This window comes from Episyrphus balteatus, chromosome X (genome assembly GCF_945859705.1).
Source record: "Episyrphus balteatus chromosome X, idEpiBalt1.1, whole genome shotgun sequence".
NCBI lineage: Eukaryota > Metazoa > Arthropoda > Insecta > Diptera > Syrphidae > Episyrphus > Episyrphus balteatus.
In genome coordinates this window covers 1188074-1253028 of record NC_079138.1, presented here as the reverse complement: position 1 = coordinate 1253028, position 64955 = coordinate 1188074, and the positions used below count along the sequence as shown (strand labels likewise).

The 64955-nt window shown below is 31.2% G+C and overlaps 1 protein-coding gene and 1 long non-coding RNA gene across 7 annotated transcripts; both read right to left on the bottom strand.

Moving 5' to 3' along the window:
• Positions 1–5784: 5784 nt before the first annotated feature.
• LOC129920559 (paired box protein Pax-6) lies at positions 5785–48304 on the bottom strand. Of its 6 annotated transcripts, none has more exons than XM_056001888.1 (10): positions 47629–48304; positions 43059–43310; positions 37912–38079; positions 17859–18024; positions 17615–17795; positions 15391–15928; positions 7653–7823; positions 7292–7591; positions 6952–7228; positions 5786–6854 (listed from the first exon to the last, which is right to left on the bottom strand). In XM_056001888.1, the coding sequence occupies exons 2-10, from the start codon at positions 43165–43167 to the stop codon at positions 6257–6259; spliced, it is 2508 nt and encodes an 835-aa protein (XP_055857863.1). In that variant the 5' UTR covers positions 43168–43310; positions 47629–48304; the 3' UTR covers positions 5786–6256. The 6 variants fall into 6 exon arrangements, with proteins under 6 accessions (XP_055857861.1, XP_055857865.1, XP_055857866.1 ...); XM_056001889.1 differs by having other exon boundaries at positions 6952–7210; XM_056001886.1 differs by having other exon boundaries at positions 5785–6854; positions 6952–7591.
• A 12772-nt stretch (positions 48305–61076) lies between these two features.
• LOC129920651 (uncharacterized) lies at positions 61077–62053 on the bottom strand. Its single transcript, XR_008773284.1, has 3 exons — positions 61443–62053; positions 61267–61298; positions 61077–61168 (listed from the first exon to the last, which is right to left on the bottom strand). It is a non-coding gene; the product is annotated as an uncharacterized LOC129920651 (long non-coding RNA).
• Positions 62054–64955: the final 2902 nt, after the last annotated feature.

The following is a 64955-nucleotide window of genomic DNA, read 5'->3' as shown; positions in this document are numbered from 1 at the left end:
GTTAAAATTCCTTTATGTTGACGAAAATATGTTGGGAATTTGTTTTGAAGTAGATGTATGTATGTACGAGTAACTTCACGAAATCTATATATACGGTTGTGTGTTTGCTGGTAATAAAAATATATAGAAGGTAAAATATAAAAAATATGCAATCGGTTAGATAGTGTATTTTAAATTCTTTTCATAAAAAAAAAACATTTAATACGTACCATCAGCAAATTTTTGTCAGTATATTGAACGGGGGTGTATACAGCTCCGTGAAGCCAGAACTGCGACCTAAAAATTTTTGAACCAAATTTGTCCAATTCGTTTGTCCACCGTTTGTCCATGTTTGTCCACCAAAAATTTTCGTTTGTCCACCCTTCAAAAAAATTTTAGAGCAAATTCTTTTTTTTTTTATAGGAAGTCTGAAAAATGAAAAATCGTCTAAAACTTTGAGATAGACGTCTAAAACCAACTGCAATCGTTTGTCCACCTCGAGTTCTATATACACTCCAAATATTATCGTTTTTCCACCCCCCGTTTAGGAGCAATTAAAAAAATGCACCACTGGGTCGCACGAACTTGCTCTTAGAATTCAATTTGCTTAGATTTTTAAGACTTTTTATATAGAAATTTGGGAAATTTAGGTACTATGTATATTGTATACAGACAGACAGACGGACTTCCGAGATCCACTTTTTTATAATTCTCTACCATCGTAATATCATGGAAAAATGTTATCTCAACTTTTTTTTTTTTACGAATGCATAACTTGATATATAGTATCTATATCTCAAGTTAAAACAAATTTTGCACTGAAATTGAAATTCCCATAAAATCCCCAAGGATCAATTTTTATCAAAAATTCAAACTGCTGTCGTTTGTCCACCTCAGGTTCTATACGTATACAAAAAAAAAAAAACAAATTTTTGGAGATTTTATGGGCCTTTGAATTTTTCAGTACAAATTTTGTTTTTTGATTATCTCCTAAACGTAGGGTGGACAAACGATTATTTTTTGTTTGTATCCATTTCTCGATGTGTACAAACGATTGCCTTTTGAATTTTTGAAAAAAAGTAATTTTTGGTTGGAGGGGACTTTTTAATTTTCAGTAGAGGTACACTGTGGTGTATGCGTTTTTGAGAGTTGCTATAAAAAAATTCTTTTCCGTTTGAATTTTTGAAAAAAAGTAATTTTTGGAGGTTTTATGGGACTTTGAATTTTTCGGTACAAATTTTATTTTTTAAATATCTCCTAAACGTAGGGTGGACAAACGATGATTTTTTGTTTGTATCCATTTCTCGAGGTGGACAAATGATTGCCGTTTGAATTTTTGAAAAAAAGGAATTTTCAGTAGAGGTACACTGTGGTGTATGCGTACTTTTTTGAGAGTTGCTATAAAATTCTTTTTGGAATATCTCCTAAACAGAGGGTGGACAAACGATGATTTTTGGTATACGAATAGAACCCGAGGTGGACAAACGCCAGCAGTTTGAATTTTTGATAAAAGATTTTTGGGGATTTTAGAGGAATTTCAATTTTTCAGTGCAAAATTTGTTTTTTTAATTGCTCCTAAACGGGGGGTGGAAAAACGATAATATTTTTACACCGCGGAAGAGTCACAGTGATAATTGCATTTTTTACATTTTCTGATTTCTCGTGACACCTTTTAGCTAGAACTTTTATTCAAAAATATATTTATTTCCACACAATTAAAGAAACAAATTATAGTTCAAATTAATTATTTTCAATAAGCAACATGCCCTTATGGAATCACCCATATGCGCAGATGGATCGACAGAAAAAGTAGCCGAACTTTCAACTTTTCATTCCAGCAGATCCGTTGGCATTTTTAGTTTCCAAAAATAGATTTTCATTTTTTGAGTTCAATGTCAAAATTCAAATTGTGTTCTTTTCTTCTCCGATTTTATGAATTGTGAAATTTTATTCAACGGCAACATTGCCACCCATTATAAAAAATTGTTGATTTACAATAAATGTAGAGGGAGTAGGTACATAAATACCGACTTTAGTTATTAAGGGGGGAAATCCCTATATATTTTTTATTTTTGCATATTTTTTTTTTTTTTTTTTTGACTAAAAATTTCATTTATTTGCAGTGGTCTTAGCCTTAAATGAAACCTTAAAAGTCCATAGATAGTCCCGTAACCTACCACAGTACGAAAGCGAAAACTTTAAACGCATTTTTCTCGAAACGCGTTTTTTTCCGCGCCGTGCTACATAAATCAAAAAATAATGAAGCTATCGACTTGAAATAAAGTGCAAATTACTCGTTAACTCAATTGCCATTGCATGAACCTAAAAGTTTAATTTAATTTAATTTTTACAAAACAAATTTTTTTAACAATTTGTGTATTGCGTTTTTTCGTTTTTAGGGTCTCTAGTTTTTATTTTACACTTTTTTTTTTACTAAATTTAGGTTCATGCAATGCGTATAAATATTCTTCAATAAAATCGCGGCTGATTGTGGCAGGGTTCAAACCTCGTTCATGAAAATTTGAAAAAAAAGTGAAGCAAATGCAAAATTTCCGTAGTAGATTTGAAACAAAACAAAAAATCGTTGCTTTTCAGGAAATATTTTTTAATAAAAATAATTAAGTCTTAAAATAAAACAAAAATACCTAATTCAATTCATGGAAAAGAATTATTTTGTGTCAATTTTTATTGTTTTATAAACCTCTTTAATGCAAGTGGTGGTAAGATTTAGATTAGGGTGAGAGGTGGGAATAATTCTCCTTATCACTGCGGCCTCTGATGGGCCTTTTGTGATTTCCTCTTATTTAAAGTTCACGCAAGTGGTGTTTGCAATTCTAAAATAAATTTCAATTTCAAACATTCCAATCTGGTTGGTCAGGTTAGTTTAGGAAAACAATTTCTCTGTGTGAAAAAGTGGAAATTCTCGAAAAATCGGAGCGTTAGAGTAGATTTTTTTGCGTCTTATAAATCGCTGAACCATGGCAGCATCCATTTTTTCCACTTTTACCGAAAATGAGATAATGATGCAGTTTTACTAATTTGAGGGTGCTCTTTCCGAATTTGAAAAGGGTTTTTGTCTAAAAAATTTCTTTTGAGCAGATAATATAATTTAATGGGACATAGAACAATAAACACAGTTAAGTAGCCTTCTGAAAATGAGACCACAGTATTCTTGATTGTTTTAAGTCCCATCATTTGTTCAAAGTCCACTTTTTATTTAAGGAAAGTTCGTAGGTACTTGTATAGGAATTGTTCTATGTCCAATTTTGGGTGTTTAGTTTTAAAAAATAATTAAAAATAGTATGCACCTACTAATGAGGTTTATTCAAGAGAAAAGAACAAACTTTATAAAAAAACATAACTTGAATGGCAAAGAAGCAGAAAAATGTCGCTTTAAACCAATTTTAAACTTAAAAATCCTCCCCTGTAAAATTTGTATTTTGTGACTTAGAACAATTTTGCTTTATGCCGACGAAATGTAGATATTGAAACAATTCTAAATATTTCGACACCAAGTTATAAACGGTTTTTTAAGACTAAAACATGTGGTAGACCTTTCACAAAGAAGTGATTATCGGTAGGGGAAATTTTTTTTGACAATTTGAAAAATGTCATTTAAAAGATAATGATACAAAAATTAAGGGTCTCAATTTTTGGATTTTTTTCTAAGTATCTGCGTTTCTGTGAAATATGTATGAATTTTTGAAAAAAACATCTACTTTTTTATTTTTAGCAATTTTTTTGGAGTGCTCAAAAAATTTCAAGCTTATAGGACATATGGCATCCATGTGGAAAAAATTGATATTATAAAATGATTTTTGACCGAATAACGGGAAAAATATTTTTTTCTTCAAAGAAGGAAACAGTGAAAATTTGAATTCAAATATACAGGACATTACTTGCAAGGAAACGTTGAAACACAACTCCCTGCCATGCAACAAAAAATATTAAAAATTGATTTTTGTTGGTTAAAAATTGAAGCGGAAAAAAACTACAAAAAATATATAGAAACCTCCTGGCTTCTCAAACTTACCGCCGCCGCACAATGGGACGAGTGTATGGGAAAAACGGCGAAATTAATATCTCTTGTTTTAATGATTGGAAACTAATTATTTTGCCTGTTATCACTTATTACATTTAATATCTATCTTATAAACTCAAAAGTACATGCAGCAACCCGCTATAAATGCCCTTTCCCCCCACCTCCTATGGAAATAAAAGAGCTGAGCAGCGAACTTTTTTTTTTGAGTTCAACTTTTATTTTTTCTGATCTTTTTAATGTTTCTTAAGCTTTATTTTGATTTTCAGTTGCAAATTGGATTGCTTAATAAACTTCAAACTCATTATTTTTACGGATTTCTTACTTTCAATCCACGTTTTTAAAAGATCACAATTTTTGATTGTTGGAGTTAAGCCTACAAGAACGTCAATAATTAAAAAAGAGCAAATTTGCGCAAAACTTCTTTTCATGATTTAGTTAATATATATATAGAGCATCACAAAACAAGAAAAATATCAATATGAAAATTTAAGCGATTTTTAAAAACCTCACTTAATTCCGAAATTCACATTTAATAAAAAATTCATGCACTTCAGACTTCATATTAAATAAACCACAAGGTAAACACAATTTTTTATATCAAAATATGATTTATTATACCTTGATCAATATTAATATCCGTGGCATAATTATTAGTTATGCGCACAATAAGATAAGCAATAAATTTAAATTATAATAAAAAAAAACACTGTCTATGAAAAATTTTCGCTAGTCACTGTTTGCCGCTCTGTAACTTTTGCACGAGTTTACAATTCCAAATAATTTTAACGCATTTAGACTTAGTACATATTTAAGATGTCGTACCAATCACTCAAAAGTACCGCTAAAATAGATCACTTTTTTATTTATTGCTATGGGTCGTCCCACTGTGCGCCGCGCCGTCCGCGTCCGTGTAGTAGGCTTATTTTGTATAAGAAAGATTTTCATAAAAGAAACACATTTATCTTTAAAATACTTGTCTGTTTATTTTTGTTCTTCTTCATCGATTTATTTTGTTGTTCTTTTTAGTAGAATTTATCTTAGTTTTTTTTAGTTTGAGTGCCTTTACATAGTTAGGTATATTTTTTCAATACACATTTTATTTTATTAAATCAATTTTTTTTATTAAATTCATTTTTATTATACTAAGGTTAAATTAATTTAAAAATTAAATTATTTATGGCATTTTATATTTTCTTAATTTTATAAACTTCATCTCATTTTTAATTTGTTATTTTTTCATTCATAATCAAAAAAAGTTAGTTTCTTTGAATTGGGAATTTTTTTTTTGGTTTCATGCATTTTCAGCTTTTGTGACTTGTTCTGTATTTTTATCTTAATACAACGATTACACTGATAAAATTATTCATGGTTCCATTTTTTTTTAATTTTTATATATAATTTGTATCTAAAATGTAATAATTTTTTTATTTGTTTTACAAAATATTTAATATAATAATTTTTTAATTGTTTCTTTTTCTATACAAAAATTACACTGATTAATGTTTTGTCTTTTTAAATGTAAGTCAAATTAATTTTGTTTCGTTTTAAATTTAAAATGCACGCTTTTAGCTTTTATTCTATTTTTAGTTTTATTTATAATTTAAATAGTTTGGTTATTGTTTTATTATTTTTTTTTTTTTTAATAAATAAATAGAGTCCAAGAAGGAAAAGGAAACCGTTACTTTCATGCATATTAATGACTTTATATATACATATATAAAGTTTTTACTTAAGGTACAAATTAAACATTTATTTTTTTTTTTTTAAAGTGTTTTAAATTTTTACATTCTGAATGGTGTTTATAAAGATAAATGGTTCAGTATGTAACCTTTTTATATATCTTAGTATTTTAATAATCATTTAATGTATGTTTATGCTCAACTAAACCTGTTCGATATGTACATCTTTCTTCAAAGAAAAAATAAATAAATAAAAAAATCCCTTTTTCGATATATTTTTAAATTTAATAAAAAAAATACAACGGAAAAAGATAACAATGAAAAAAATAAAAAATTTGTGCAATTTTCTGTTAGCACCGAAATATAAATTAACTTTTCTGTTAATCGACAAATAATGAATTATTTGTTGATATTGTTATTTTTTAATTATTATTTGTGCCTTGTTTTGCATAAAAACCTGCACAACCATTTTCGTCAAAATAATTTTTTGATATATAGATAAGGGCGAATGCCTGTGCTTGTTAGTAACAATGTTTTGCGGATATTGTGTGGTGTTTTAAACCCAAGGAGAATAAAAACAAGAGGCAAAGAACTGTTTACCTGAACTATTGTTATTGTTACCCCCATTGGCATAGGAACTCGATTGAACAACCGAGCCTGCTGCAGCCATTTGGTAGCTTTGATGTGGACTGCATGGAGAGTGGCGAGCGTCGCTGGAAGCAGTCGGCGGTGGAGGTGGTGGAGGACCGTAACCAGTGAGGCCAAGTGAGTCGTAGGCTGCTGCTGCAACTGCTGCTGCCGCAGTCGCTTGATGTGGATGCGTCGGTGTGGATGGATGAGAAAGTGCAGGTAGCGGTATACTAGAGTTAGGGGTACATGAACCTCCGCTTACACTGCCTGGTACACCACCTCCGCTGCTGCTGCCACCGGTGGAGTTTTGGGACGAATATGGACCGCCTAATGGTGGTGGGATAGGTCCACGAAGTGACATATGACACTGGTACAGTGATGGTGGAGTAAGATCACGCTGATGTTGTTGCAAACAACTTGTGGCTGATGTGGCTGAGATTCCTGATGGCACGATGCCAATATTTGGGGATGATGGCATGGATGTGATTGATGGATGCGTGAACGAGGACATGGACGTCATTGGACTGAAATTTACAAAAAAAAAAAAAAAAAAAAAATAAGAAAAATTGAGTTTTAAAAAACATATTTGCAAAAAATATCCTTTTTAAAAACAAAACTTACCTATATGAATCACTCATTGGCATTGGAGGATGATGAACCGTCGAGTACATGGCGCCCATTGTACTGCTGAAACCACTATTCAAATTTAATCGAGGTGACAGTGATGGCACAGCTGATGACGCAAGATGATGAGTATTTCCCAAACTTAGACTCGTACTGAGCAAACCTCTGCCACTCTGGGATTGATGATGATGCATATGATGATGATCAGATGATGTTGGTGTACCGCCGTTGTTTAATGATGACGGTGGACTGAGATCTGTCATTGAATTGATGGCTGGATTACGACCAAGTGAGTAGAGTTGGAATGCTGGATGACTACTATTAGTTGTAAACTTACCACCTCCGCCACCGCTTACTGTTGAACTATTATTATTGATGGCTAAGCCACCAATACTACCATTGCTTCCACTTTCACCGCCATTGCTGCCCAGTGTATTTCCCGGAGTTGATGAAGTTGATGAAGTTGTTGTTGTAGTATTATTATTTGGTGTTCGACGCTGGTTGCGAAGTTTCTCTTCTCGTCGCCATTTCGCACGACGATTCGAGAACCAAACTTGGATACGTGCTTCGGGTAGCCCAATTTTCGCCGCTAACCTTTCGCGAGCAAAAACATCTGGATAGTGGGTTCGTTCGAATTCTAAATTTCCAATAAAACAGTCAATATAAAGTCAATCTATGGAAAAATTCAAGCTGCAAACCTTTCTCTAAACTGTCAATTTGATCATTAGTAAATGATGTACGATTTCGCTGCAGTTTTCGTTTTAAAATAAGTCGTGCCTGGTCGTCATCGTTTGCACCTAAATTTGAACCAGCATTCGAATTATCACCTTCGCCCGAACCAGTTTCATCTGAATGATGACCGTCAAGTTCTTTAAATAAAAAAACATAAATTTTGCTTTGCGATTATTTTAATCATTGATCAAGTACGACCTATTTGTTTTGTGTTTGTTTCTTAGTCAGACTAAATATTTTTTTTTTTTAATTCTATTTTGGATTGAGATTGAATCAAACTAAAAAATAAAGCTATTCTGAAGAACCATAACTTTGTTTTTTTATAGAAAAAAACTAATCGGAACTAATGCAATTTTTTTTGACCTTGCAATGTTTGAACTGGTCAAAGCTTCAAAGGTCGGCGAACTACATATTTTATTCTGTCATAAATTCCGTGAGGGGGGGGGGGGGCAAAGTTACCCATGCAGTGGCAAAGATAGATACTCCATCTTACAGTACACTTATTATAAGATATTTTTTTCTTTACATGTACTTACCTACACAGTAAATATTACAGCTATTAGGCAGAACCTGAAAAAGCAAAAGCCCAAAATTGAATTCAAATTGGTCTTTATAAGTCTCCAAACAACAATATGCCCACGCTCTTGAAAACATTGCGACTACCTTTCTCAAACTTTCTGCCAAATTAAGTCTAATCTAACTGATAAATCAGATTCAAAACAACGTATAGGAATCTTTTTTTTTTTTATTTAAAAATTCGAAAAAAAAATAACAAAATGGCGCTGCTTTTTATTTCAAACAAGCATTTATCTAGTTGCAGTCAAAGAGTATAAAAAATTTATATAGGTAGGTAGGTAGGTATACTTTGTTTGCTTCATTTTGAAAGGATACACCAAGGAGAGAACGAGAGTCGACTATACAAATGGCGATATCTACGACGAAAAGGACAAACGATGATTACGATGCGAAGGCAAAAACTGATGAGCATAGAAAGCGGGAAAGTCATTCAAGCAGAAACTTCCGATAAGAAACTGTTATAAAAGTTCGTTATTTTCTATCTTTTTTTTCCTCTTCTTGTTCCTTCTAGGGTTCATTTTTGTTATTGTTTAAATTTTTTTAACGGAGAGAAATTTATGCATATAAGTATCTACAAGTATGAACATTATTCTATGCGCTAGATGTTTTCAAAGATAATTCTTTAAGGATTTTGTTTTTGCAAGCAGACGAACGATGTTTATGATTTGATTATGTACCTAGTGAAGAAAAATGTATCTATTAATATTTTTTTTATTTTTTTGGAGATGTGAAATTGAGAATAAGATGAAAGTACTCTTTGTTTATTTATATTACGGGAAAGTTAAATTTTATTATATGGGTATAGCAGTCTCAGAAAAAATTCATAAATGCTTTTCGACTTCAGGACTCGAAAGAGTATCAATTACGAGTCGAAAACCACATTTTTCACAATCGCACGTAGAGTCATTTGGCCGCAATTTCGTTTTCCATAAAAATTTTAGTTTCGTAAATATGTAGTTATTTAAAGTAAATATTTTTTTTTACAACGCGCTCAACGTTTACACCTTAAAGTATTATGAGGTTTAGCAACAATGCATTTTCTTAAATAAGGATGATGCCTAGACAAAATTATTGTCACATGATAGGTATATCTTCCTTAGATTTTAACAAATGTTTAACAAATTATGGATCTATCGAACCAGATTATGCACTTCAGATGCGTTTTCAATTGCATTTTACGGTCAGAAGGCAACATTTAAACCGTTTTGAACTTAACTTTTTCGTATCGTGGAAGAAAATCCAATCATTTGGTATCGTTTTCTCTATGTATAAGAAAATGCATTGTTAGTGCACTTAATTTTGGAATTAGCTCACTAGGCTCTGCAAGAATTTCACATCTTATACAAACATCCAAATCAGAGACATTCTTCTTTTCAGATTATTCATTTGTTACTCAAGATACAGCCTGAATACTAAGTATGATTTTTGAAAAACAACGACAAAAAAACAAAAATCATATCTCGAAAACGTACTCATTCTAATTTTTTCCGAGTCCGTGATGAGGTCTAGGTCAAAATACGTTAGAAAAAAATATTATATTGAGTGTCAGTCCATTTTGCCTGTAAACCAGTGTTATTAGATATTTACGTAGATTCAAGTGAGTTATTGTAACACTCCAATGCAATGCATCCCATAAACGAGAAACATTAGAATTGCCATCCCGATTAAAATTTGATAATAATTTATTTCACCCACCGAGCTTATGTTTTCAATATTATTAGATGTGATGTTTGGGTTGAAAACTGAAATGGTGATCATAATTTTGAAATAAGGACTATCTGACGGTAAAAATAATATTGTACTTTAGAAATCATGCTAAATTTATATGAAGTTATGCTATCTTTAAATAAGGTTAGCATGAAATTTTTATATTTTTCCTCATCCAATTGATTTCTTGTTTCTTTATTTGTTTGTCGCGATTTATAGATGTGAAAAATAAAGAATTTATTCATACCTACTTACTCATGCAAAAACATTTTCATAGTCAACTAAATGTCTTCAACCATAGCACAGAACATATAACCCTTACATTTATTGTTTTAGCAAATTCAATTAATTTATTCGTTGCAGCTTATCACGACCCCACAAACTTTCCTCCTTCATAAAGGTATTTAGACAAAAGATATTTACACTCTCTATGTGATGTGATTTAACCCAAAACCTAATGACTCTACTCAGTTTCCATAACCACTTCCACCACACCGCAAAATTAAAGCAAGTTGACAAAAACAGATTAAATAAACCTTAACCACATTGGAGAACATCAAACTTCAACAACCATGTCATTACTACCCGATGACATAAACCCTTAAGGATATTTACACATGAAACTCCATTTAATCCAATCATTTTATTTTTACAGTGGGACTAGATTGAACCAATATTAAGAATATAATTTAGAACTAAAGAGGCTGCTCGGTATTCCCCACGGATGTATATTCCTTGGACTCACTTGTGATGTTTTTTTTTAGTATAAATATCAGTTTGCCTAGTGTTTGGTCTTTTGGAGCATCCGCTATTTTGAAAAAGACGTAAGTCACAATGTACGATAACGATTTGTAGGACAAAAAATTTGCAATTTTGTTCTGATTGTAATCTGTTATCTCTTGTATTAATGTCAGTTAATTGTGCTACAAAAATTCCATATTCGCTACTTGTACCACTTTCATGTAACATTAAGCAAATAAATCCCATTTTCTGATCAAATTAATATGTATCATAGTAATCGGATCGTGATATCGTTTTTCGTTCACCATAGCTTAAAAGAATAATTTATAAAGTAAAATAAAAAGTTATGAATGACTTTAGTGTTAAATATCTCGACTTTGTGCTTGTTTTGACGATTTTATTTTAATTTACAAAGTAATGTTATCAGTGTAGAATGTAGATACAAACACGAGTGTTTATTTATTCAATTAAATTTTTTCCAGCTATGTGGATATGTTATCCTACTGTCAAACTTTCAACCGGCGAGATGTGACACCAACAGCAGAAAAAGAAACAGCAAAATCTTTAATTTCTATCCATGTCATTCCATTCCGGTTTAGATTCCTATCGCTGGCAGATAACTAATCCGAACGTTTTTTTTTGTGTATGGTTTTGTTTCTTTTGTAATCCAACGGGACACACATTTATCGGGTACACTCGTTCATCTACGTTTACCTTGTTCCACCATCCTCATCAAAATGGGAAAGTTCAGAAGATCAGATTAAAATTCAGATTGACGACACTGCAAGAAAGGATATATAAACTTTATACATAGATGATGGGGGATTCAAAAAAACAACCCTTAGGTCATAAAACACATAAAAAGACTCCCGGTTAATCTAATCTAAAACATTATTATAACCTGTGGAAATCTAATTTATTAGATAAATAGATACAATGAAAGAATAGATACATTTTTGGGAAGTGCGATTACAATCGTTTTTGTGTGGCGAAAAATTTAGGCCAAAGGGGTTTTTCCATGGTCGACTGATCTCGAGTTGAAGTTTCTCTGTTCTTATTTCTGTTCATGAATTAAATTCTGAAAAATTTAAAAGCTGTTGATGATGAGAGGATGACAACCTTGTTTTGTGGGTGTCAAATGAAGTTACTATAAAATACACAATGATAGGGAGCGAGAGAAATCGCGTCAAAATGGGGTGTGTGTGGTTGCAATTGGGTATTTAGGTATAATTAAAGAGGGTGACGTATAATACGTAAATTTTTTTTTAGTTTATTAACTCAATGGTCAACAGTACACCAGTAGCACCTCAACAGTTTAAGGCACTATAGATGTTTTACTTAATTAGGCAGCTTATAAAACCTTTCACAAATGCCTCTCATAAGGCATAATCTATATCATAAGCAATGGCACCTCTTCGTGTCTCTAAGGATTTTACCATTTTCTTCAACATCTTAAATCAGGTTTGGGCTTTGGAGTCTGAGTTTTTGAATTCCCGATTTTAATTAATATACGAATCTTAATGAATGTAAATTTGTTAAAAAAAATTGAAAAAAAAACAACTTTAGATTGGAAACTCAAACTTCTAGAGTGAATTCGTAATCATAAACTTCAATTAGTGAGAAACATTTAAAAAATCTTAAGGAAAAGAAAAACTGGTATTTGCGATACTCAACCTTCTTTTAAATGCAACGTCTTCGGAACGATATCTCATACAATATCTGGATTTGAAGCTTATCTTCAAAATCTGTCTACAAACTGAATTAAAAACATTTTACAAGAACACTGAAATATATTACATGTTTATGATTCAGAAATGATTAAATGAATAGTTAGATAATTATAGGTAAACCTACATTCATTTAAATGAAGAATTTTGGGATCATTTCATAAATCATTCACTAAAGCGATTCTTTTCCGATCAGGTTCTTCACTGCTGTGATTTATTTATGATTCAATTTTGAATTAAAATGTTTGCTGGCTACGATCTGTTATTAGACCCAGCAAACATTTTAATTCAAAATTAAATCATAAATAAATAATCACAAAAGTGAAGAATCTGACCGGAAAAGAATTCACTTATGATTAATTTTGAATTTTCTTACCTGGGCACTTGGACACCGATATGAATCGCTTTTGTGAATAATTTATGAACCCAAAATTATTAATTTACACTCCCCCCCCCACACATACGAAGGCACGGCATTTGGGGATGTTTATCGTATCGGCACTTTTAAGTGTTTTTGAAGGTAATATTGTTTTTTGTACGTGATTAAAGCATGGTTTTTGTTTTTCGAGCTAAATATATTTTTTACTTTTTAGTCTCTTAATAATTTAAACATGAAAACTATTGTTTTCGCCTTCGTACTAAATATATTAATAAATTTATTATTTTTTGTTGTTAACAACACTTCATAACATTTACAAAGTTTCAATTCGATACGATAAAATTGGAAGGTCAATATTAATTTCTACCATTTTAAATGCTGCGTGAGGTCAGAAAACAAATTGTTTCAAAACTGTAAACTTTAATTCGAGAGGTATGTATATTGTTTTAAAGTAGGAATAAGGAACTGTAAAACTCTTCGGTTGCTATCAAGAGATCTGTTTCTTTTTCAATTTTGTTTTAATTGCTTGCCAATTTCAGCCCGGTGTTCTTTAAGCGCTATTAAACTCAAGAGCGCCCATGGAAAAACCTTTCTTCATCTTTCTATGAAAATACTTAAATGTAGATAGGCTAAATGTTGGTCTTTAACCAACAAAAATAAATAAAAAAAAAAAAAATTGGAAGAAAACTCAATCATCTGTAAAGAATAGAAAAAAAACACAATTTCGTGCCATGTGAAAATGTCACGTTTCGGACGAAAATCATTGCCTGCAAATCGAAATCAATTCAGATTTAAAATTCTAAAAATTATTTCACTTTCTTCTTTTACGAATTCAATCTCTCTGAGTTCATTGTGTATGTGTATTTCTGTTTGAATGACAAAACAAAAATTATTTATTCAGCACGGAATTTGGTTTTGCTTTCACAGAGAAAACAACTGTGTGCGAAATCGAAGAAATAAATAAACTTTTATTTAACGGAATACCTACACAACTTTGTCAGGGATTGGACAAATCTGGCTCAAAGGACCAAACAATGAAGAAAAAAATCGGTTGTTTTTTTTTCTTTGTCAAGGGTGGTGTGCTGTAAGTTTTGTGTGATGGGGGTGCTGATTGCCTTGTGAAGTAATGGGAAGCAGCAATGTGAAAAGTAAATGAGCAGGATGCACACTTAGGGTGTCATACCTGGTATGAAGTAAGAAGACCTTTCACTTTCCCTTTTCTTAACACCTAAATTTTTTGGTCTGGCAGACAAAAACTGTCACGGTTGGGGTGGATTTTATACTTCACGGTTAAAAGTGAATTGAAAGAGGTTTTCCATAAATCAAAATTCAAAATTGATTGATTCTTTTTCAGCTGTTCAGTTCTTGCTAACATGCCTTGATAATGTGCCTAATGGAGCTTTAAAAAAATGAATTAGGTAAGTAAGTTGTGAAATGTAAAAATTACCTTGAAAACTGAAAGCATTGTCTCAATGGCTCAAATTTATAGACAATTTAATTCTATAATGAAAAAAATTTAGTATGATACTAGTCTTAAAGTATGCTTTGTTTAAATTACAGACATAGGTATTTTTTCTTAAAACCATCCTCTAGATTTAAAGCCAATCCTCATTTTATCTTTTAAGTGCGTATCATACTAAGGCCGTGTGTGAATTGCGTTAAATAGTTAACCCCGTGTAAAATTTTTGACGCTATTGAGGTGAATAAAAAAATTTCAGCTGTATGACTTATTTTTTGATATTTTTCTCTGCCTTTTTTCTGCCGTGAAACTCCTTTTTAATAAAAAAAAAAAAACAAAACAAAACCATCTGCAAAAAAAATTTATAATAATTTAACCAGGTTTTCTGCTTCAAATTGGTGAGTTAAAATTTGTATAAGGAATTTATTTCCCATATAAATTTTGACAATTCATTTCTACCGATAGAAAATTCTAAGGTTTCTACGATTTCTATATGGGTTGTCCGCTTTTGCATATACTGAAAAAAAAACCGACTTATGCCGTTTTAACTTATTACCACAGACATCTATTAGAAAAACCATAAAACCCAGTTTTGATCCATGGAAGTCAGTTTTGTGTTTTGATAAAAATTATTATTTTATTTTTCTATTAATAGTCTCCGAAGATTCTTACACTTCAAACACCAAATCAAAATAAAAAAGTCCTTTGAAACTGGTTTGTTTGTAGATAATACAATTTCTATTGAATTATTGACCTCTGAAAAAATCAATTATATAACTTATAAAAGGTCTTTTAAACCACCACTTCAATTGTATGGGTACACACGTATTTCAGAATTCAGGGAGAGCAGCAATAACCGAGGATAAAAATCTGAAATTCATTTAGTACACAGAATATTTATACTTCTTTAGTATACCTACAAAAGCCCGTTCGTATAGTGTACAAATAAATTTAGTAGTTTTGGCACAACTAAAGATTCATAAATTAAAGAGATATAGCATATCTATATCTACCTATAGATAAACCATAAATCAATTAATTTATGGATGTGGAGATGTATATATATTATAGAGAATCACAGTTTAGTTGAGAGATAAAGACGAAAACAAACTTACCTTTTTTCAAATGAATATCTTCGGGAGTGATAGGACAACTGCCAACACCCAACACTGATCCCACTGATCCACCGCTGGGACTTAGGGGCTGCAATGAAGGTGGAAATGGTGAACTTCCACTCAACGGTGTCGAATACCAAGACGGTGGTGCTCGCGGCCAACATCCAGCTGCTGCTGCAGCGGCTGCAGCCGCTTGAGCGCTCTGATTGTGCGCATGCGTATGGTGATGATAATGACCATTTAGTAAACGTAATTTATCATAAACCGAATCACTACCCACATCAATAAGGCCGCCGCCACCGACACTGTTACCAGTGGCGCCTAGTGAACCGCTACCGCCATTGCAATTACTACTACCAACACTTCCAGCTGAGTTTAATGGTGTTGCAATAGACTGTTGCTGTTGTTGGCCGCCATTACTACTTGATGTACTTCCATTTGTTCCTCCAGCACCACCGTTCCCTTGATTACTTGAAGGATGTTGTTGTTGTTCTTTTTGGGCCGCCAAGTTTCTTAAAACACGGTTTATTGAGGAAACCTAAAAATAAGTAAAAAAAAAAAATAATTTACATTTTAACAGATTTTTCTCAAAAGACCTCTTTTCCTAATGATTACTTCCGTTCACAGGAAGACCATAAAAAACACATTTATCTCCCTTTCCACCCATCCTTTGTTTGATTTTGAGAGAAAACGATGAGACTTAAACACAAGGGTGGTTAAGGGTGAGTGGTGGTGACAATGGTTAGCCAAGAGTCACCCACAAATGTGTAAATAGCATTTTGTCGCTTTTATGTCCTTTTTTCGTCTGACGACTTGAGTTTTAAGGACAGGAAAGAAAATGGTTTGAGAAAGTAAAACAAAAAAATTCTAGCTTCAACATAGAATTCTGACACGACCAAGACGAAAAAGAAGAAAAAAACATGGGCAACAAATACACAATTTCGTATGGCATAATGAGGGAAGAAAGTGTACCTATATAAATAATGGAAACTTTTTTTTCGGGTCGGTTCACTTCCATACCCACCCGCCATCCACTGACATCCGTCATCATCACCCATTTCTTTCCTGATTCATTTTTTTCGCCTTAATTTTTTTGTAGACAGAAGGGTGAATATATTTATATAAAATGCGACAGAAGACAAGAAAGAATTATCATGCTTCAGAAACTATGAAAAAAGACGAGAATCAAACAAAATGATAATTTTTCTTATAACAAAATCCAAACACCCTTCTTTTCTTCTTTTAGTGGTGCTACCCGAAAATTCTGTTTCAAACACATTGAGAGTGAAGCATTCACATCCGTATCCGCCCATCTTATCGAAGAAAAAAATGGCAGACACATTATTACCTAATGATCGCACGACTGAATTATATTATTATTTTAATTTTATTTCGCATGAAAAGGACCTAAAAATATTTCTTCTTTTTGACCAAAAAAAAAAAAAAAATGATACAGAAAAAGGACACTGAAGAATGGATATTCTCCTTAGATGTTATGTTTATCAATAAAGGGGAAGTGGTTTTAATTGTGTTTTGTCCATTTCAATGATTAAAGTTCAAGGATTGAACTGGATTGGTTTCAAAAATTAAGCTTAATTGATGATGGTGTAAGATATATTTTGATTTAATAACATTTTTATTTAATAACGAAGCAGATATCAGTGAATGAACCTTCAATATGCTAAGAATTTATGTTGTGAATAGAGTCGAATTTGTCAATTATCTCCGTCGTTACAGTTGCACTTATACAAAACCCATTCAACAGCATCAGACAACAACTTAAAACTTTCGAAAAAATCTTTGATGCGCATAAAAACTTCAAAACAAAATCGACAATGTGCTTAGACGTGTCAAATTACTCGTGACTCATTGATATAGATAAAAACTAATAAATATATATTTTTCTATTTTTCAATATATTTTTGTTGTTGAAAGTTTTAGCGAAGTTCGACGAGTTCTTTGATGCCTCCAAAAGACATCCGCATGCTTTTGGAGGCATCAAAGAACTCATGACTCACAAGTCGAACTTCGCTAAAACTTTCAACAACAAAAATATATTGAAAAATAGAAAAATATATATTTATTAGTTTTTATCTATATCAATGAGTCACGAGTAATTTGACACGTCTAAGCACATTGTCGATTTTGTTTTGAAGTTTTTATGCGCATTATAAAACTCTAAAAATATAATTTTTAAATTTTAATACACAATAGCAAAACTTACACTAGGTATATTATCATTTGTACAAACTCCATCTTGAAGTAATCTATCACGAATCTCCCATGCAAATATGCTTGGGCATTCACGTTTGTACTGCGAAATTTTACTAACCACTTCGGCTGTTGCTACACGTGGCTTAGAGCCACCTATCGCTCTTGGTCGAATACTACCGGTTTCATAGTATCTGTAAGTAAAATTAGTAAATAAGTTTTTCATCATCATATATCAATTAAATCCCTTCACTAACCTTCCAAGTATTTTACTAACACATCCATTCGATACTTGAAGGATGCGTGATATATCACAAGGACGAGCACCAGAATGTGCTAATTCAACAATTTTTTGTCGTGTTGAGTCGGGTAACGGACGACCACCAACAAATACCCCACCCAATTGATTTACTCCACTATGACCTGTAATGAAATAAAAAAGAAGAATAAATAAGAATCATAGCAGGTACATAAGCCGGAGATAACATAAAAAGTTAGAATTAATTCAGGAAATCGAGAACACAATAAACATTCTATTCTATACCTACCTACATGTACCTTGTACCTATTCTATTCTATTTGCTTTGTTATTTTTTTTTCGCTTCACTTGTTTCCTTCTTTCCAGACTTTCAAAAACATACGTGACGTGAGTACGTAAGACTTCGATTCTTAGAGCTTTATTGTTTTCTATTTAATAAATGAACAGACAGCGCACTTTTTAAATTCCTGATTTTGTTTCACGGAATTTTTCACAGGTGACTAGATCTGTTATTTGGTTTTGTTTATGTAATGTCGTTTTTTATTTGCGAGATTTAGAGTCAGATTTTTGAATTTATCAGTTAAAATAGGGGGTAAAGAGGAAAAAAAGTTGAAAAATCTCAGATTTCATGATCTTTTTGCTACTTCAGATTAAAAAAAAATCATTTCGAGATTCAAGAATCTGAATCTCGATTATCAAGATTCACACGTACAAGCACGCACCCTTTCACACGCACATCTCTGTTTGTCATTTGTCTGAAAATTTGTTGCTGTTTTATTCTAAAAAAGTTTTTTTTTTTTATGAACACGATTACAAAACTAGATTTCATCTTCTATTTGGTAGGAAAAATCTTAGATTTTTAAACACAAATCTCAAAAGCAGGGAACGACATAAGATAGATATTTAAAAATAAATAAAATAGAATACTTTACATGTTTAACCTTTACCTATTAAAAAGCCCGAACTATTAAAAATTGATACGAAGTCAAGCTTTTGTCCTCACTTTATTTAATTGAACTCTATAGGTGCGACTGCAATAGACATGACCTTATGTAAAAATGTTTCCGAAAACATGAGCACTATAATGAGCAGTAACCATGGTGAGAACATGTACGTATAACTATTTGTCACAATTTGCATTTCTAGAAAGTTTTTCTTAAACCCACATCTCGTTTATCAATCTTTTCATTGTGTAGTGAGATAGGTTATGTTGGTAAGCTCAGACCGACCATACAAAACTTTTAAAATTTATAATATTGCCCGCTTCATCGTTCATCAGGACTTCATGCAAACCTCTAAATAAAAGTGATGAAAAGTTATTGTATTTTCCAAATACATCTTAAGGGAGATTGGCAATTTACTTGAGACCGTGTGTGAATTGGGTTAAAGCAGAAACACAATCACGCTTTGCCAGACGCGTCATCGCGTTACATTGAGAAATCCTCAAAGCGCGCTTCTGTCACTTTGACTTCGAACAGCTGATTAAAACAAAAAATCTGCTGTCAAATAAAAAAAAAAACACAGTCACTTACAAAATTATTGGGCCAAGTCTTTATCTTGATTTAAATGTGGAAAAATTAAGAAATATATTAATGTGTTTTAAAAATGCGTAGAAATTTGTTTATTCTATAGTTATAAAAACAAAACCAATCAAAATAAATTGTTTTTTAAACAGAACAAACAATAAAACTACAACATCATTAAATTATTGTTGTTTTTGATACGTAAATTGTTTTTATTTAAAATAATTCAATTTATAAGTTCAAGTGACCTCAACTCCAAAAATTTATAAAGCGTTTCGCCCAGGTACGACAGTGGGCTAATCAGTTAGATCTGTCGTACCCTTACTAAGACGCCTTATTTTGGTCGATGTTTACCGACACTATATAAAACTCACAGCATGAATATACTGTGAATTTTAATATTCTAATGGAATTTTTTTAAATTCAGACACTTAGAAAATGTATTCCCGTGGTCAGGCTGATATAATAAGGAAGAAAAAAATAACAAAAATAATAAAAAATTATTATGCCTGACCACGGGCATATTCATCCCATACAAAGGATTTTTTTTTCCTGCAAACATCTGGTTAATACCCGAATAGGTACCAATTAAGTACTAAAACAAATTAAACTTAAAAAAGAAAAAGCTGAAATGAAAATTAAAAAGATTACAAAAATGCAAGTATCACTTTTATTTGTTTTTACACATACGTGTGTGCAAAGGATTATGATATAAAACGGTGTATTTTATAATAAAATATTAATAACTTTTTGTATAGGGAAAAACTTTGAATGACAAAGTGAAGAAAAAACTGCTGGGTCACCCAAACACAAATTCATAAAATGCACTGGACTAATTATTATGAACCCTTCATATAAATATTTAGAGGCGGCGATTTTATTTGAATAAAATATAATGTATCATAAAATGTTAAATATAATGTATCGTCCACATCGTTCATATGCTCATTCTATGTTATGTGTATACGCGTTCAGAGAGCAAAAAATTGTTGCTATATAGGAACAGCCGCCAACACAGCCTGTCCAATATGTTGGCTTAAAGAAGACAGACCCAATATATACGTATAAATTTAGTTATAAACTAGTATACCTATATAGATGAGCTGTTACGTGTGTACGTAGGTATATATATCGAAGAAGAAAGTTAATATTTACGTGCTGGGGTACAAAAACCCGAGGTACATTTCAACCACCGACTAATGCGTGTTGACGTTTTTTGAAGAATGCCACACCAAATTATTCGCTTCATTGGAAATTACCTACTCCAGCAAAGCACACCACCAGTTCTACCAACAACGACGCGACAAGATTCCAAAGCGGGTACTTTACCTATGCGACGTTTCGACTTGCTTGCTGTAGCCACGAAGACGACGAACAGACAGACGAATTCAGCAAAGCGGACACTTCAATGGATGAAGTCGGCGAAGTCATCAGAACTGGTGAAGCGTATAAAGTGGATGTATTTGTATAGTTAGCTAGAAGGTGTAGGTATTTTCTTATTTTCTATACTTTGCCATCTTCGCCTTTTTGGTTTCATCCATAAATATAAGCCAAGAAATGTCGTGTGTTTTTACGTTTCTGAATTACTGTCATTTTGTTTAGCCCTTAAAATTCTGCTTATCAGTTAAGCACAATGTAAACACCAATTATACGGTGGTCAAAAAGCAACAAAAATATATACCTTTAATTCAGAGAAACAACTGTCGGAGATAATAACATTAATAATGATATTTAGACATTCAGAGTGTCATATACAAATAAAATGTAAATGGATACAATAACATCAGCAAATCAATAAACTAATCTCTCCCAGGTAGGAGACTAGCAGTCATGATGATGCTGACCAAATCTTAAAACCATCTGCCACCCATTGCTATTATTTATGATCCAGAAACCCAAAATGAGACGTCAATTTTTGTTTTCTTTTGATTCGCATGGTAATGGTAAAATGTGTGCCAATCCAATGACCACTTTTAACTACAAAAAAAAAATGTAGGTACCAAAAAATTTTTGGTGTTAACAAGGATTTTTTTTGCCGACAAAGACTCTTCATTTAATTTTTTTTCTGAATGGGATGTCAACAATAATAATGCAGACAAAGGTGTACACGTACACACAATAGCTCAAGGTTCGGAGATATTGGAAAATAGAAGGAAAATCATATAACACATAAGTACTAGGAAATCATAATAACAACAATAATTAATGACAAGGATAATCCATTTGTCCATGGTTATTGGGTCCTTGTCACTTTCGATTTACTGATTTTGATTTTTTTTTGTTTGTTTTTGTTTCTTTTTTTGTTCCACGGTGGTGCATTTTGTGTTGCGTGTGCTGATCATTGTCAGAATACGAACTTCCCTTCTCTAACGTTAATAAAATTGAAACATGTACTCTTGAGACTATGACAAAACATGGCATTCCCACAATGATGTTTTATTTCAATGAGAAATCAAGCGGATGGGGATGGAGAAACTAATCGATTAGTTACCTACTTTGAATTTTTTTACAGCTCTTTTAGAGTTAAATGATTGAGAATTAAATGCACGACTGGGTCGAAAAAGGAACACTACACTCTTATGAAAAAAAAAAAAAAAAAATAGTGTGTTGCAAACTTTTGCGCTTATACCTACAGGGGCGAACGCAGGGGGGTTTTAGGGGTTAGACCCCAAACCTGACGGTTTCAAACCCCACAATTTTTTCACACTTTAGTCAGTTTTAGCCTTATGATAAAAAAAAAATGAAATTGCGATAGTTTCCGCTGACTATGTTCTTTTTTCGGGCCATTTATTAATAGGTGCAGCTGAAAATCGATTCTTCAACCATCGTGAATTGATTTTTAAAATTTAAAATATTTTGCTAGACAAATTACTATAGGTAGGGTAGAATCTACCTCTCGTATCTACCCGGTAGATACGAGAGGATTCGACATATGGGAGGCTTCGTCACATGCGTGTTTTGTCGCTTCCTTAAGATTTATCTCTTTCGTTTTACAAAAAACCGTTACTCTAATGACTGAAAAAACAGTAAACAAAATGTGCAGTGAAAACTAACTCGTGGAAATAGTCGGTCGCCAAAACAAGTTTTTGGCGAAAAGAACTGTTAAATTTATCCGGTAAGTTGTTGTGTTTCTTTCAAAATTATTTTGTCAATTCATTCAGTGTTTCTTTAAATGTTAAGTTGAATAATATTCAACTTAACATATTATGTGTTCTTTATATGTATCAGTGCTTTTTAAGAGACAATTGAAATATATACTGGAAAAAAGACAAAAAATAACACGCTTGGTGTATTTACTCACGAATGGTATAAAAGAATGTTCAGGTTATTACCACCCAACGACAAATATGTTGGTTATGATACACTGCTAGGTAAATACATATTTGTTTGTTTTTTTTTTTTTAATTTTTGTTCATATACATATGTACATAAGTAACCCAAAAATAAAAAGAAAACAAATTAAGCATCAAGACTGGTCCAGGAGGAAAATAGTTTTAAAAAACACATTGAATACAATTGTTTACAAGACTGCTTCTTATGAAGTTATATTTTTGTTTAATAAAAAAACGTGATTTTGAAGAATTACTTTCCTTCTAGTTCAAATTAATTTAAAAAAATTGGTTCGTTTCTTAATGAACGTAGGTATTGTATGTCTATGTAGGTATGTTGTTTTTAATTAATTTGTGTGTATATCTATCTAATAATAAAAAAATTATGGAAAAGTTATGTGTACATATCTACTTTCAAATTCACGCGAGAGATTTGGCAGGGAAATAATTTCAACGAAACCAAAAAAAGTAGTTTCAGAAACTCAGTTTTATGTTTTCACAAGTAAGCCTTGAAACAAGGTATCAATATCGTTCTTTATGATTAAAGATCAATGTAGGTTTCACTTTCTGTTTCACTTTTTTTTTCGATAAATCCGGTTTTTATGAACATAAAAAAAAAGAATTTCCCCATACACGCGTTTGGAGAAAAAATAAAAAACCGAACCACCGATCCCATATATGGCTTCGTGTGTCACATAATTCAATTTGAAGGAATTCAATAAAAAAAAAAAAAAAATTCTCGGTCCATACACAAATATACATAGGTAAAGTATACAAAAAAGTGTTATTTTATTATGAATTATTTTATTTTCTTTACCACAACCAATAAAACAAGTATCAAATTACTAACTACGTACACATATTATGTATATGTATATTCGGTTCATATGCCTGTCCCATTTGCAGCGGGACATTATGTTTATAATGAAAGTATGTCATCACATTCTGGATGGTGTACAATGCACATAAAAATGTACCTATATAAAGGACAGTTTTTATTTTGTTTATTTATTAACCTTTTGTTCTTAAACGGCGTCAGCCATAGGGAGATTTAGTTTAAACAGCTTCTCCTCGATTAAATATACCTCTTTTTCATGTTTGTTGTTTTTTATTTTTTTCAAAACGAATGGAATAAGAAGCTTTAAACAAAAAAAAAAAACAACCGCATTTACACGCCCGACCAATTTTATCAATAGATTTATCCCGAAACATCCTCGTCATCTATAAACAAAATAAGTCAATTGAGTATTGACACGCTAATTCTGTTCACCGCATAATCTCCCCTTTTCAAGGAAGACAGATCCATAAAGAATAGATTCCAAAATGTCGGGAACAACAAAGAAAGAAGAAGCATTAGAAACACAAGAAAATGTTTCGCTTGACATCCCCTTTGCTGTCTTATAGCTTTTATGACAGCATGACATGTACATTTACAGTGGGAAGTTTACCTGAGAAATATGGAATGACATATGTATATGTATGTATGTGAAGGTATATGAATTCAGGTATAAGAATGTTTCATTGTTTTCTACCATTCGGCGTTATTCCACATTGACGAAGAATGATACCGAACGTCAAGAATTCGGCGTTATTTCGCACAGGCTTATTTAATAGCACCTCATAGAAGTAAAAACAGATAATTGAGTTAGAGCACTGAGGGGAAAAAACAACTTGAAATCAACGAAAACTACTTTGATATAACAATTTTTCGAAATCATTTTGCGTTGAAGATAATTATTTAAAAAAAAAAATAAAAGTTAGTTTAAATTGTTTTTTTTTTATGATAAAACATGAAAGATGTTTCAACTTCGAAAAAAGCACCAATTCAAATAAGTTAAAGAAATATTGGCAGCCACTGTAGATCGATCATACATCTTTGCTTTACTATCAGGCTATTTCACCGTTGAAAATAAGTGTGATAATTTGCAACTAGAGATGAAATCCTAAAAAAAATTTTAAAACTCTTTTTACGTTGCTTTAAGATATTTCATGTAAGTTTTTTTTTTAACATTAAAATAACGTTTATTTTTTTCCCTCAGTGTAGGGTTCTACCATAGCTCTTTTTGCATTATACAAAAAAAGAGTCATGATGTACTTTATGTTCGTATGTAACAAATCGATCAGGGAAGTTCTCGAGTTTGTTACATATTTTTCCCCCAAATCAATTTTCGTAAAGCTATCCGCAGTAGGTTTTCCAAATATCTCGTTTAGTAATCCAAATATCTACTACATATTTTTGTTTTCGGAGGTTACAGCTGAAAAAATTCACATTTTAAGATTAAAAAGACCACTGTACCATACTATGAGCTATGACGTTTGACACTATGTAACAGACTATTGACAAGGAGCTGACAGCTACATTTCAATTCCAAGTACCTACTTGAAAGGTAATTTCACTATTTTTCTAAACTATTTATGGGGATTGTGCTCTGTCCACACAAAAAAATATTATATCGGATGAATGGTATGATAGTTTTTCGAAGAAACACAGGAGTAGATACATATTTACAAATTGTATCTTCATAAAACAATGATTGATGCATATCTAGTTGTCAATGCTCTTTTCAGGTATGCGTTCGTGTAACCTACTTGTGTTTTTGGTATTATATAAAAGGAAAATAACCCTTTTAGTAATTCGTTCTCTATAAACAGGGTATCCTTTAAGTCAACGTCGAAACGAAAACGTTAGATAGGGAAGGTGGTGACAGTTATCAGAAAAATAATAAAAAAAATCATAGTAATAGATTTTGTTAGTTATGGGCATTCGAGGAAAAAATGTCTTCTTAATTTTTTCTTTTCCTACGGAACTTTGAATAATCCTAATAATATTATTATCAGCATGTTAAATAAAGTTAAATCAAATTTTTATCTCTAGATCAAAAGTTATAACGTGTAAAAAAAAACTTTATTTTCAAAATTGTGACAACGAAATTGATTGCACAAATATAGTCCTGTTATCTATCTACAGTATAAACTTCATTTATTTAGCTGTTAGAGAAAAAAAGATAAAAAAAAAAAACGGTTAAAAACGGTAAAAAATCTTGGGCCTTGTTTTTTCTCGTAATTCAATCATTTTAAAATTCCAATTTTTTGCACATACATGCGCGTGGTCATAACCCATATGTCCTTTAAGTTTGGGATTTTTTAATGCTCAAAAAATTGCTAAAAATAAAAAAACATCTTTAAATACCCCTAAAAAAGCAATTGAGTTTTTCAAAAATTCCTATTTAAAACGCAGAGACTAAGAAAAAAATCCATATTATTATTAACTTTTTTTCATAATCTTTCGAATGGCATTTTTTAGATTGCCAATAAAAATGTCCCCTACCTAATCACCACTTTGTCAAAGGTCTCCTACATGCTTTAGATTTAAAAAAAAAATGGTTATAGGTAACTTGGTTTTTAATTATTTCAAACCCTTTTTCAGCTTAATAATAAATTTATCTGTCCATTAAAAAAAATTCAACTTTCTATAACATCTCGTTTAGAAAATAGCCACTTTTTTGCAATTTTGTTTAACCTCTATTTACCCTATTCAATGATTGAATTTTTAAAAATCCTTTATCAGTATTCATCCTTCATCGCTATAAACGATCATAAGGAAAAAATATGCAATTTCATACTGTTTCTTTTTTTCTGATGCATTTTCCTGATCGCTATCGGCCCTATACTGCAAACTTCTAATAAAACCAGTCGTATATTTTTGAATTCTGATCTTAGTGAAAAAATGTGTGGTAATGAATCATCAGTGAGAAGTGGTGAGGAACCACATAGTTCAAACTTCATCTGCGTGTGAAATTCACAATTTCAGAAGGGCTCCATATTTTTCACACAAAATGACATGGTCAACTGTGACAAACATATTTCTCAGCCTATAAGGTTTTTTTTGCAATGCAATAGATTACGAGTTATTCTATGGTATCTGAAAGATAGTTTATTTTTACGAAAAATAAACTTCCCAGACATCAATTATAAATTGATTTATTCAGATAACTAGTTTATTAGTTTGAATCGTATAAGAAATATTGAAAGTATTCCAATACCTACATGTTTATTGGGGCTTATCGCGGATTTTTCTTATTTCCCCAAAAAAACAACACTCTTTCACCTAAAATATTTGTATAGACTGCTTAGATTCTTGGTTTTTGTTATACATGAAACATTTGTACCAATGGTGTAACATTTTTCTCCAGTTTTTGTGGTAGGTACTAATTCCGAATTTCATCATTTCTTAAAATACAACACCCTTTCAATAAAATTATTTTGTAGACTTTTTAGACTCCTAGCTCTTATAAGAAACGAAACTTTTTCACCACGTTTAAAAAATTAATACAATTTATGTCATCTGTTACGATACCTTTCTCACACATAACTCAACCCATTAAAAAAAAACACCCTTTCACCAAAAATATTTTTAGAAATTTTATGACTCCTTTGTCCCTGCCTTATCTAAAAGCTTCATCCCAAATTTCATCAATGTATCTTGTTTTTCACATGGGTTTCGATAATATATACCAGTTGAAGTCAAAAAATAAGTACCCTCGTTTTTAATCGGCAATAACTTGTCGTGGAGAAATCGTATTGACTTTATTTTTATATCACTAGATTCAGCCTTAAACCGATGGTGTCATATGATGATATTCCACAAACAATTTTTTTCACTGTATTTTTGACCTTCACCCTCTCCCTCTTGTCCGCGAAAAATACCCTTCCACCCAATTTTTTTATAGACTTTTTTGATACTTGGTTCTTATCCCGAAAGCAAACTTTTTGCCAAGTTTCATGAGTGTAACAATTTTTTTTTAAATGCCTATTTTACATGTACCTTCTAGTTTTGTTGGATTTGTATTTTAATGTGAGAATTTGTTCATGTATGATGCCTTTACCTACACGTAAAATTTTGCTGTCTTTTTTATTCATCTTTGATCGAAAGTGAAGCGCTGTGCTGCGGTACTGAAACTGGTATAGTAGCATTTTACTGTTCTCGACAGCTTCGTACTACTGTCTCCTCCTTTTAAATTCAAAGTACCTAGTATTTTCTTCAAATTCTTGTGTCCCAAACATTTTACACAAACAGCTACCACAAGGAGTTGAGTCATCCTAAAAAAAAACACTTTATTTCGTTAGAACTTTGTCATGTGCTGAATTCAAAAGTGTTTAGATATTTATTCCTATTACGTCTAGTTTTTGAGCTATACACTTCACTATTTTCGATATAAACACCCATGTTCCGCAATTCGACCAAAAGTGAATTGAAATCACTTTTCAATTTCACGTGTAATGAAATATCATATTCTTCATTTCGATCGATTTCGAAAACTTCGAAATTGCTTCGAACTGTCAAAACTGAAAGGTCATCCATTTTTATTTTATTTCTAAAGTGAAATTACTGCGGCTTTGAACATGGATGCAATTTGATTGGCAATTTTAATGGAACAAAAGCAAAATTTAAAAGAAAAAAATAAGAAGACATACATATTTTGCGAGACAAATCAAATATGTAAGTGAAATGCAGAGCATGGGCGATATAATTGCAAATTTTAAAAGAAAAATGAATTAGGTTAAGTTAGATTCATTAAAAAAGGTACCAAATTCACGAACAGAAACAAAGTGAATTAAATTCCATCAGAAAATCTGAATGAAAAAATGCAGAACACCTAATTTTAATTTCAGTAAGTGAATGCGCAAAAAGTGAAATGCTGAACCTAAAAGTTTCAAAAACTTGTTTTCAATGAAATTCTTTTTGATGTTTAATCCGAAGTATATATTTTTCGTAATCTGCTGCTTTTTTAATACAAATCGGAAGCGCAACCATTAATTATGTTGACCCTTAACATTTTGGAATTACAAAAATGTCTATTTCCAATATCTTTGCGAAAAATATTATTTTTGAAAAAAAGTAAATATACTTAAGACGGTAAAATACGGAGTTTTGAGGTTGCATAAGCAATTTTGCAAAATTTAACGGCGATGTAATTCAACGTCAAAATACTAAAAAAATTATCTGAAGAATTCCGAATTGGACTAAAATCAGAAAAAATTGTACGCCAACCTTCAACTTCAGCTAAGTTTATTATTCAAACAAACACAAGCAACAGCCATTTCAGAATTTGGAGGGGGCTCGAACTTCTGAGCTGAAAAATTTTCAGTTACTCACGTACATTATGATGAAATCAGCTAAATAATAACATGATCTTGAAGGCTTGGGGGGGGGGGGGGGGGGATTTTAATCAAAACCAACATTACGATGATGGAGAATTCGTCCGTGCGTCTGTGCGTCTGTGCGTCTGTACGTCCATCTGTACACATTTCCACAGCCTAAACGAAATTGCTTCGAACTGTTTTTTATATCTCACTTAGAAAGTGTACCTCCCGTACTCGAAAACTGAAAGAAAATTTTGCCCTATGTAAATGTCGGCTCTTTCCCAACATCAACAAAATTTCTTTAAAATTTATATAGAGTCAGCTCTTAAAATCTACAAGTAAACTAACATAAAAGTGCTTAGAACTGCAAGAGCAAGTACGTGCGACCCAGTCATGCATTTTATTTCTGCTCGCTTCGCTCTGAGCGAATGACGATTATTTTTTACTAGTTTAAATTTTATACCTAGTATGTACCACCTAGTAAATAAATTAAAATCTATTCATGCAAATTGATAATGTTTTTTATAGATAAACTCAGCTTAAATTTTACAGCAAAAAAAAAAAAGAAAAAAAAAATAAGCGATAAAAACTACACCTACAAAATTTTATCACATATTATCATATTATTTTATCATATATTATCATATGTGCGAAGTAAACAATTAATAATTATTTCTTGTAGCCGGAAACAGGTAGTTGCATCTAATAAATCTCCTTGAACCCTGAGCTCACTTCTATCATTGTGATAGAAACATCGTATAGTCTATTTTCATACCTGGACATTCTAAAACTGTCCATCGCAGTCTAAGTTGTAATATATTTAGAACTTCACTAGTATTTTTGGAAATAATTTGTTCCTTATCCGAATCAGCTGTCTCCGTATAGCTTTTCTTATGTACTATATAGAACATTATATGGCCATTTGAATCTTTAGCAAAGCGACAAAAAACCATATGTTCGATAATGGCCATATGACATGACACTATCAAATGGCGTCATATTGCCATATTTCGAAATATGGCCATATGACACGGCACCGGATAACAGAAATGGTAGAATAGCCCAAATAACAGGCTTAAGGCCACAGGCAAAAAAGAAAATTTTACCAATTTTTCCAAAACTAATATCTTAGTAATATTTTGTAAGTAGGTATTTGTTTTTGGTTTTAAGTTTATAATATTTATAAATATGGTTTATAATATTTATTCAAAATTAATTGTTTTCTGCTCTGCAACACAAACCAAACACAGTGGTCAAGTTGGTCGGTTTTCGCGACGGGAGGAAGATATAATGTTTCGTAATTAAATGTGATTAATTTCCAAAAGAAATATTTAAATAAAATGATTTTTACCCAAAAAAAAAAAACAATATTTATTAAATCTAGCAAACAAAAAAAAGTTCTGCATCATGAAAGTAAAATCAATTCTCTTTGTTCTTTCGTATCCATGAAATATGTATTTACGAGACCTTATATATGTACCTCACTGTTAGTCATGCTAAATTTTGCTGGTGTAAAATTTATATTTTTTCTCGGTGTAAGATATAAAATACTATTAAATTGCACCACTGTTAGGGATCGCATTCATTGTATCAGTCACGTGAGCGTCTTTTAAGATGTTTGTACATGTACATATATTACCTTCAATTTAACATCTGATACTTTTTTACTTTTCTTGATATTCATTTCAGTTATTATGTGGTTTCACACCTTTTAGAATTGTTAGTGCATAGGGTTTCCCATTTTTAGGATTAAGGGGGTCGAAATGGGAGCTCAAATATTATAATAAGTGCTTTTACCTTCTTTTATATTATTCTTAAGGTTTTGCTTACGTATCTGTTCGAGTTCCAGATACAATTGAGATTTATTTTTGTAATTTATAGTCCAGTCAAAGTGCACATTTTACCTATACATTATTCGCAGAGTTCAAAATTTTCACTCACCTTTGTTTCAGTATTGAGAATGTTGCTAAAATCTTTATCCCCATTTTTACAAAAAAAAAAAGTAATTTAAGGTTAAATGTCAAAAATACTGGGGTTGAATTGCATACCTAAGGTGATTGGTGATAGTCACATTTGTGACAGTCAAATGTGATCAATACAAAAAAATTCCAGTCTGTGTATGAGATCACCAAGGAAAGGATTTTTATGACCTAAAAATTCAAAAAAAGGCAAATAAAAGGCAAAATAAAATGTATACATAGTTTAAAAAACTAAAAATCCCCTTTTATTACGCACTAAAAACTATAAACTAATTTAATTGACTTTTAGGAAATCGTAAGATCAAAAATTGTCGAGCACTTTGTTCAAACTTTTTAAAAGTACACGCAACAAAAAAAAGGCTCTACGCGTTTTGATCTAACCATTTCCTATAAGTCAATTACATTATTTTATTGTTTTAGTGCGTGATAGAAACGTATTTTTAGTTTTTTAAACAATGTATTTTATTTTTCACTTTTTAGTTTGTTTGCTTATTGAATCCATTCCACTATATAAAAGGGAACCATAAGTAATAATCGGAGCTTAAAGATCTTTACCAGCATAAGTCGTGTAGTCTGTGGCATACCTTTATACTGAAAATCTCCACAAGCGTCTGAGGCCACGTAAATGCCACAAATAACATTTTTTACATTACATGATCATGTGAGATGTGAGGACTTGTTAAAAATAAACTCCAAACTCTTAACGGAAAGCTGTATGCAATTGAATATAGCCATTTATGATTAACTTAGGGAAATCTGAATCATTCAAATTGTGTTTAAAAAAATAAAAACTAAGTCGTTGCTAACGGTCCGCTCGTGAATGTTTTTTAAATCATCGTTCATATTATAAACTGCATCTTCAATAAGACACGTTCAACATACGCTCCAAATCGACATACTAAACAGTAACATTTCCAAATTATTTTATCTGATGAATATAAGACATATTTGAGACTACATATCAATTGACCAAGTTTGGAATGTGTTCATTATGTCTATTTGAAACGCATGTTGATCATGTTGATCAAGCATGTGTGGAAGCTCCGTGAAGCCAGAACTGCGACCTCAAAATTTTTGAACCAAATTTGTCTAATTCGTTTGTCCACCGTTTGTCCATGTTTGTCCACCCAAAATTTTTTATGACCGGATTTTGGGGTCGAATACTGCTCTGTGCGATGTTGATTTTTTCTTGAGCAATTTTTGATAAGATTAATACAAAAAAGTTGTATATTATTGGTTATTGGTTACAAAAAAAAAATGTCGCAAAATTCATTTACGATAACTTGGAGGATCGGGCTCGATAAATTTATAAACATCGCATAGTTACCGGGTTCAAATATTGACACTTAAAAGCCCATTAAGATAAACCTATTGCGTTGCAACACCATTATAAAAATTAAAATATTTAAAGCTAAACTACTAAAGAATCAAATATATTGTTATTTATATTTGCGAAATTATTTTACTCTCCTAGATTGATGGTAAACCACGAAAACATCTGCACAAAGGAAATTGGGACAGAGTCTATGAATTCTGCTTACAGAGTTTGTCTGCGCTGGAAGAAATAGCTACGAAAAGACGTCGAAACTACATTCTTGATCAGGTATGACAAAAACTAATTTTGTAATTTCTATTTATGCAAATTAAAATCTAAGCACAACTAGAATTATCACAAGGTATTTTTTAGCAAAGAAAACAATTAGAATGAAATACAGATTTTATGGTAAGTGAAAATTACATTTTCTTTACCATTTAAATATACAGTATCGGGGAAAGCATTTCCAACGCTTAGTTTAATTAAACAAATTATTCAGTTTCACTAAAATATTAATCAATATGACAACAAATATTCATACATTTCGAAAGTCCAGTATTTTAAGAAAATGATATTGCATAGTTTTCAATATTATAACACCGGCACACAAAAAAAAAGTGCCATGTACCAGGAACCAGACCTATTTTTCTATATGTTTTTGGGCACGCTGAATCCGAATTTCAAGTCCGTTTGACCCTGCCAAGCTCCAGTTTTGAGTAAAATGCAAAACAGGAAGTTTTTTTTTCCTTTTTTGTTGTCTTTTCTACATTTTTCCTAAAACTGGAGGGTGACCGGGGAAAAGCGACTTGAAATTCGAATTCAGCGGGTCCAAAAACATATAGAAAGATAGGTCTGGTTCCTGGTACATACAACTTTTTTTTTTGTGTGCCGGTGTTATTATATTGAAAACTATGCAATATCATTTTCTTAATGTCATGACATGTCTCTGTCATCCCCGGCACACACAAAAAAAAAATTTCATGTACCAGGAACCAGACCTACCTTTCTATATGTTTTTGGACCCGCTGAATTCTAATAATCGTTGGTCCACCTCGAGTTCTATATACATACCAAATATTATCGTTTTTCCACCTTCCGTTTAGGAGCAATCCCAAAAACAAATTTTGCCCTGAAAAATTGAAATTCCCCTAAAATCCCCAAAAATCTATTTTTATTAAAAATTCAAACTGCTGTCGTTTGTCCACCTCGAGTTCTATACCAACAATCATCGTTTGTCCATCCTCTGTTTAGGAGATATTTCAAAAAGAATTTTTTTATAGCAACTCTCAAAAAAGTACACATACACCACAGTGTACCTCTACTAAAATTAAAAAGTCCTCAAAAATTATTATTTTTCAAAAATTCAATCGTTTGTCCACCTCGAGAAATGTATACAAACAAAAAATCATAGTTTGTCCACTCCACGTTTAGGAGATATTCAAAAAACAAAATTTGTACTGAAAATTTCAAAGTCCCATAAAATCTCCAAAAATTGACTTTTTTCAATATTTCAAATTTCTGTCGTTTGTCCACCTCAAGTTCTATACGTATACCATTTATTGGCGATTTTGTGGGACTTTGAATCTTTCAGTAGAAATTTTGTTTTTTGAATATCTCCTAAACGTAGGGTGGACAAACGATGATTTTTTGTTTGTTTACATTTCTCGAGGTGGACAAACGATTGCCGCTTGAATTTTTGAAAAATAATAATTTTTGAGGACTTTTTAATTTTCAGTAGAGGTACACTGTGGTGTATGCGTATTTTTGAGAGCTGCTATAAAAAAAAAAGAGTGTGTGTACACATGTACACGCGACTGAAGTTATACTTCTCATTCAGTATATGTAAATGAATTTCATTTGATATTTTTAATTTCTATTATTAAATTAATTAATCCACACATCGTTTTTTTACATTTTTATCAAGTGAACAATAAATTAATTCTTTCATCCTCCTTGCGTCTATGTAGTTTTCAATTTATTCTGTGAAATTTACACATGTTGTGCGGTTCAGAACGTACGGTATACGCTTAACGAAACTAAATGAATTGAGCATAAAATGTGCGATATGGTTATTTTATGAGAATTGTGTGTGCTTCAGCACTAGTAGTAGCAATATGGAACTTGCAGGGTTGCTACAAAGCTCAAAAGTGAGCTGAGCTCAGCTCACAGCTCAGCTCAAATTTTGAGCTAGCTGACTTTTGAGCTATGTACCATAGCTCAGCTCATTTGAGCTGAGCTGAAAGTCAGCTGAGCTGATGGTTCAGCTGAGCTGTTGGGTGAGCTAAAGTAAAGTGAGCTGAGCTGTGATGGGTGAGAGGATACATTGATTTTTATTTGGAAAGTATAATGAAATATGAAGATATTTTAAACTTTTATAAAACACCATAGCTCAAGATGTTTGGTTCTAGTTATTAATGGCATTATTTTAACACATGCATATTTTTATAAATAAAACAGATAATTTTTCTTTCTCTTGGTTTTTTTAACCCTAGAAAGATAATCATAATATACGTCTCAGAGACGTATGATTCTAAAAAAGATTTTTGGTCTTATGTTAACACTTTTTGTCATATTTATTTAACTCATTACTTAGATTATTTTAAAGAAGTGATATAATAAATCAAATCAATTTAACAAAAACCCAGAAATTTGAATTGAATTAGATAAAACAGTTCTTTACACGCCATACGTCTTACAGACGTAGATTATCTTTCTAGGGTTAATAGTAAATATATTTCTATTTTTTTAGTAAAATATTTCTTTTTTAATCATAAAAAAAATCAGGTACAATCCGGTTTTACGACTTTTTTCAAAATTCCGAGAAAATCGCGTTTGAAAGTTGGGGTAAATTTTTTTTTCGAAAAATCCCCGAATCTTTGAACGCTCCTGGAAGCTAAACCGCTTGAGAGCAATTTTTGGGAGTGGTGCCAAATGATAGCTTGTGTCATGGGCCTACGCTTTGCACATTATCAGATTTTTAAAAAATCGCCTTCCATGTTAAACCGCCACATCATGCCTTTTTTTTCAGAATCGGGCTTAACTTTTTTTTTACCTTTAAGTTCTCCTGGTTTGAGAACGCGTGTACCTACAGGGATGGAAGTTGTACCCAAATGTAGGTTAGAGTCCCCGCTACCTTTTGGCATCAAAAATTTTTTTTTTCATTTTTTTCAAAATTCCGAGACATAGGCGTTGGAAGGCTTTGATCTAGAGACAGGGGAGTGGTGCCATATGAAAGCTTATATTCTCAGCTACCCGAAAGTGGTATAATCCGGTTTTTCGATTTTTTTCAAAATTCCGAGAAAATCGCGTTTGAAAGTTGGGGTAAATTTTTTTTTCGAAAAATCCCCGAATCTTTGAACGCTCCTGGAAGCTAAACCGCTTGAGAGCAATTTTTGGGAGTGGTGCCAAATGATAGCTTGTGTCATGGGCCTACGCTTTGCACATTATCAGATTTTTAAAAAATCGCCTTCCATGTTAAACCGCCACATCATGCCTTTTTTTTCAGAATCGGGCTTAACTTTTTTTTTACCTTTAAGTTCTCCTGGTTTGAGAACGCGTGTACCTACAGGGATGGAAGTTGTACCCAAATGTAGGTTAGAGTCCCCGCTACCTTTTGGCATCAAAAAAATTTTTTTCATTTTTTTCAAAATTCCGAGATATAGGCGTTGGAAGTTGGGGCGCTCACTTTCAGCTCAGCTCACTTTCAGCTCAGCTCAAATGAGCTGAGCTATGGTACCTAGCTCAAATTTGAGCTGAGCTGTGAGCTGAGCTGAGCTGTGAGCTGAGCTGAAATGTTAGCTTTTTGCAACCCTGGCAACTTGCCACATGTTACTTGCCACATGCAACTTGCCACACGCAATTTGCCACATGCAACTTGCCACACGCAACTTGCCACACACAACTTGCCACACGCAATTTGCCACATGCAACTTGCCACACGCAACTTGCCACATGCAACTTGCCACATGAAACATGTAACTTGCTACGTGTTGTGTGTTTTATGTTTGCCGTACTGTGGCGTACTGCATTTTTAAATACTAAAGTACTGCGTACTCTAAAGGTGAAACGACAGCCCTGCTACCCAGGGTGATCGCGTCATAATCCCTTTGACATTCTTGTCAAAAAGTAAATTTTCATACCCACCCTCCCATAAGAAGTATAACTTCAAAAATTCTTTTTGGAATATCTCCTAAACAGAGGGTGGACAAACGATGATTTTTGGTATACGTAGAGAACTCGACGTGGACAAACGACAGCAGTTTGAATTTTTGATAAAAATTGATTTTTGGGGATTTAGGGGAATGTTTTTGGAATTGCTCCTAAACGGGGGGTGAAAAATAATAATTTTTGAGGACTTTTTAATTTTCAGTAGAGGTACACTGTGGTGTATGCGTATTTTTGAGAGCTGCTATAAAAAAATTCTTTTTGGAATATCTCCTAAACAGAGGGTGGACAAACGATGATTTTTGGTATACGTAGAGAACTCGACGTGGACAAACGACAGCAGTTTGAATTTTTGATAAAAATTGATTTTTGGGGATTTAGGGGAATGTTTTTGGAATTGCTCCTAAACGGGGGGTGAAAAACCATAATATTTGGTATGTATATAAAACTCGAGGTGGAAAAACGATTGCAGTTGGACTTAATATAAAAAAAAAAGAATTTGCTCTAAATTTTTTTTGAAGGGTGGACAAACGAAAATTTTGGGTGGACAAACATGGACAAACGGTGGACAAACGAATTAGACAAATTTGGTTCAAAAATTTTGAGGTCGCAGTTCTGTATGTGTGGACCCAGCTTAATATCTACTATCGTTTTAGAATTGTTCAATAAAATCAAATTATTTATTTTTTCAACTAAATATTATTTTAAAAAATTTTTCGCGTTAGTTTTTAAGAAAATTTACAAGAGCTTTTTTGTAGAGCATTGAATTTTATACAAGACAATTTAGGGGTAGCCTTTTTGATGAACCATTAAAAAGTTTTAAAATTCTAAAAACAAAACACAATACTCCATATAAATCATGTTGGAAATTGATTTGCCATGCGAAAGTACTTTATAATAATTATTAAGGGCTGTAACTTTTAAAGCATTTTTTTTTTCATAATTTGCAACATTATTTTCGATATACATATGAACAAAAAAAAAGTTTTTGAATAAGTCTAATGAACCTACTTATTATACATTATATGTATTTTGGTTTGGTCAAAGTCAAACCTCAAACCCAATCTACTTATACGAAAATTGAAAGAATGTCTTTAAACCAATTTGAAATTTTGTGATATTTCGAACTCAGTTAAACTTAAATTTGAAGTAAAGGTTATGTTCAACTTCCATATAACTAACTATAACTGCCCAAATGCAGCTATAGTAAAGTTATTTTAAAAATGAGAGGTGGTTAAATTGGGACTGCCTCGTTCGGCCTCAACCCACGCTGTGGCCACTGTACGCCTGTATACGTGTATCTGGAAAGGCGCGAATATGTTTATTTAAACGTTTATTTTTAATTAAATCATTAATTATTATTATTATATACCAAGTAATTCTCTGATTTAATCAACTACAAAGCTTAAATTTTTTAAACCCTTAAACCTATGGCATCTAATCGTCGAAGTTTTCCTACTTCACTACTTAGCAATTATCTAATAAAAATCAAGTCTTGAAAATGTATTTTACCTATTTAGTTTGAATTGTTTGTTTTTATTATTTTTGGTAAAATTTAAAATTGCTAAAAAAAATTAGTTCTTAAAGTGTAACATACATTCATCATCAGTTAAATGGTAATAAGTTGTCGCTGCAAAATATGACGACGATGATGATGACGATGACGAGTGTGTCGGAGTAGAGGATGATTCGGCCGTTGTTGTATCCACAGCAGCAACTTTTCCTGTACCCATATACTGTAGATTTCTCATGGCAATGACATTGTCTATAAGTAAACAAATAAAAAATATTGTTTTGTTTAAAATAAAATATTTTTTTTCTTAAATAAGGTTTTATTCATTTATATGTGATTCTATTTAAATTCTTTTTTATTAAGGATGGAAACAATGTTATAAGTTTTTTGATTAACATATTTTGTTGTTTTCTTTTAGCATAATGCCATTGCCGAAATTTAATTAGTTTTTGTATTTACTTATTTACTTATTACCCGAATAAGGGAAAGCTGGGTCTAATGTTTAGTGAGTTGGTTTTTATATATTAATCTGTTTAATAATAGCTTCAAAACTAGTGATTATAATATGACAAATGAGGTATTATTTTTAGAAGTGTCTAGCTTATTAAATATAGTTAAATGAAATATGACACCTCCTAGAGGTTAAAGTCATGAAATAATTTGTTTGAATTGACTACAGCACAGCACAGTATGTTTGTTCAACTCTTCCATCTAATTTCTTAATTATTTTTCATAATTTAAAAATGAGAAATCGTTGGAAGCGTCTTGTTCGTTCGCTTGTTATGGGCTATATATTAATTTTATTATGGCGCCCTCTAGAAGCACAAAAGTCAAATATTTAAAAAAAAATGTTAATAATGTAGGTACCTACAACAGGTCATAGCCGAAAATATTTAAATACAGCAAAAAAAACTCTATTACATTTTTCAAAAATTAAAATTTCAAAGAACTCTAAAACAGGAAAATTTTCACATAAGAAATTCAGCAATTTATGTGGTATGTATTGTCTAAGTATTAAATAGACTACTACTAAGGCAAAGCCTAATGTAGGGTTATGTGTTTGACTAGTAGGTACCTACAAGGAGAAAAAAGGGCATCTTAAAATAAGATGATATTCACCATAAATCCAGCCCTGTTACGATGTCAGCTTAAAATAAGTAGAAACCGCTTAAATTCTGTTAAATTCAATATGACTTTATTTCATTTCATTTGAATAAGAATTTTCATCTTAAAAAATCGACAAAAATAGAAATTTTAAAAACTATTTATCAGACTTTATCTTTAGTTGCAGTTTATCATAGGTATTTATTTCCAACAGAGAGTGTCTTACCGTCAGGCACTGGCACTCGCCTATTGACCCAACTGTTGTTACTAATATGTAAGGTCTTGTTCTTTACCTTAATAACTTTACAATTATTATCTAATACATTTTTTTACAAGAAAGTTGACATATAAATAATTTTTAGATAATTTTTTTTAAAAAAAGCACACAACCTATATTCTTATGACGTTATCACGTAAAATTATCTTCCGTAAACCGACTTTAAGGAGAACCACTTTTTTTACTTATTAATGTTTTTGAAGGCTTCGACCCTGGTCTATAATCTTTGTAAGTGCGTTTAAAAAATGTTGATATCTCTTTTGGCTGCTCAGATTTTAATTTTTAAGGCTGTTAATTTTTTCCTGCTCAAGAGCCCAATTTTCTTCGAGAAATGTATGATAAACAAAGTGTTTTATTAAATAATTTTTAAAATAACTTTAAGCAAAAAAATAATTTACTCGCATGGCAGTGGAGTTAATTCTTCATTAGTTTTACGAATCAGAAGAAAAAACAATTTCCTTTGGTATTCTTATGGGAAATAAAAAAGTGCGATGCGGAAGTAGGTACTTAACATTAATATTCAGGGCTCAAATTTTCAGGAACCTATTTTTTGAGCCTGGTTTCGATAAAATCGAAACGCCCTAGAAACGCCCTAGAAAACTTCGCCGTCGGAGGAAGAGAAACAAGCCCCCCAAGCCTTCAAAATCATGTTTTTATTTATCTGATTTCATCATAATGTAAGTAGGTACATGACTAACTGAAACTTGTTCGTAAATCTTAGAGATTTAGGGCAGCTCAAATGCTTGAGCCCCCTCCAAATTCTGAAACGGCTGTTTGTGTTTGTTTGAGTAAAAGGCTTAGCTGACGTTGAGGGTTGAGGTAAATTTTTTTTCGAATTTTAGTCCAATTGGAAATTCTTCAGATCTAGTATTTAGTATTTTGACGTCGAATAACATCACCGTTAAATTTTGCAAACTTCTAATGCAAGCTCAAAACTCTGTATTTTATCGTATATTTACTTTTTTTTTCTAAAAATAATATTTTTCTCAAAGATATTGGAAATTGAAATTTTTGAAATCTCAAAATCTTAGTTGTCAACATATTTAATGAATTCTTTAAGCAAATTCCAGTTTCGACTCCTGATTTGGATTAAAAGAGCAACATATTACGAAAAAATATATATTTGGGATTAAACATCAAAAAGAATTTAATTAAAAAAATTTTCAGTTCAGCATTTCAGTTTTTGCGCATTCACTTGCCGAAAGTGAAGTTATTGGTGTTCTGCATTTTTTTTCAGGTTTTTTAATCGAATTCAATTCACTTTGTTTCTGTTCGTGAATTTTGTGCTTTTTTTGATAAATCTACAATTTTTGGACAAAATACTATCAAAACTTATATTTTTAATGTTTTGTAACATATAGGTATGAGGCAAGAAATATCATAATTCATCACTGCCTCTGTGTTTGCAACCTTATTCGCTTTAAACTTTAACTAATTCATTGGTATTAATAATATTTGCATTTACGTTTACATACCTACATACATAAGTATTTGATTTGTCTCACAAAATGTGTCTTCTTATTTTATCTTTTAAATTCTGCTTTTTTGCCATTAAAATTGCCAAAAAAAATTGCATCCAAGTGCAAAGCAGCAGTACTTTCAATTTAGAAACAAAATAAAAATGATGATCCTTTAGTTTTGACAATTCGAAGCAATTTCGAAGTTTTCGAAATCGATCGAAAAGAAGAATATGATATTTCTTTTCACGTGAAATTGAAAAGTGATTTTAATTCACTTTCGGTCGAATTGCGGAATATGGGCGTTTATATCGAAAATAGGAAATAGTAACAGAGTTTTGAACTTTAATAATCAAAATTTTATCAAAAATAAAACAAAACCGACTTCAATGGATGAAAACATGGGTTTTATGGTTTTTCTCATAGTTCCTATAGCCAGAACTAAACGAAATGGGACCACACTGCAGGCACCAGCTTACCAATACAAAAAGAATTATCAAAATTGGTTCACTCAGTCCAAAGTTATGAGGTAACAAACAAAAGAAAAAAAAAATACAGAAAAAAAATACAGACGAATTGAATACCTCCTCTTTTTTAGGAGTCAGTTATAAAAACTGTCAAGTATTAACATTTTTATCCACATATTGTGCATATCAAACCTAGTTTATACTTATTAATTTCATATAGTTAGTATTTACTTTTTTATGCATATGGACCAAAGCTATGAAAAACCGAAGTTATGCAGGACCGAAGTTATGAACACCCTTTTTTTTCATTAAAAGAAAAGAATTGCACCTATGTTTATGAAAAAAAAAAATTGAACGTGCCATTCCTCAAACATTTGAAAATATTTATTTTTTAAGGATTTGTGTTTTTGAACCAAACTATCTAAAATGTTTGAACCAAGTTCAAGTTCCCGGAAGGAGGTCTCCAAAAAAAAAAAACATCAAATTTTATTTTCAGACAAAAGAATAATTATTTATTTAAGTAAAATAAGAGCTTAATTCAAAGGAGAATGCCTAAAAATATATGGAGAAAAACGAAAATTTTGGGTGGGCAAACATGGACAAACGAATTAGACAAATTTGGTTCAAAAATTTTGAGGTCGCAGTTCTGGCTTCACGGAGCTAATGGTTGGAGGATATTTCACTGAAAAGTTACCTGCAATAAGGAAGTAAGCGAATCTGTGACTTTGAATAACTTGATATATACAAATTTAAAATAACACCAGTTTTTAATTAATTTTCGGAAGAATTTATTAGCTTAGTTTTTGATGACTGTTTAAAGACTTATGATAAATTGATTTTTGCCATTAAAAAAATAACTTTGCAGTTCCCATTGATGCTTTCTAAAAACAACAAATGTCAGTAGGCGTGTTTTTTGGGAAAGCTATCCGCTGTAGGATTTCCTAAATATTACCACTGAACAAAAATGTATGTACGCAGGCACCAAGAAAAAGGAAAACGCAAACTAATACACTTCTATTCGCAGCTTGGTTTAGCTTCTATTCTTATCGTCAGCTGCGTTTTGTTTTTTGTAACTCATTTAAACGCCATTTGCAGATACGGATAGCAATGCCAATAAAACACAGCTAAAGTCTTCAAAGTGAACAGTTTGACGTTTAAGAAATGTTTGACTACGTGAAATAAAATTGTTGGTTTATACAACCTTCAATAAAAACGAGATTAAACATCTTCAAGTTGTTTAAAAGTTATAAGTACTCTCTGTATTCTCGATTTCAAATGATTTTTGAATTTGTGAAAACCCATAGATAATTGCGCTTTTCAGATTTTGGCAAGGGTTTGTTTGTTGTGAAACTCTCAAAAAAGAAATGATTCACTTGAATAAAAAATGCTCTTAGCTTAGATAACGAAATTTTTAAAAGTATTTTACCTGGGTGAAATTTTAAATTTACAAAAATAAAAAATTAGATTAAGACACAAATATTTCTAAAATAGGTTTAGAATAATATTTTATCGAAACTATATTTTTAGGTATTGATAAATAATTGGCATAAGCCACTGTTGCTATTTTTTTTTTAACTATTCAAGCCAATTACCTTTTTGTCTATAATAGCTTTTTACTTGCTTTTTGGGTTATTTTTTCTTTTGAAGAAAGAATTTTATGTTTAGGAATGACTGGTGAAAAACACTTAACTGAAATAACCTGAGCTGTGCATCATTAAGAATAATAGAATAATTTGGAAATGTTTACTTGTTGCTGAATTGAATTGTTTAACCTAGTGTGGGTCCAGCTTAAAATTAAAAACGACCCCTTCCCCTCCCATCTTTGCCGACTACCAGTAATAATAATTTCAGAGAATAATAATTTCAAAGAAATATTTTAAAAATTGAAACTCTCAAAAGGGCTTAAAAAACATTTGTATATCCTACCTTTACCTTTATGCGGTATTTCATCCAACGATGGTATCCTATCAATCATTGAACCGGACCATGGAGCAACCACAGCTCCCATAGCCGGTGTTGGTTGCAATGCAAACATTTGCACACTTGTTTAACTGCGATTAATTATCTTCTTATTTGTTATTTAGTTTTCTGAATTTCTATTTAACATTATTCACTTGGTTTCACTTTTTTTGTGGTTTTGTTTTTTTGGCCATTATTTATTATTAAATATGTGCCTAACTAGGAAACAGATAAAAAACATTGAATACAAATTATGAGGAAGAAACAATACATTTAATTACTATACTAACTATGTATCTTAAGGTATTGTAATTAATACAACTACTTGATATATATTATTTGACTTGTTCCCTTTGAATTTGTGTTTTATACAAGTCAATTAATATTTTGTGGGGAATAAACAAAGCAATACAAATAGAAAGATAGCTTACATATAAACAAAATAAATTAGTTTCTACAATTTTGTGGCATTTAATACTTAGTAAATAAAATTGAATTGAATTTCACTACATACTTATAACAAATATCAAAAGAAGAAGCAAGGCAGTTTTTTTTTACAATAAATGCGCAATAATAAATTTACACATTATAGTGAACACAGTACGAGCATTAGGAAAATAGGGAGGGGTTTGAATGGAGATACATATGAACATTAGTTTTGAAGTTCTGGATTTTGAGTTGGGATGGAAGAACAGAGGCGGGTAACTCGTTCCAAGAAACTCAAAGAGGTTATATAGGAGCACCTGCCGTATACATAATACTACTGATTGGTCGCAAAATCTCCTTTTTGTTTCTCGCTACACCTCGCCGGTAAATTTACTTCTGTTGTAGCTAATAATAATTCAATAATAATTAATTTTTTACTCAATTGTCACAGTAGATTGTCTCATCACTAAGTTCTTTGTTTTATTTTTCTAATATGTACCTACTGTAAAGTGGGGTTATTTTATTCGCAGCATAAATACACTTTTCCATAAACTTAGGGAAAAAGTTAAGTACAAATGACAATTTATTTTCAAAATATAAGCAATTTAAAAACTTTCTAGTTATTTCAAAAATTCACACCGTTTTTAACCTGTAACTCTCCTAAGTTTGCCATTAAGTTACCTTGGACTTGAGGCCACTGACGAAATCTGAAGGATATTCAGTCAAAATGAAATTTTGTTTTAATTTACCGAAAAATTAATAATAATAAGTAATAATGGCCGAACTTTTCGAATACATTGATTTTTTTCCTGAAGGCAATAAAATTACAATTTTAAATACGCTTAAAATATAATGCGCAAAATTTTAAAGAATTAAATTACTGAAATAGCTTTAGCATTTTACTAAATCTTATAAAATGTTGCGCTAATGCTCTTTGACTTACTAAAATGACTTAAGCGTTTTACTAAATCGTTTAAAATTCATTGAAAGAAATGCAATATTTTAAATAAAATTAATGGTTAAACGAAATTGAAAGGACAAAAAACCGTACTGGCACTAAGTTAACTGTGGGTCACAAAGTCAACACAATTATTGGTCACCCCATATATCGGTCATTTCATTAAAATGTAATATAATAAATATACATAGGTATATATGTATAAATGGCTAAACCAATTAACTTTTTAAAACATATAAACCTTTTTTTGAAATATTGATTTAACTATTTTAAAAAATGAATATGCGTTTAAGGCGAAAGTTTTAAATCATGTAGGTTTTTTTTCAGTATTGAATCCACGTTTACCGTATTGCATTTTACATTGCGTTTTTTCCCTCAGTATATTGGAAATACCATTGATAATGATTTTCGAAAAAAACCTTTTTCTATGAAAAGATTAACCTTATTCAAAAACTAGAAGTTGAATATTAAATTACAGAGCTTAATTTTTTGTTTATTAAGCATTTTCAGAGATGTAACCTTTGAAAGCAAAAATTAGCTCAAAAAAGAAAATGGTACAAATTAAAAAATATATCATTTTGCGATTAGTTATGATAGAGCTTTCATGGATCAGAATACACCGACCTGCGATGTTAAGGTCACTAGTAGCTACGAATGCATCAGTAAGGGCTTTTTGAAGTAAATAACTCACTAAGATTTAAATTTGTTGATTCAAAAATATTGTCATGGATTTACTATATCAGGTCATTCATCATTCATTTCTTGGAACATAGTCTTTTTTGTCTTATAATTTTCTGTCCGATGTTGTATAAATCTTTTTTCAAAGAGTCTTCGGAAAACGATATCTAATGGTAGAATATCCCAGTGTGAGCTATAATCTTCTGATGGCGCGCATTCTTACGAGAGTCCCACATGTCCCACATAAAACAAAATAAAAACAAAAAACTATCCTTTTGTTTAAATCCAGCTTTTTTTCCGTGTCTCATAATAAATGACTTACGTATCAATTGGTCGAAAAAAAAAACAGTATAGGTTGATATTTGATACACACAAGATTTTGACAGGGAAACAGGTGTAACAAGGTGGAAAATTTTTATGTGACAAGTTCTTACTTTTGTGTTTGTAATCCATATGAAATTTCGGACCAAGAGTCATAGATTTCAAGCGACTTAATTTTTCCAGAAAAAAAACTACCTATGCTATAAGGTAGGAAGAAAAAAGGTTGAAATAAAATTGGAACTCTAGCATCTGTAGAACGCATCAGTAAAACGATCACTGTTAAAATTGAATAATTTCAAGAAAATCTAATAGCACTAACTCCCCGATTCTCCTCTGAGGATTACAATGATACTATTGGATGCCTTGTCAATTCTTCGCAAGAGGCATTACCCCGAAAGCCTGAAGATTGTGAAGGCTGGGATATAACCAAGAGCTCTGTCGTCATTCGCACTAACAATTCTGTCTTAAAGTTAAGCCAAGTAATTACTTGATTGGCGATCGACATCTGATAAATAGAAACTAAGACTATCTGAATTTTTAAAGGAAGTGTCCTTGCATTTCGGCTATTTCTTCCGAATGGAAACGGCCTCCCTTTTTTTTGTTCAAAAAGTAACAAAAAGAAGCTAAAATTTCCAGTATTTCAGTTTGAAAGGTAAAAAATAAACTCGATTTAGGTAATCCCCAAAATTCCATGAGATAACTCAGCATTGACTGAATTGAAGCTTTTGATTATATTCTCTCCAAAAGTTGTAAGCCCTGTGCTTCAAAAAAACAAAAACATAATTCACGCACCTATAAGTACAGTAGTTGCTATAGAAAAGAAATTGCTTAGGTACCTTCACAAAATTGAGACGAGGAGAGATTAAATAAGTGAATTTTAATGGTACCGACTTAACCAGCGCAGCGCCAGCGTTTTATTGAAAACCATTTTATAGCTCGGGAGCTCAGATTTTGATGACCATAATATATCCAATAATCCAAAGACGGCATCGACTAATTCAGGTGGCCGACCTTTCACTTCATATCTATAATATACCTACTTATTAAAAAATACGTGAACACATATTTTGACTAACTTTTCGCCAATGCATTTAATTAATTTTTTTTTTATTTGAAGAATATGTATAGTTCTCCCTAGTCCCTACTACAATTCAGTGTTTGTGATTATATTTTTTGTTGTTTAAGCTATCTATGGTTAACAGCCTAACCCCTTGGCGATACAAGTATAGGTCACTGGTCAAAAATATTAAAATTTTGTGATGAATAAACCCAACTATACCTACTTACTTTTTCAAGGGTTTAGATACCGCTTGGGATATATTACTGTTAGGAAATGGAAACAAATTGTTTTGTATAGCTTCATGTAATAAGCCAAAACACAATATCTGCAATATAAGATATCTCAGACAATACAAGAGCTATCGGAAAGATTTAAACAGATTTTAAAATATCTAAACAATTGAAACAAAACCCCATAAACTGGTTTGTTTGCATGCTCTACCAGTAATATTTCAAAATCGGGATCTGAATGAATATTACTGACTCCGAATTATAGTTCAAATTATCAAAAACTTTGGAAACGTAGGTGTTTGGTTTATTCATCAAAAACTTCGATGACCAATGTAATAATACTTATCCATGAAAAGTCATAATCCAAATTAAAATTCCAGTGATATTTGTTATAGCAGATTGATGGACAGGATGGAAGGAACCAAACTATGTAAGTTTTAGTTTCATTTAACTATTTATTTTGGTAGGTAGGTTAGGTACCTATCTTAAATGAATTATTGTCTACAAACAACCAATTTTACACTAAAAAGACAAATAATATACCTAGTTGAAAAGAAAAAGTTCATAAACTTATTAATATAAACAGGTGTAAGTATGTTAACATATTGGTACGTATAAAAAACCGAGAGTTAGGCAGGTATTTAAAATTAAATTTTCATTTTTAAAAACACTTGTAGCACTCTTGTGACAGTTATGTCGTTTGCATTATTACGAAAACAAAAATGGGCACCCAAAAATGTGAACAATTTAACGTTAGATGATTTAAAACAAAAAAAAATAAAAAAAAAATAATAATAATAAAGAAAGCTGCTGCTGATTTGAATGACACACACTATAGGTACTGATTGAAAAACTAGATTATACTTTGTTGTTGTTGTTGATGCTGTTGTTGTTGTTGTTTGAATTATGAATTAAGCTCCTACAGGTGTTTGTTTTTTTGTTTTCCTTTTGTTAGCTTCTTTTAACTATTTTTTAACTTCATATAAATACATATTTTATTTTTTAAGAAATATTTGCAATTTTTCATGCTGTTTTCACACACAAAACACAGACACAATAATCTTAGACGCACAATGTCTTACTTCAACATCGAAATTTGTCTCGACGGCGACGACGTGTTGTCAATAATTTATAGGTAGGTAATTGATTAGAAAAACAAAAATCAAAAAATGGAAAATTAAGCAAAATATTGCAAACCAACGCCAACGGCAATTTCAATAAAAACGCGTTTAAACTCTGACGACAACGGTGACGGCAGAAAACGACGATAGCACCAAAAGAACATATCTACTAGCACGACGACGCTAAAACGCAAAATATGTTAACATATAATTGCTTTTGTTCCAAATTCTACGAACTATGTAAGTTAGGTTGAGTTTTGTAAAACCAACGTTGTTGGCTTGCGTACGAATTTGCAACGGGGACCCGGTACGGAATAACTGATATGGATACTGATACTGTTTCGTGTAGGTACAAACACTACCTTCATGACACACATCAATAAGTGTAGAGGTTTTTTGGGGTGAGCGTCAACCAGCCAGTTGATTCGTTCCGTAACTGTTTAAATTCTCATTGGATATTTTAGAAGGAATATACAGTTATTGAGTGCGTGAAAGAAAGAGAAAGACTGAGTGCGGATACGTAGAGAGCACGAGACTTTTTAATATCAACAGTACCCAGGGAAGTTTGTTTCACAAAAAGGGGCTTGGTTATAAATAAGATTTGTCTTTCCTTGTTTCACTTGGCATTTCAAACAGTACTGAGAGAGTAGATTGATTGTTTTATTCGTGGGAAGAAACATGGCTCTGTATTGTTTACTTTACACGGTGGCGCAGCAGAGACCAGGTCATATTGCATGCACGAATGAGCCTCTTCACTTTCTACCATTGGTGGAAAACTGGTTGTGTTTTTTATTTGTTTGGGGTTCTATTTTGTTTTTTTTTTTTTTTTTGGAAACCTTGTCCATGGATTCTTATTGTTGTTGTTATGCGGAATTTAGACCCAGTCACTCACAGGAAGACGGCAGTTTGCAGTTGTGAATAAAATGAGTGTGAATAGGTTATGATATTGGTATGGTGAGGAAAGGTAGAACAAGGCGCATGAAGAAAGGGTGTCAAAGTAACGGGAAACATTTTAATTAGTGTTATTTTTTACTTCGTTTTCTTTAAATTCATGAAACAGTAGGTATAAGTTAGGTAGATATAAATATAAAAAAAAAAAATTAATGGAAGCCAGAGCAACTTGCCCAACAAGGGCAGTGAAATAAAGTATAACTTACCAGCCTAAATATTCTCAAAATTAAAGAACCCGGAAGATCATGATCATGTTTTTTTTCTTTAGTTCCACGGTGGATTTACATCAATTACATACTTAGTTTTATAAATAGCGAAAACAAAATTATCTAATTTTTGCAGAATTTTGTTTCAACTGCTTAGTCTCCACTCCAGGTACAATCCGCGAGTCTTATGGAATAAGTAGGGGAAAGGTGCGAACAGTGAGACAATCCATTTTTCTCTTTTATGAAAGCTAGCACAGTAATGCTAGTTTGGGTCAAAACGTTTATTTCCCCATCTGCGTCTTTTAATTTTGTTCCGATTGAATTAAAGTTGTCCATTTTCCTACACCGGAAAATATCACACAAAATCAGGTGGAAGTAGTTTTTGGAGTGTTATGAAAAGAGTGTATAACACAAAAAAATCAGGTTAATGGACAGAACTTTTTTTTTACCAACATATGTATCAATATTTTATGTTCTTTCATTAAAAAAAATCATGTACTTAGAATTCCTTCTCGTTTTTTGTAATTTTATATTTTTTCAAAAAATGACAAAAAATGACATAGATTTTAAAAAAATCTATGATTTCAATATGATTTGGAGGTGTTTTTTCTTTCGTTTTCTTTTCGGCTTTTTTGTAACTTTCTTGAACAAATTTCGTATTGAAACTAACAGTCTTGGAAAAAATAGTATTCAATGTATTTTTTTGAACTTACTTTTTCCAATTGATGACTTTGAAATCGATTATATTTAAACAACGATTGATTGAAATAACTGGATTTAAAATTAAGTGTGCAATTCTAGCTTTCAAAAAAGGTAGCATTGATAAGAGTAAGTGTTGCCATTGCTTTTGAATATTTTTTTTGTGATTTGAAATAATTTTTTTAGAAATTTGTCACTCCCGCCTAAACGGGGGGAGATAGATCCACCCTCCGAAAACAAAATATGATTCTATTCAACACTTCTACAAAAAAAAACCGTTATCAAATCTCGGCGCCTAAGTTATCGTATTATAGTACTCGCGCCTTGCGTTGATATAAATTTTTCAAAAAAAAAAAAAAAAAAAAACACATTTACGGGGATATATCTCGAAAAAAAATCTAATCCGGTTTTGGTAAAAATGGATTATTATTGCTGAGACATTCAAGAACAAAAGCTCGTTTTTAGTTTTTGTCGTCATTTTAGGTCAAACTTAAACTTGTTCAGGATCACGGTGGGGTATTTTCTAAACGCAACATTGTAGAAATTTGATTTCTTTTTAATCAACAGATGAATTTATTGCTAGGTTGACAAATTTACTTCAAAAATTCTAAAAAAAATTCAAATTGAAGTTTTTTTGACGGTTTTTTAAAAACATTTTTAGAATTTTTATTAAGTTTGTTGTTGTTCATTTATTTTGTAATTAAGTACTAATTTAGTTAAAAAAAAACAGAAAACCGGATCTAAAAATATCTTGTCATTTTCGAGAAATTAACAAAAAACCAAAACTACTTTTTTCAAAGAAATCTCTTTTTTTTGACGTGTGTATGGCGCCCGCCGCGCCGCCCATAGACTATTTAGCTTTACAAAAAGGTATACCACGTTATTGTAGGTGTATCTAACCGTTGGTTCTTAATAATTATTTTTCTAAATTAAGTCATTTTTTTTAAATCTGCCCCTGTTGGCTAAACGGTTGGTAATTAGACAAACTTTCAACTTGCTTTCTCACTTCAAAAGACATTTATAATACAAAACATAAAACGCTTTATCTTTAGACTAAATTGCAAAATCAACGCAAGAAAATTTCAAACATAATTTAAAAATTGATGATATTAAAAATAATAACGAAGAAACAATAATAAAAATTATTTTTTTCTTAAGTGGAGCGATTGAATATAATACAATTTTAAAGTTCAAGTGACCTCAACTCCAGAGCGTTTATTATTTTTTCTTCGTTATTATATCAGCATTACCACGGGTATGTATACATTTTCTAAGTGTCTGAATTTAAACGAATTCCCTTAGAATATTAAAATTGAAACTATATGTATTCATGCTGTGAGTTTTATAAGTGTTGGTAAACATCGACCAATATAAGGCGTCTTAGTAAGGGGCCGGTTGTAGCGATCAGGAAAAATATTCAAATAGATATTTTGTGATGTTTTAATTCGATTTGAAACACAAATGCTATACCAATCGATTATAAATGACTCAAAGAATTTTTTTCAAAAAGAAAATTTACAATAGAACAATTTATTTTTTGTTTAAATTGTATTTATTTGTTTTCCTGACGCAAATTCATTTTTCGTGCCAGCTGATTGACATTTGAAACAAAATGAAACAAATCGTTCTCCTGAAGTGTTTCAATTTTTTCCTGTTCCACTGCACACGAAAATTTTTTTTGTGTGTATTTTAATCAGGAAAAGAAGAGAGAAGGTACATTTTGTGTGTATCAATGACGTAAGTTTTCCTGATCGCTATGAACAAGAATCAGGACAGGAAAAAATATCAAAAAAAAAAATGTTATAACATTTTTTATCTACGACATATCGTTTAGAAGATATCGTTGTTTTAAAATGTGTCAAATGTCGAAAATATCGGTTTTTTACCTATACCTAACTCTTAAACGATGAGTCCTATCGAAAAGTTGTCTTTGAAAAACTGGTAAATAATGTGCTCCTTTATGTAACTACCTTTTTTGTTTTTTTTTTTTGTTAAAGTAGTCTTTCAAAAAGAAAAAAAAAAAAATGTTTGATTTGTTTAAAATTCCAAAATTGCAAATTGCATTTGCGACATTAAAACTTGAATAACTTTTCATGCACACATGGGACTTTTGACATTTTACTTAAATCGACATTTAAATGCTCTGTACCAATTTTCAGCTCTATGCGAATTATTTCTATGTTGAATGTCTATTTTGACCGGACTTGAATGTAAAATACCTACAGAATAATTCAGAAATAGAAAAATAGAAATAGAACCAAATTAACTATTAAATAGTCAATTTTAACTATTAAAATAGTTATATGTGACTATTTAAATAGTTAATAATGACTATTTAATAGTCAATAATGACTATTTAAAATAGTTATCTCGGTTTTAGCTATTAAAATTGTTATTTTTTTTCTCTGTGTAGGTATACTTATATAATAACTTTTCAATAAAAATATCGTTAAAGCCTTAAAATGGAGTTTAAAAAATATGTATAGGTACAGTATAGTAATATAGTTACAAGTAACATATCTGCATTCATAACATAACCTACCTAGCTCTCTAAGGAGCGTTTATGTGGAACTAATGCCTCTTATTCCAATCAAGAACTTCTTTCAAGGCCGAAAAAAAGTTCAAAGACCTTGAATTATCGAGGATTGGGGTAGTGTTTGTTACCTTCCTACGTTTTCTTGATTCTTTTCTTACTGTTTTCTCATTGACCTACATACAAAATAAATCTGTCGTAGGTTATATTATGTTATCAATATACCAAAGCAAAATCCGTCACCAGTTTTAGTCACCAATGGGGGAGATGTTTCTATTTTATGTTACAAGATTTGTCTTTCTTCTAAGGGAGGTTAGTATGTAGGTATGTATATCAATTTTTCTGGAGTTTCGTCTGTTCTTTTTTTTCACCAACTTTCGAAGAATAAAAACGTTTTCATCAATTAATACCTATCAAGGTACAAAATTATTTAGGTACCCACTTACCAATAACCTCCGTTCCTTATTATGATAATAATAGTTCTCCCCCAAAATGTTTACCTTAAACATCATACTGTAATATCGTTGAAAGAGACAACTCGAATTCTGAAAACGAGACAAATGGCATAGGAGGAGCAAAAAAAGGTGTGGCTTTGTTAAGTACTTCCTCCTTCTTATTTATGTCAAATTGGGAATTGAAAAACCACAAACAACTTTTATTAAAAGGTTGCGAATTTAGACGAAGGCAATGGAAGTGGAACATGGAAGTATTTCCTTACTTGCACTCGTTCTCAATGCCAATTAGCTCCGCCTATTTCGGTGCTTTTTAACAGATGCTTTAAATGAAATTCCGTTTTGCAGAAAACGAAGAATTCACTTATCTGCTACGTAGTGTACGCTACGCACGCTTAAGCAGAAAAAATAAAAACAAAAAGAACAAAACATCCTTATTTGCTAGCTTATGTGTAGGTATTTCGCTTTTTTTGAGATGAAAACACATTGGAACATAGGCCAGAAAGTCAATACTTGTGATGATATTCTTTCTAATAGTATTTAACATCTCATCGGCAGACGGACGAAAGATTTTATTTTGGAATAACCTATGATATTTTTAGGTAAACTGTAACTGGTAACTGCACTCAATTCTCAGTTACCTACGCTGATTGCAAATAGACATTTTACCTGTTAGACCTGTGCCAAACAAAAATTCTGCCAATATCTTTTTTAAGGCCCTTTTCAAGAGAGCAGTTTGTTTAAGCATAGGAATTATGCAATTAATTTGAAGTTTCCCTTGGTCAGGGGCAAACGCAGAAAAAACATTGGGGGGGTTAGTATCAAAAAATTAACTAACTATTATTTGTAGGTATTATTAATCAGCCCTGTTGTGATTTCACGTGGACAATTTTTTACTCGATATATTTTTGTTCGGCCGGAATTAAAAAGCTATTGCAAGTTTCATCGGAAGGAAACTAGCATTTTCCGCTAAACTGTTTTTTTTTTCACGAAAATTTTAGTGAGCTGCTGAAGCGAAATGAAAAATTTTTAAGTTTCCAAGGTCAACATTCACATATAATAATAAAAAAAAAAATTCAAGAAAAAACATCAGAAAATAAGTTTTAAAGAAAATACAAAATAAAATAAATATCGTTCAAGACTTCTTTGTGCTATTTTTATATATAGAAAATTTTCGTTATGCTTCAGCTAAATACGAGGAGTTTTCGGGACGCTAACAACTTGTCGACCGCAACTCACAAAGATTCCGGGTTGAATCTTGTTCACGTTAAACTCACAATATGAATATGTTTTTTGGGGAACATATCGTTGCTTGAAAAGCAAAGTGACTATCGCCAACTTAGTTGGGAACTAGTGCAAGCGGGGCCTTAAGGTAGTGGGGGACTCACCATTAGAACGAATAAACCTTGTTTTGTCAATTTTTTAACTGTATAAATCGTATAAAAACGGAACATGGACCGACCGACGAAAATACTCTTCCGGACCCCTTCATAATTGTCTCGGTTCCAATTGCAATTCCATCTTATTAGCAATTTCCATAACTGCAGCAAATATGCTTCCAAATCATTCTTCGTAAAGTAGTTCAGTCAATGGGAAACAAAAATCTGAAAAAAGTTGTGACGTCAGCTTAGTTTGGATGCAGCATTGAAGAGGGGTTTGTTCTAAGTATAAATCTCAATATCTCGAGAACTTGTCGCACAGAAAATTTGTGAAATATAACTCCCTCTTATACATCTATGCAATAGCTAAGATCGCATTTTGTTTGTACCTTAAATATCACTTAGATTCAGTGGCGTACGTTGAGTTGCTGGCGACCCGGGGCAAGACTAAATTTTGATACATACATACATACATACATACATACATTTGATACACACATTTGTATTTTTATGAGTCTTCAAGTTTAGGAATTTCAGCAGCAAATCAAGGTTTTTTTTTTTAAACAAAACATTTCAAAGGGGGGGGGGGTATAAACCACCAAAACACCCCCCTGCGCTCGCCCCTGCTATTGGTCTTTGTAACATTGGCATATCTGACCTTCTATTATGTTCTCATAAAAGGGGGGGGGGGGGGGGGTGTTGGGTTATAGGTTCTACCTACCGCTGTATGCTGTATCACCAGTAGATATCCGTGTAACAGAGCCCCGAAGATATAGGTACCTATGGGCCCACAAAGATGCAGACTACAAAAAGTGTGTAATTAAATTCCCTCTAATCTATAAACCTAGAATAAAGTTTGATTATTAAAAATATTTTTCATTGTAGGTTGGTTTTATTAATAGGGCGGGTCAAAATTCTGACTTCGAAATTCTGGTTTTCAAAATTCTGCTTTTTTAATGAAAATTCTCCTTTTTAAAATTTTGCTTTTCAAAATTTCTGCATACGTATATTTGAACAAAAAAACCTGCCAATTCTGTTTTTTTTTTTTGAAGTGAAAACTTCTTTAGTATCTTAGTGATTGCAAACACGATTAAACGAAAAAGCGACTGTAAAAAGTACACACAGCTTAAACTGTAATATAAAAATCGTTGATATCTTATTTAATAGATAAACTTGAAAGTCAGAACTTAGAAATGATTTTTCGAAGTTCAAAAAATAAAAAGGGGCAAAACGCCATAGCAAAAAATAGTAATAGTCCGAGAGCCCACAGCAGATATTGGAAGTGGAGGTATAAAAAAAAATGGGTGTGTGTAGGAACTAGCGTCCATGAAAGAGAATTTAAAAGTCTGGCAGGTTAATTTTACGGCACTCTATGGTTTATGGGGAGTTGAAATGTGCATTTTTTCGGATTTTTGTGTCGAGTATATAACCACTTTAATTCATATAGAGCCGATAGAGGGTGATACCTTGACTTAAAAAAGTGCGGTCCCAGACGTTTTATTCGCAGCATTCCACTTGTCAGACGTTTATAGGTTTTTGATGTCGGAGATATAAGCAGAAGTATGGAATGGTATACCAACAAATTGGGAAAAATACCACGATTATAAAAATTTGGGTCCCAGACGAGGCATTCAACCTACCAGACGTCATTAAAATCCTGAAATGCATTTTCAGAAAAAAGTTTAGCAAATTTGTTTCCCCTTCAATACTTCAATTCAATAATAAAAAAAATCCCTGACGTTTTAACCACGGCCTTAGCCCTATCAGACGTCTTTTAAGAGTCCCGCAATAGCGACTTAACATACAAAGATCAGAATAATATTTTTGTCTTGATGTGTAAGGATCTGGCGGTAACGGTTTAAAAATTATCACTACCTCTTGATAATAATTTAATAAGTTCCAGACGTTTTAACCACGGCCATACCCCCACCAGACGGCCTTACCCTCACCAGACGGTAATATTTTAAAAATAGAGGCCAATCAAATTTTTCTGACTTCGGTTTCGAGTTCAGCACCCCAGAAAAGTATATCTCGGTTCTTGTGACAAAAAAAGTTCGATTTTGTTGACCAGTGTAATTGGTTCAGCATCCATCACATTCGTGTTGAAGCACATTTTGAAAGTCCAACACCACGCTATCAATTTCTGGAACTAAAACGTTTGCATTTTCACAAATTTGATTAAAATACTGAAGAAAATTCCGCAAGACCTCTTTCGTAAAAGTCAAGCCTACTTTTAGTATTTAGAAGAACGTTTTTCTACCTATAGATATACATAAGTGCTAAATCAGCAGAAAGTCTAACTTCTCCTTGACAATGTCTTATATATGCATGTCGACGCCGACGGAAGCAACAGTTATCCTATTAAAAATAAATTGGGGAAATATTTCTCTTATTATGTCATTTTTTGAATGCTTATGAAATGCTAAAAGGTCAAGGTGTCGGGGAGAAGAAGTTGTATACACTGAGGGAAAAACGCAACGTTAAATGTAATATCGTCAACGTTGATTTAATGTCAGCAACAACACCCGATAAGGGAGGCAACCGTTATAGCAAAGCCGAACCTTGTGAAGCGTCCTTCCACAAAACCACAAATGATACGAAAGTTATTAAACAAGGTCTATCATTTAATGAATTTTTCTTTTCGAAAATGATAATCAACGGTACCTGCTTCCCAAAGAACCATTTTTTTTTCAATCTGATTTGCTCCCAAATCATATCGATTTTGATTTGAAAACTTTTAATTTTTCCTTGATTTATCTAAAATTTAAACGGTATTAACCTTAAAATAAAATGTTCAAATAAACTTAAAAGAATTTGATTTTGCTCATAAAAAAGTGATTAAAAGTAAGTCATTTAGGTACAGCTGCAAAAATGTAGTGTTTTATTTCATCTCAAACGTTCAAACCCTCACAACAGAAAAAAAAACTGTTTGATGAATGAGTCTGATACCTTGCAGAATAATTTCAGGTGTATTAAGCCTCAATAATTAGGCCTCATTTGAATCTTATCACCCATAGTTATAAATAAACCGTAAAAAGGCCTATTTTGATAGCTTTTCTAAATTGATCTCAAATGTAAGAATTTCTTTGTAGAGAACTAAATGTGGTTTTTAAATGAATCGTATAATTTGTTTTTAAAATTTATCCGTTGTTGAGGTATTGATAGACAAAGTCAAGAATAGATATGGTTTTTGGTTTGATGACTGATTTTGCAGTCTAAAAAAATTGTAGAAGTTAAAAAAAATAATTTATACAGACTATTCAAAAGAAATAAATGTTTCTAATGACGACAGGACTCCATCTTTTTCGAAGCAATATACGATATAGGTACCTACTTCTAATTTAATTGAGCAGGAACACTGGACAGGAATCAAGTATGATTAACTTCGCTTCTTGTATTATTTTGAAAAAAAAAAAAAAAACAAATGTTATTTATTTTTGTTCTGTAAGCGAGCCTTTTATTCAATACATATTAAAATATTCCCACAATCAAACCCTTTTTCTTATGTTATTTGTGTGAGAGAGATATCTTATCGCAGGACGTTTTGTTCTATTTTTTTTCTCCACAGCGACAATGCACTTATTCATTCGTGTACCTAGTCCTGGTCGATAGGGGGTTGTTCTATGGAAATAGCTGCAAGCAAAATAAAAAGGTAAAGGCGAAAAAAAAACTTTAAATTAAGAACAAGAAAAAAAAAAACATATTACATCGGGAGGTCGAAGACGACAATATGAATTGTCAGCATTCCTGTGGATTTGTATTAAAAAAATCTGATTGAATTTCAATGATTAGAATTTTTTCTTCATCATTTTGTTATTATTGTTGTTGCTTTGTTTTGAAAATTTTAAGAGTCTATACCCATTGTTTTCCCAAGAAGAAAAATGTTGATATGAATTGTGGAACGACAACTCCATGGGAGGTCCTTCTTTATTAAACTTATTTTGGGGACAAAATTGTCCTATAACAAATAATTAGTCTTGAAATTGCGTGCACCAGAAATAATTAGGTCGAAAAGGAGTTGTACCTTCCTCAATAAATACTTATAAAATTTGAAATCGCGAAAAGATACCAACCAACGCTTGACATTTAAAAACATTTTCACCAGTCAACAGTCAAGTAAACCTATCATATCTGCTGAAAACTGAATTCAACTCATTCTGCATTCTCCTTAAGGTACTCTAAAAATTGATGTTATCTGCCTCTGCAGTGCTTTAAAAATATTTTAATTAATTTGGAACACTGCACTGTGGTCAAAAATTATTTAAGGACGAATGAGTTATAGGTAGGTATGTAGTGTTGAAATGATCTAAAATTTAGGTGTTTAAATGGTGAAGGATAATAAAGATATTTTCGGAGAAACTATTATGATAATAACGAGAAGACGAAAAAATGTAAAGTAAATTAGAGGAGTCCCAACACAGGAAAATGCAATGTATAAAATCTGAGGAAATATATTATATGATTAATTAATTTATTTTCGATTATTTCGAAAGGATTTCAATTCGCTTTGCTTATTTTTAGATTAGATTAAATAAATCTTCATTGTCAATTGAAAATAAAGATTATAAAGCATGACTTTTCAATCGTCTGCTGCTTTCTAAAAAAAATTACATATAGAGATTAAAAGGTTCAGTAAATGTAGGCCCATACAAATTTATTTATTTATCACAAATATATGCAATGAGAAATTAAGTGTAGAAAATAAAAATTAAGTAAAAAGTAAAGTTTTAATAATTTAAAAAGGCAATGCTAATGAAAAGCATGCAATTTAGTGACGAAAAATTTTCAAAATTATTGGTACCTACGGTTTTTTAAAGGTTTTTGTATACAAATTTTAAAAATTAAAAATTGGTAGGAAGGTATGCCATTTAAAAATAAATATTAATATCGACACATAAAAACAAAATTTCATTGGTTCTTTGTCCTTTTATATTGAATTTTCGGTTGTATTCGATTTTTGCGATTTCAAAATTTGCTTATGGTAAATAGCAAGTAAAAAATCTTAACATTATATAAAAGTGGAATTTCATTTATCTTAGGTACTGTTTTTCTTTCTGGGGGTGACAGTGACACCATAATTTCCGCCCGGGGGCCAAACATGCACGCTACGCCACTGGGCCTAAGGAACAAAAAAATATATTAATAGTAGGTAGATAAGGAAAGTTAAAGGGGTGATTCTTGGTTTCATTTGCATTTTCAAATGTATATAATGACTAGACTTTAGTTCTGCCTACATTTATTATATTCCAAAAGAAGATGAGTCCATGATAACTAAAGGCCTCAATCAACAAGCTTCTCCACCTTATCCTATATCCTTAGCCAGCTGCTTCCAGTTTCGCACGCCAAATTGATTGAGTTCCCCTTCAACTTGCGTGCGCCACCTTAGACGAGAAACTTAGTATTAATCGATTCTAAACTACAATCTCAATATGAAATATGGACAACTCAAGGCACATGAAAAAAAAAAAAAAAAAAAACAAAACAAAAATTCCAAAACAAAAAAGATTAAAATCAAAATCTAAAGGCGAGGCCCTTTTAAATGTTTTTATGATATTTCGCCGATTTGTTTCTTCATCCTTTCAAAGGACTTCAATCCGCAGGACATCACAAGAGGTACAGAGGCGAGGTGATGTAATGTCAATAATATATGATGCCTTAAGTAGATTTTAAGAAAAAACCAAACAAAAAAAAAATTCACATAGACGTCACAACATAAACTTTCCAACAAAAGAAATCATGATGAACTATACGAGGTTCTGGTACATACCTTTACGACACGATGTGTTTGGATTGGGTTTTTGAAATTTAGAAGAAGAACAAAAGACCACCGCACCATGCTGGCGCAAAGGCACGACACACAACTTAAAAGAACTCCTCAAGAATCGGAACTATAGAACAGAATGAATGGATCTTAGAGGAATAAAACCATAATTGCATGTTTTCACACGAGAATAATGCTTGCCGATATTTATACAATAATTTCGTTCATTTGTTCGTTTTGTTAGTAGATTGCCAGTGTGCACGCGGTTTGTTTTACTATTATTATACCCTTGCTTCCCTGAGTCACTTTCATTATTCCTTGCTGCACTGTAAGCCTAGCTTTATAGATGACTTTTTGCAGGAGCGATAAGCCAAACTATGGAAGTAATAAAGACAAACAAACAAAATCAAAATCAAAATAAAACAAGTCTATTATTAAGTAACATATTTTTTAATAACTATTATTTAATGATAATTATTATTTATTAATTTTAATTAAAGAAAACAAATATAGGTAAATATTTAACAATTTGAAGGAAAAGTAACATAAAAACCTTTAATGAAACATGATGTACACTGAACCAAAAAGGTACATAAAATTAATGAATTTGTACATTAAATTAATGTAAAAATTCATGGCAAATGAGCCAATGTAAAAATTCATTAAATTTAAGAATCTTTTTAAGAACAAATTCATAAGGGAATGAATATTTCTTAAAAATTAAGAATAAGTTCTTAAATTTTATGAATTCTTTTCATACACGAATTCGAAAATTTTTGAAAATGTTTAAGAAAAGTTTCTTAGATTTTAAGAAAAATTCTTACAATTTAAGAATTATTTCTTATAATTTAAGAACAAAGTTTAAGAAAAGTTTCTTACATTTTAAGATTATTTCTTAAATTTTATGATTTTTTTCATAAACTCCGTAAAAAATTGAATGAAATATTGCTTAAATTTTATGAAAAAAATCATAAAAACTATGAATTTTTCTTAAAGTTTTATGATTGTTTTCATAAAATATAATACACTTTTCATTAAAATGTATGCATTTATTTATATAGATGCATATAATATACATTACCATTCCAAGTATTTAATTTGTTCCTGAAAAAAATTGTATTCCAATCAAACAAACAGCAAAAGAAAACAACCCAAAATCTAAAACAAAGAAATGAAACATTAAAAATAAAATAAATTATTAAGTTTAAACGTTATAAAAATGTTTTATTGATCACTATCACTATACATTTCACTATAAATTTAATTTTTAACTTAATTTTACTTTTTTAATGGATGCATCATCTGGAAAGATAGAAAAAAGTTTGCATTAGTAAAATGAATATGTAGTATTTGGTTTAAAAAATCGAAAAAGCTAGAAGGTTAAATTATCTTATTCTTACCTTATTGTAATCGGCAGCATTAGACTCTGGAGCTGAAAAAAAAAACAATACAAAATTGAATAAGTTGGGGAAAGATAAAAATATAAAGAATTTAGGTACCTATGAGAAATGTTGATAGTATTAAGTTAAAACAAAATTTAAATATTTAGAGAAATAAAATAAAATGAAACACTTACTAAATTCAATGTTTTGCTTTAGTTTGCAATGACAATTTCAAGTGTACAGGATTTGTTGAGAATCGCCTGCCTTTAATATGGTTTTTATTTTGTGTTGATTTTTCCACTTTTGCCGGTCCAAAGTTGAAGATTACGTACCTACGTGCCACCATATTTCAGAAACAAATCAAATTACGATTTTCACTTTTTAAATATGCACCTATGTATACCTAACAAAAAGAAATAAAATACATTTAATAAATAAAAGAAAGCAATTTTTAACATTATATGTTTTTATACTTATCTGAGTATATGGAAAAGAGGCAACAGCAACCAACAATATTTTACACTGTTGAAATATACTTATAATCTTCAAAATTGTCTACGTGGTTAAAATGGTTAACACTATAATAAATATTGTCTTTTATTCACAAACTTTTATAGCTTGTTTCGGCAACGACCGTCGACTTTGAATATCAGATTTTAAATTAAATCCTCAAAGAAATCTTTCTAAGGCATAGATCCAGAACAACAGTTATTATTTTGTAGATTGATGAAAAAATACATAGACTTTAAGAAAATATACTTAAAAACTCACAACGTAAGAATTTTTTCATAAATTATATGTATACTTTCATAATATTTAATGAATTAATTCTTAAATTTTTGAAAAATATGAATTTCGATCATAAAAAGTATGAACAGATTCTTAAATTTTAAGAATAAGTTCTTAATTCCAAATACAGGATAACGGTAAAATATTCGTTGTTTATCGATTAATGAAAAAATACATTCAGTTTAAGAAAAAATACATTCATTTTAAGAAAAAATACTTAAAAACACAAAATTTATGAACTTCTTACAAATGTAATTGTGAAAATAAATTTTTTCAATTTTAGAAGGGAAAAAAGTCAATTTTAAAAATTATTTTAACTCAAAATACAACTGAATGGAAAATAATAGTAAATTTCATTCATAAAATTATGTCCAGATTCTAAGATTCAGCAAAATATTCTTTCCAATTGAAGCTTGAAGTTTATGAATTTATTCATAAACCTTCGTATTTGTTCTTAAAAAAAGTTCATAAAAATATTTTCCATAGGAAAATTTTTATGAAAACTGATTCTTAAATTTTATGAATCTTTCTTAAAACTAAACTTTTTTTTTAAGAATTTGTGCTTAAATTTAATGAATTTTTCTTAAAAATGTATGAATTTTGGTTTATGAACGAGATTCATAGTTTTTAAGAATAATACTTTTTTCAGTGTAGGCATAAAATTAAAGAAGGGTGGGCGGCGAAACATTTGATTCAAATCAAGCTCCTTCTTGTTAAATTGTTCATAAAAACATCAATATTCGTCTTTTTGTAAAGGTACAATGTGCAGAGGTACCATCTTAATTGTCGCTTTTTCCTTTCATCGACTTTCAAGATGCTAAAGAAGTTTTCATAAAATGTTTAATAATCAAATTTTATTTTAAAGATTTGAAGATTTAAGTGATTTTTTTTACACGCGTCTTTTGCTCTGTATCTTTTGGGGCCCTATATCCCGGTGACCGTGAAATGATATTCATTAAGTTTAAATCAATGCAAAAAATTAGAAAAACAAATCAATTTTTTGATTTAATTTTAATTTGGTCACATAAAAAACAACTTCTGTTAAAATATTATTAAAAAAAAAATAAAAAACAAAAATCGCAGCTCCAAACCTGAAAAATACACTCAGGAGAAGAAGTAAAAATACACTCAGGTAAAATATTTTAATTAAAATAAAGTCTTTCAAAAGCTTAAAATAATAGATATCGTTCGCAGTTTTTGTGTGTAAATTCTAAAATCTAAGTGGCAACTTTCCAATACAAAAAGAATTATCAAAATTGGTTCACTCAGTCCAAAGTTATGAGGTAACAAACATAAAAAAAGGAAAAAATACAGACGAATTGAATACCTCCTCGTTTTTCGAAGTCGGTAAAAAACTAAAAATACGCTTTTATCACGCATTAAAAACTATACAATAATTTAATTGACCTATTGGAAATGGTTAGATCAAAAAGCGTAGAGCGCATTTTTGTTGCGTGCACTTCTATAAAGTTTGAACAAAGCGCTCGACGCTTTTTGATCTTACCATTTCCAATATGTCAATGAAGTTATTTATTAAATTATTTTATAGTTTGCATTGCGTGATAAAGCGTATTTTTAGTTTTTTAAACTATATATATATTTTATTATTATAAGTGCAAAAGTAAGTGCAAAAGATTTCTGAGGTCAACCCGGCGAACCCCACAAGCGGATCACTAGTGTGAACCAGTAACGTGGGATAGTTATGATCCCCTCGACATCGAGATCATAACAGCGCCGAGAAAAAGAAAGAAGAAGAAGAAGTGCAAAAGTAAATTTTCAAACACTATGCAAGTATATATGTACCAGTACCTTAATTTATTATTTAGTAGGTAAATTTAAATTTTCACAATTGTACCTGCTTTTAATTCAGAAGAAAACAAAACTAAGTGTCATCGACTGCTAAATAGCGCAACAAAGTAATCTCATCAAGGGCCTCTTTATTCATTCGTTTGAAATGCTCTTAAGTGTTTGTGTGTCACACATAAGCAATACAAAGGACTATTAAAAAAAAGAGAGAAACACAAAATTGCTTTAAGGACACACTAAGCACCCCATGTAAACGCTAATAATAAAATTGCACAACAATAGGCTGACACAGAGGCATCCATGAACGGAAGCATGCCCTGACCGATTCTATCGTCAATTTGTGTGGATAACTTCTAGTTACGGTTCTGGATTTTTTTTTTGTGATTGACTATTCTATTTAATAGTATTCGTTCAGAAAAAAAAAAGCAAAGAAGAGAAACGATTTTGTCCTCTTTGTGTTTTTTTTTTCGAAATGTGAAGGCACTGGTATTTCTCACCTATTCTATAACCATTTTGAATTGTATTTTGATGATATCGATTCGTAAATAATTTCACACAAAATTATAGGAACAATAAAAAAGAAAACATTTTTTTTTAGTCTAATTCTTTAATAAGTGGTACGATGATAACAGAAAGATAGTGGTGCAGTTGGGAGGGCAAGGGGAACCCAAGTCCCTGCCGGCACTTAGCTAGAGGTGGCAATTTGGTGTGATACTTTTTTTTAACCGACTTCCAAAAAGGAGGAGGTTATCAATTTCTCTGTATTTTTTGTGATCGATCGCTTTAGTTCAAATCATCACGCTACTGAACTAGTTCTGAACAAGTTCATTTTAGTTCAATTTATTTTAATCAGTCCGTTTTTGTTAGAATTAAAAAACAAAATTAGTTTGTTCAAACTATGTATATCAAAATTTATGTAAAATTAACGCATTCTATATAATAAAACAAATTCAACCTAAAAAAAACAGATACATATTTTTATTTTTTATAAAAATTCTTAATTTCGTTCATATATGTACTTGTCGAGCTTTCTGATTCCTGACGAAAGTCTAGAAGAAGTTCGTTTTGCTCTCATACAATCGAAATCATAGTAATGCAATTACCAATATGCT

Coding starts and splice junctions, on each gene's coding strand:
- LOC129920559 (XM_056001886.1), bottom strand. CDS start 43,167: ATGTTTGCATTGCAACCAACACCGGCTATGGGAGCTGTGGTTGCTCCA. Junction 38,080..43,058: donor AATACCGCATAAAGGTAAAG/GTAGGATATACA, acceptor GTTTACTTATAG/ACAATGTCATTGCCATGAGA. Junction 6,855..6,951: donor CCAATGAGTGATTCATATAG/GTAAGTTTTGTT, acceptor TGTAAATTTCAG/TCCAATGACGTCCATGTCCT.